Source organism: Oncorhynchus mykiss, chromosome 10 (genome assembly GCF_057628025.1).
Source record: "Oncorhynchus mykiss isolate SJ-2025 chromosome 10, ASM5762802v1, whole genome shotgun sequence".
NCBI lineage: Eukaryota > Metazoa > Chordata > Actinopteri > Salmoniformes > Salmonidae > Oncorhynchus > Oncorhynchus mykiss.
In genome coordinates, this window is record NC_143031.1 from 38,639,105 (window position 1) to 38,711,193 (window position 72,089).

Below are 72,089 nucleotides of genomic sequence, written 5' to 3' on the forward strand. Positions count from 1 at the left end.
TGTGTGGAGGTTAAATATTTTTAAGAATATTTTTGCGTTCCATGCGCCACCGTTTCAGCTGAACGTGGGAGGGTTGATTCCCAATTGGGAAACAATATCGTAGACAGGTTAATGTGGGCTATTTTGACCACTTTCTGGGATGCTTGCTTGTTTTCATTGTTTTACTGGAAAGCTTAGCAGAAGTGGATATTCTCATGTTATTTATGTATCAGGGGATTATGCCACGACAATCCTATAGCAGGGGTATCAAATAATATGAAAGTATTTATTTTAAGACAATTATAGATAAGTCAATGGTGCTACCCGTCAATTATTTTTTCGAGACCGGTATAATGATGATGTAGATGGTTTGACCATCCAGATCTGTTTACATTTGATTGATATCCAGATACAATGGGTCCCTGATTACCTCCGGAGGTGGTCAAGAAGATCTGATTACAATCAGATCACAATACAGCTTTTAATCGTCTACACCTATCCTAAAATGTGGGCACAATCAGAATGTGGACAAGATCAAGACAGTGGATGCATGTTAGAACCAGGTATACTGTAAATGGGGCTATGGGAGACATGAAGACCACATTGAATGGGATCCATCTATGAACATGATATGGCTTTAAAATAAAATCTGGGTTCCTACAGTGCTTCCATCCCAACAAAGAGTTCAACAGATCTTCTATGAATAACACCATGGGTTCCTGGGGGATTGGTTTTAGGCTGTGTTTAGTGAGTGATTCCTTCACAGACAAAAAGACTCAGGGCCTCAGAATTCAACAGGGCTGTCCACTGACAAGAACAGGCGAAAGGAGCTTCTGGTTCCAATTAAGAGCAGCAACTTGAAAACAGGAATCTGAATTGCTCTTGGTTTCCCTTGGTCTCTACAGCTCCCTCACTAAGTTCATTCTTGTGGCTGAGTATGCAAATGTTGGCATGTATTATTCCTTTAGGCCCGCTTTTTGCCAACTGTGTTTAGCTCAGCTCCCTGTCTTCTCATGATGCTGGTGCCTGGCATCTCTGCTAAACATTATTTTGGATGAGTATGCCTCCTCCTCGACACATTTATGTTCCACCCTATTAAAGATGCAGTACGGGATCTTAAGCACTTACAAATTCGTAACACATTGTACGAATTGGAAACTTATAATACATTTTTTGTATATACCTGGATACAGTACAGTGCCTTGCAAAAGTATTCATCCTCCTTAGCGTTTTTCCTATTTTGTTGCATTAAGCCTGTCATTTAAATGGATTTTGTGGGAGTTTGTATCATTTTATTTACACAACATGCCTACCACTTTGAAGATGCAAAAATTGTGCGCAATTTATTGTAACCCGTTTTGGCTCATGAGCACTACTTTCAAAACTACTGGTTGAAATGTTCTAAAAGCTCTGGAGCATCACTTTAATTTCCAGGGTAATTTTGAAGGTTGGAACATGCAGATCTATTTGTTAAATACACTACTCAGCACCACAACGTGAAAATTAGACCTTGGTCTTGAATGAATAATGTCATTGTTAAGATTGAAATCTTTTTCCATATTTTTTGTAGATAATGAGAAAAGAAAGACCCCAACAATTTAGTGCTCTCTTGGGGTACAATACATACCATGTATCTATGAGAAATGAATCACTGTAATAGTTTTGTTTATTTTAACTTTCAATATATCAATTTCTGTCCACACTGACGAGACATTTGTTGATGGAAATATTTTACTAAGTATTTAAGCATAACATCTCCCTTTGGACATTCTTCAATTTATAACACTGCATGTGAAGTAACCAATTCTGTCTCTCTGGCCACACACTTGAAAACACAAAATGTTTTTTAATCTCCTCATGTTTATTCACCAATGAAATATACAATAACCAATCATGTGTGACAGTATGTAAAGTACCAGAGACACACATACTGTATACAGCATCTGTACTGCATTTATTATAGACAATTTTCTTTGTCTGTTGTGGACACAAACAAAGCTTTTGTAAGAAGAATCCCTTTCCGGCTGAGAAGTTATAATATCGCCATCATTTGAATAAGAGCAGTTTGATTTGTAAGACGATTCTGTTCTCTGAATCCGGATTTGGGCTCTTTAGGAAGCTAAGCCATGAATGAGTTCAGAGGCCTCCCGAACAGGAAATTGTTCACTCTGGAAATGAAAACCACTCAAAAAGTCATTTCAGAGAGGAATTTCTGGCTTTATGGAAGATTTCCTATCTGCCGTACACATGTGCTTCATTCCATTTAAAACCTGTTCATGTGTTGGGTTTATAATAGTTGGTGCAGTCTAATGTTTATTTATGTAGACACATGGAAATTGGACATGTGTGGTGCAGCTGACTGCCCTTGATTATCGCAGATTGCGCAGCCTACTTTATCAGTGTTTCTGTCCCACTTTTGCTGAAACACATATTTACATAGTTATAACATCATTTTTTTTTTACGATGGAGTTGGTCTGATTGCACATTTATTTTCAAATCAGGGTATGAAAATGTAAAAGTAAATAAACCAAAAGTATCAGATTATGTGCCTTGATAGATTTTCCCCAAATCTCTCTGGATTGACCACAGTAAAGGCTTTGTACTGAACAAGCATTTCCATTTTGGCTAAGGAACTATACATTTGGGCTATTTCCTAAAGTTTCCCAAAAACATATTGAGGTAATGAATCCAGGGATTTAGGGGGACATTACCTGGGCTGCTCTAAACCTAATTACAGCCAAAGGTAATGCATTACCAATAACTCGACAACCTGTCTCAGGAGCAGCCCATAACAGTGATTTAAAAGGTCTGATAAGTCTCATATTGGCACATTGAAGCTTTACAACTAAGGACAAAGACATTAAGCCAAAATAAGATAATGAACATTGGTCCCATCTCTATGCACAACGTGTAAGTCTCTCTACTACCGGTAATGAAACGTGTGTTGTCATAAAATATGTTTCTCAGGGTGACTGTGTCTCGAAAATAAAGAGAGGCTGTGAAAATGATTGCTGACAATAGTCTTTATGGTTCTCTGTCTCTCTTAGCTAGTCTGACTGGATATAAACAAAAATGATTTTTTGCCTTGCATGCATTACCCCTCTTGTGTGGTCAATCACTTGACAAATACAAAAATGACTTCTGTCATTCCAAGAGAAAGAAAAATAAGATTGCAGTTATTCCAATCCAACCTCTTGTTACATGCACTAATAATACATATTTCAATCAGAGGCAACACCAATGATTTCAAGTAGCTCCTGTCACAGACTCATGTGACTGGAAAGGAAAATAGGCATATATTCAACCTCAAAATGAGTCGTTTTTGCAAACTATCTATTTATCAGACTATTGGTCATATGCTTATTATAAACATTATCAACTATACAGTGTGTAGGCCCTATTCGGATGTTATTGCATCCTGTTTTTGCATTGTATTGCTTTTTGTTGTTGTACAAGACAAAGTATTCCAAAGGGCAATGTTGTTGTTCTGTTTCAATCTGATTAATGTCACTGGTCAGGTAGAGACTAGGCCATTTACATTGAAATGCCAGAATGTGAGTGATGCTCCACTGTTTTCTCTGGATATGGAAACCCCTGTATTTGCATTCTGTTGATGTTGGGGTATGTGTGACATTTTAATAATCTATCAGACTCAGGTGTCAAGACTCTGCTGGCAGCCAACAGAGAAATGCTTTTCTCAACACTACTATACATTAACATTGGCAAAAGTTGACATGCTGATAGAATAAAGTAAGGCCCCCACACTCCCATCCTCCAACACATGCTGTACCTTTATTGGTTGTTGACAAAGTTTCTATCCAAATGGATATGTGCCAGGTATACCTCATTTCTGAAGAACACAATAACAATGCCTTTACAAACTTCAACCATATCTAATGCAGGAAACACTGCAACATAAAATATAGACATCATATACTGTACCAGACATGACTCTATGTTTCAAGGTGAATAGAGAAAATAGTTAACAATTACAATAATTATCATAGCTTTCTTGGAAACTATTGGCATTTCACTACTTTTGCATTAGATTGCCTTTATAAAATAGGTTTTATGTAATGCATGTGTTTAATATTTCATGGCTTTTGCGTGCCGTTGTGCACACTAGCTACAGTAGGAACACACATTCCTTACACATATTAAAGCCTTATACACCACATGCCCCTGTAGGTCAGAGCCAACACTGAGCACCATGAAAGTATAAAACAGCTCACTGCTGCTAGTAATAGAGTGTTTTAATCTCCTGGGGGAAACAGCCCTTGCCACACATGGCCAAAGAGAGAAACCTGAGATAACTATGTGTTATAAATGAGAGAGGGGAAGATAATTCTCATTATAAATGTCAAAATTCAAACAGAGGCATTTGCGAACTCATTAAGTAATTATGACCCCAGCAATCTTCTAACATTAACACTTATAATTCACACTACAACTTCAGTGGCCAACCCTTGTGATCAATTCAAAACAACAAACATGGCCGTCACGCGATGTTCCCCTGGGGGTGTTAAAGAGTGTCTTGGCTTTGAATGGTCAGATTAAATACGGCCGTTTTTTTTGGCAAAGGACGTTGTGGTTAGTGTGCCTTTTGAGGAAAATGTACTTTGAAAATCAACAAAGGAAGGACAATAATGATGATGTTGATAATCTTAATGCCATTGTTTATCTCCAAACGAGACATTTTTTCTTCTTCTGCAACATACAGTTTTGATACATCTGAATGATATTGCAGATACGATTATATCAAATGCACGTGAGCAGTGAGCAGTTGATATTTCTCAGAGTCAAGGTTTCCTGTTACTTTGCTCTAGAGGAAAGGAAAAACTGCATATCTGAACCCAGTCCCTTCTCTCTATTCTGCAGTCACAGCATTATTTTTTAAACTTTTGTCAAGATCCTGACATAATGAGGTGTCAAGCTACAGTCTCCACGCAAAGGCAGTTAGGAAGCCAACTGCTGCTCTACTATAAAACCCTAAAACCAACTGGATCAGGCTATTCTAGGAGTACATTTACTAATGGGCAATTCCATGGTAACAGAATTGCGCAGATTTTTCATTTAAAATGTATGCCAAACAAAAACCATTGGGTTCAAAGTTTAACAAACCATACAACCCTATGCACAATGACTACTTTTAACAAACTACAAACTGAATTTTACATAAACACATTTACTGGAAGAACCTTGCAGATGCAAAGTTTGGTAAATGAATTTCCAAAAACATCTCCTCCGAATGAGGATTCAACGATGTCTGCAGAAAGAATGGGTTGTCAGCTATGTCATGACACATTGACTTTGAAAAAATGTATTTCGGTTATGGAACTACAGTAAGTGAAGTGGATTTACACCCGGTGACGGAATTTTGGTAACAGAATTTCATCATGTACTACACAGAAATGCATAATTATGGATATGAATGTCCTTCTCTTCATGGTTATGTATCCTAAATAGGTACACAAAGGTATAAATATGCAATATGCAATATCCTCCTTTGCATATTTGGGTATTATTCTACACACTGGCTATTATTTTTAAAAAAAAAACATATTTAACTAGGCAAGTCAGTTAAGAACAAATTCTGATTTACATTGACAGCCTAGGAACAGTGGGTAAACTGCCTTGTTCAGGGGCAGAACAACAGATTTTAACCTTGTCAGCTCGGGGATTTGATTTAGCAACCTTTTGGTTACTGGCCTAATATGCAAACCACTAGGCTACCTGCCTCCCCAAATGAGACCAAATCTGGACCAATCATAGACGTCTATGTTTCAGAAGTTTTAACATCAATGTACAGCACAGTAGTGCTCTGTAGAGTAGAGTACAGTACAGAATAGCAATGTAGAGTTCAGTACAGTACAGTACAGTACAGCAGGGTACAGTAGAGTAAAGCAGAGTATAGTTCAGTACAGTAGAGTACAGTACAGTAAATTATAGTGTACTCTAGTGTGCTCTACTGTGTACTGTACTGAACGCAACTCTACTATACTGTATACTGTACAGTACTGTACTGAACTACAGTGAGCTCCAAAAGTATTGGAACAGTGACAATTGTTTTGTTGTTTTAGCTCTGTACTCCAGCACTGGATTTGAAATTATACAATGACTATGGGGTTATAGTGCAGACTGTCAGCTTTAATTTGAGGGTATTTTCATCGATATCGGGTGAACCGTTTAGAAATTACAGCACTTTTTTTTTTTACACAGTCCTCTCATTTTAGAGGACCAAAAGTATTGAGACAAATTCACTTATGTGTATTAAAGTACGAAAAGAGTTAGTATATGGTCCCATATTCATAGCATGCAATGTCTACTAGCTTGTGACTCTACAAATGTTTGTTTTGGTTGTATTTTAGATTATTTTGTGCCCAATAGAAATGAATGGTAAATAATGTATGGTGTCATTTTGGAGTCACTTTTATTTTAAATAAGAATTAAATATGTTTCTAAACACTTCTGTATTTATGTGGATGCTACCATGATTAAGGATATGAATCCTGAATGAATCCTGAATAATGATAAGTGAGAAAGTCACAGCCGCACAAATATTGTACCCCCAAGACATGCTAACCTCTCACTATTAAAATAACAGGGGAGGTTAACATCTTTTGTGTGTGTGTGTGTGTGTGTGTGTGTGTGTGTGTGTGTGTGTGTGTGTGTGTGTGTGTGTGTGTGTGTCACTCATCATTATTCACGATTTATTCAGGATTACCCTTAATATGCTCAAAATAAAGCTGACAGTCTGCACTTTAGCCTCATAATCATTGTAACATTGGAGTTCAGAGCTAAAACAAACCAAAATAATTCACTGTCCCATGATTTTGGAGCTAACTGTATACTGCTCTGCTCTACTGTAATGTGTTGTACTGAACTTACTCTGCTCTGCTCTAATGTATTGTACTGTACTGATCTATACTCTGCTCTGCTCTACTGTATTGTACAGTACAGAACTATTCTCTGCTCTGCTCTACTGTATTGTACTGTACAGAACTATACTCTGCTCTGCTCTACTGTATAGTACTGTACTGATCTATACTCTGCTCTGCTCTACTGTATTGTACAGTACAGAACTATTCTCTGCTCTGCTCTACTGTATTGTACTGTACAGATCTATACTCTGCTCTGCTCTACTCTACTGTATTGTACAGTACAGAACTATACTCTCTTTTTATTTTATTTTATGTACTCTACTGTGCTCTACTGTGCTGTACTGTACTGTCCGAACTTGTGAAACCAACTGTGGTTTGTGACTATTATGATTTCCCATTGTTGCCATTTCAATTGCAGAATTTCTATATCAGTAAACACATAATGAATTGATAGATCTACATTTACTTTTTACTTCTGTGAACTTCCATTATCCTCCATCCTCATTTCTGTTTGACCAGAAATCAAGGCCTTTGATTATTCCAAACTTTCAGGATGGAAAATGGTTTGAAAATGTATATATCTGTTGAATTGACACACAATTTGATATGCTCCCATAAACTTCACTTGTTGGTAATCATGAGTCCTTTTACATGAAAATTACCTAAATACTTGTGGGTTCTTTTGACCCAAATTCAAGGTTCACAAATAAACTATCAATTATTCAAAGAATGCAGTGGCAATGTAAGTAGAACTAGGGGATCAATTCGGGACCAGGAAATCTACCATCAAGTAGCTTATTTTCATAATATTAGCAATGAGCAGCAAGATGTGGTCCCAGGTAGCCTTTGCATTATACAGTATCTGACAAATGTAGGTGTGAATACTCAAATTAATCATATCTGTATGGTTAAATTCCATTGCTTGCTTTCAGACAGTGAAACGGATTGTTTACCGCACTTTCAGCGAAACAATGATTTGATGTAGGAAATAAGAGGGCCTCTGATCTCCACCTCTCCCTTTAGTCTCCAACTACTATAATCAAATATCTATTGTATCATGTGCAGTGCACCCATTTGTATCACATGACTTGACAGAAGGTAATGTTTTGCAGGATGTGCAGTGGAATTAGATAATCATTCTGCATTAATCTGTTTTCTATTTCTATTTTCCTCCCATCTTGACCTCAGCGAACCCTTTCATAGATTGCCACGTAGATGTAAAGCCTTGAACATCATTTTCAAACTGCCGACATGCTGACTGTTAAACAGTGATCAAGTGTGTAAAAGTCAGTCAGCAGGTAAACTAGTAGAAAGGAAATCATCTCTTTCTCCCAGGAGATTGTGTAATTATATGGTCTCTGGTTATATGACAAAGGAATTCTGTCCTCGACTCAGAGTTTAATATTGTGTTACCCACATTGCGGTGAGTAAGAAACTTAATTATCAGGCTACATTTGCACATTTCACAGCCATTGCCCTGCTTATCACAGTTTATTGAACAATGATCACCCTTGAGAAGGCAAAAAAAGTGGTTAATTTTGCTCTGTAAGATTGGCTACTGAACACCCTTCCCAGGACAACATTCTAATCTCCTGTTATGGTATGTGTAGAATTGTCATTATCAACTATAAACTCCCTAAGGTAAACATATAGTCAGAGGAGAGGTGGTGATGTAAGGTGGTGATCTAAGGAGGTTACACACTATTTAACACTTCATAAGGGAGGACCACCACTGACATTATGACAGGGTGCCTTAGCTCATCGTGAACATTTCGCCAAGATAAAATGAAAGGGTTCTTTTCGGTGACTAGGCACTTAAGAAAGTGAAAACATGACTCAACCTGGACAGAAAAAAATCTATGCAAAGTCAATGCACCTAGAGTTTCTGATCCACATGTGGAAGTAATAATCTGTCCGCAGCAAAAAATAATAATAATAGTCATTATGCCACTTGAAATATTACCACGGGCAAGGAATCTTGAACCTGTGGCAAAAGCCCATGGGGGCTTTGTCCTTTTGTAATTATCAAGGCCACTGCTCTTTGATACACTCCTCCACATTAACCATTGCCTCAGGCAAGTGTCACACTAAACATCCATCAGATTATAGTAGACTATATTGCAGAGAGCCATCCAATGTGTGTGCCATATTTTTATCCCCCCAATGCAATAAGCAAATATTTGGTGAACAGCTGATAGATGTTTCTATCCCATTATGCTGTCACCCAACAAGATACCTTAATGTTAAGGTCTTTACCAGATATCTTTAGGGGAGATTTAAACTACAGTTTAGTTTACAAAAACTTAACCAGGAACAGGTAAATGAATCATAAATCAAAAGCTGCCAGAGTCATTTTGGCGACGCAACACAGTAAGGTATGTAAATAAGTATTGTAAGGGAACTTGCCTCTACTTAAGCCCACAAAATACACAATACCAGTCAGAAGTTTGGACACACCTACTCATTCAAGGGTTTTTCTTTCTTTTTAGTATTTTCTACATAGAGGAATAGTAAGTGAAGACATCAAAACTATGAAATAACACATGTGGAATCATGTAGTAACCAACAAAGTATTAAACAAATCAAAATACACTATAGATTCTTCAAAGTAGCCATGCTTTCCCTTGATGACAGCTTTGCACACTCTTGGCATTCTTTCAACCAGCTTCCCCTGGAATGCTTTTCCAACAGTCTTGAAGGAGTTCTCACATATGTTGAGCACTTGTTGGCTGCTTTTCCTTCACACTGCAGTCCAACTCATCCCAAACCATCTCAATTGGGTTGAAGTTGGGTGGTTGTGGAGGCCAGGTCATCTGATGCAGCACTCCATCACTCTCCATCTTAGTCAAATAGCCCTTACACAGCCTGGGGTTGTGTTTTGTCATTTGCCGATGCAGAATGCTGTGGTAGCCATGCTAGTTAACTGTGCCTTGAATTAGAAATACATCACAGACAGTGTCACCAGCAAAGCACCCACACACCATCACACCTCCTCCTCCATGATTCACAGTGTGAAATACAAATTCAGAGATCTGCTGTTCATCCACACCACGTCTCACAAAGACTTGGCAGTTAGAACCAAAAATCTCCAATTTGACTCCAGACCAAAGGACAGATTTCCACTGGTCTAATGTTCATTGCTTGTGTTTCTTGGCCCAGGCAAATCTTTTCTTATTGTCTTTTAGTAGTGGTTTATTTGCAGCAATTCGACCATGAAGGCCTGATTCACGCAGTCTTTGGGATGCAATGTCTGAGGCTGGTAACTCTAATGAACTTATCCTCTCCAGCACAGGTAACTATGGGTCTTACTTTCCTGTGGCAGTCCTTATGAGAGCTAGTTTCATCTTAGCGCTTGAGCTGTTCTTGCTATATTATGGACTTGGTATTTTTACCAAATAGGGCTATCTTCTGTATACCACTCCTACCTTGTCACAACACAACTGAAGGAAAGAAATTCCACAAATTAACTTTTAACAAGGCACACCTGTTAATTGAAATGCATTCCAGGCGACTACCTCATCAAGCTGGTTGAGAGACTGCCAAGAGTGTGCAAATCTGTCATCAAGGCAAACGTTGGCTACTTTGAAGAATATAAAATGTATTTTGATTTGTTTAACACTTTTTTGTTTACTCCATGATTTCCTATGTGTTATTTCATAGTTTTGATGTCTTCACTATTATTCTGCAGTGTAGAGAATTGTAAAAAAAAAAATAAGAAAAATCCTTGAATGAGTAGGTGTGTCCAAACCTTTGACTGGTGCTGTATATACAGTAAAATGCTACAATTTCAATGCAACGTTTTTGATAGGCTGTGACAAATCTAAATTCAAAATGAACAACAAAATGGTCAAACTAAAATGTTAGTTTTTCCTCTGGTTTTTTTTCCCCCTTCAAGTAGCTGAAGTGCACGGGGTGAGGTATGAGTCACGGTTGAAATCGACACCGCAGGGGTGGCCGTTGTGGCCTGAGGCAAGATTAAATATTCTATCAATTTTGAGCAAGACAAAAAAGTGTTGCCATGATTATCATGTAAAAAAAGTATGAATATTTCATAACATGCAAATGCCATTCAGTGTTAAGTATTGAATTCTTTCCAGTTTGGTGATGGGAATTTGATCCTGAGAGAACGTCCTATCATCCATCACCTGAGATGGTGAGCAAGGCAAGGAGGCCTCATTATGCTATAAAAACGGCCAAACAAAGTCCTGGCAGGCAATTAACACAAGGTCCTGGCAGGCAATTTACAGTTAGAGATAATTTGTAATCTATTGAGAAGGTCCACCCACATGGCAGGAAGGAAACTATATCTCTATTGGCCACCAATGAAACCTCATATCTCACCTTGGGACAGGGGGTTGGGGAGCCTTCAATGCTGTGAACTAGACATAGAGACTGATGCCTAACTTTAGAAACCGTGTGTGTACATTGGAATTTTCATGTGAATCGTACATTGATATCAATGGGAACTGTATGTCAAAATTGGAGTGATACACATGTTCCTAATTATAAGATTCACCACAAAGAGAGCTGGGGAAATATATATCACTGATTTTACCAGATGCGTAGGCATACAGATAGAACACATTTTGTTTAAATACTGCTGAAATGTAGCCTACTGTAGTTAGTGACTATTGTATTTGAGTGTTTAATTTAGATCATGCCTCCCGCTGGTCTGATTTACCTTCAGTTGACTTATTACATTTCCAGATGTATCAGTGCAAGTTTTCATATTCAACATATTTCACAGTTATCCCCATTAACTTTTACATCCTTAGCTTTTTTTACATGAATCAAATACCTAAGAGATAGTGACCAAGCCTTTTTGACCAACAAAACAACTTCCAATCAAAAACACTCTATGTGCTATCAAAATTGGGATTTAAAAAATGAAGATTTTTTATTTATTTCAAACACAATCAAATATGTGATTCTCAACCCGTAATCCTTTGAGAAAGAATGTATTAGGATGTATGAAAGCCATTTCTGTTGGATTATGGCTGCCAAGTAGTGGGGATTTGGTCGGCATTTGTGCCCTGGTTTCTTTGGTTTGAAACATGTGAGAGGACCTGTAATCAGGGCGATCTTAAATGCTCAAGGGAGTGGACCCCAGCCCAAAGTGGATTTGTCCATATCTCACTACAATATCAACTCAAGATCAATGGGAGGTCGAGACTGTGACGGAACTTGAAATTAGTGCATCTTGCTAATAAACCAAATCTGGTATACATTACCCAAGAGATAAACTGTAGGCTATTTCACAAATTAACTTCTTCATGAACAAGAGAGTACTTCCATTGGCCACTGCAAACAGAGGGATGTGGGCTTTTTCAGTAAACAAACAATATTTTTTCTGGTTTGAACACTATGTTCATAACAGCACACATCCATTGCTCTTTTTTTTATATATATATATACTGTACATGTAATGTGTAAATATATAAATCAATGTATCAACTTGTATTTTCAGAGTCCTTTCCTTTATTGTCTTTGTAGTCTAAGTCTGTGTATGTGTCTGTTTAGTAAACATAGTGACAGTATCATTGTACATTTGCCAACATTGTGCTATTCAATCCAAAGGTTAGCATGGAACCATGAAAGCACTTCCCGGTTGTGTTGCTGTAGTGGGGCCTTGAGTGTCTGTCATCTGGTGAATGAAATCAAAGTGGATGTGTGTTGTTTTTGGAGAGAGAGGGCTGGGAATTAATTTACAACGTGCAATAATGCGATCATCTCAACACTGTTTTCCAATCCCTCAATGAGATCCATATGGTCCGTCCAGTTTTGTTTCTGGGTGACAGCTTCAGGAACCTGCTTGTATTTAAGTTGTGTTGCTGTATTCTATTTTTCAAGTGTATTCTACTCCATCTCTGACTGAGCAGAGGATCAAAGACGAAGGACTGGTCTCATTTGTTCACTATTGGTGTCTCCGCATTACTTTAGCTGAGGCCACAGTAAGATAAAATGGAGATATGGGGATTGGCAGGTAAAGGAAAATTGCAATCTTGAAATTGAATTAGGTGGGCTGAATGTAATGCACAATGACAGTTGCGTTCAACACTCAAAAAACTATGCACATACAGTAAGTAAATCCATGATATTCCAGAGTCCTTTGGTTTCAGAAAGTAAGGCATTGTGACATTCCATTCCAGACATTCTTTGCGCTGCAAGGGGGACACAGCTGAACACTATATGTTGACACAAATGTATATTATTTTATACAGCATATATTCAGACTTAGCTGAATGTCGACCTCATAATACAAAAAATACAAAAACGGGTCGAAGGACAACAAAACAAAGCCCAAGTTGTTGCAATGTGTTCTCCTCTGTTGTCAAACTGCCTTAAGGCAACATACTAAATAAACTACAAACAAAAACAAAACAAGTTGTTGATAAATTGTATCAACATTGTGTTTTAAGAAAGTACAGAGTTTGCCAAGAAAGTGCACTTAGGTGAAGCATTGTGTTTGACTGTAATCCCTTAGAGAACTTGAATTCCCACAAACAAACGGAAAAATGTACAATGAAACATGGTCCTGGAATGTGATGAGACAGACACAGGTGAACCCTAGTTTTGTCTGGAGTGATTATATCAAGAGAGGTAGATACAATCACATACAGTATGGCCAGGAGTTTTGTGGCACTTTTTGTGGCACTTTGCTTTTACTGGTATTTCCAGCATTGTCTATTAGTGGTACTGAAGGTAGGAAAACCGAGGGAATATTCTATGAATGACACAAGCTATATCAAATCAATCAATCAATCAATGTCTGGCAGTGCGTGTGTGTTTGGCGGGGGATTGCCTAAGCCAGGGGAAGCGTAAGTCTGTGAATCTTAAAGGACCTCCCCAAAAGAAGTTGCCACCACTATTTCAATGTAATTTCCTTTCCTAGAGAGGATATGCATGTTTAGGTTCCGCCTCTGAAGAATGACGAAGGCTACTTATACATATTCACAAATTAGGTGTGGGAATTTCCACGAGGAGTTAATAAACATTAGATGTTTTACATGTTACATTTGCCATTTAGCAGACTCTCTTATCCAGAGCGACTTACAGTTAGTGCATTCATCTTAGGATAGCTAGGTGGGACAACCACATATGTCAGTCATTGTAAGTTCATTTTCCCTCAATAAAGTAGCTATCACCAAAGCCAGTGCTAATAGGGGGGTAAAAGTAAAGTGTTAGCTCTCATAAGGCTTTTTTTTGAGGGGGGGGGGGGGGGCTTTAAGATTATCTAACTGCACTGTCCAATCTACAGTAGCTATTACAGTGAAATGATACCATGCTATTGTTTGAGGAGAGTGCACAGTTATGAGCTTGAAAATGTATTAATATACCAATTATGCACATTTGGGCAGTCTTGATACAACATTTTGAACAGAAATGCAAATTATTTTTTTTTAAATTAAATGTGGCCAAAATCTAAATTTTTCCTAACCTGGAACATTACATGTTGGCCTTTCTCTTGCATTTCAAAGATGAGGGGGAAAAAAGAAAAAAAACATGTTTTTTTTATTTTTATAATATTTTTACCAGATCTGTCACGGGTGTGCGTACTGATAGCAAAGTCAGGTGCAGGAGAGCAGAGAGTTGTCAACAGACGCACACTTTATTTAGGCAGGAGCAAACAGCAGACGGACGCAACTGTGTCAAAACCTCCAACAAAAATGGTAAATGTGCAAAGCGCGAAAACAGTCACAAAAGCTGTAGTTACCAAGTAAACATACTTCGTGAAATAAACATGGAACATGGAAAACCAGCCTGGCGCATCACATAAAACACCTAACACAAAACAATTCCACACAAGGACATGGGGGGAACAGAGGAATATACAGTGCCTTGCGAAAGTATTCGGCCCCCTTGAACTTTGCGACCTTTTGCCACATTTCAGGCTTCAAACATAAAGATATAAAACTGTATTTTTCTGTGAAGAATCAACAACAAGTGGGACACAATCATGAAGTGGAAGGACATTTATTGGATATTTCAAACTTTTTTAACAAATCAAAAACTGAAAAATTGGGCGTGCAAAATTATTCAGCCCCCTTAAGTTAATACTTTGTAGCGCCACCTTTTGCTGCGATTACAGCTGTAAGTCGCTTGGGGTATGTCTCTATCAGTTTTGCACATCGAGAGACTGACATTTTTTCCCATTCCTCCTTGCAAAACAGCTCAAGCTCAGTGAGGTTGGATGGATCGCATTTGTGAACAGCAGTTTTCAGTTCTTTCCACAGATTCTCAATTGGATTCAGGTCTGGACTTTGACTTGGCCATTCTAACACCTGGATATGTTTATTTTCGAACCATTCCATTGTAGATTTTGCTTTATGTTTTGGATCATTGTCTTGTTGGAAGACAAATCTCCGTCCCAGTCTCAGGTCTTTTGCAGACTCCATCAGGTTTTCTTCCAGAATGGTCCTGTATTTGACTCCATCCATCTTCCCATCAATTTTAACCATCTTCCCTGTCCCTGCTGAAGAAAAGCAGGCCCAAACCATGATGATGCCACCACCATGTTTGACAGTGGGGATGGTGTGTTCAGCTGTGTTGCTTTTACGCCAAACATAACGTTTTGCATTGTTGCCAAAAAGTTCAATTTTGGTTTCATCTGACCAGAGCACCTTCTTCCACATGTTTGGTGTGTCTCCCAGGTGGCTTGTGGCAAACTTTAAACAACACTTTTTATGGATATCTTTAAGAAATGGCTTTCTTCTTGCCACTCTTCCATAAAGGCCAGATTTGTGCAATATACAACTGATTGTTGTCCTATGGACAGAGTCTCCCACCTCAGCTGTAGATCTCTGCAGTTCATCCAGATTGATCATGGGCCTCTTGGCTGCATCTCTGATCAGTCTTCTCCTTGTATGAGCTGAAAGTTTAGAGGGACGGCCAGGTCTTGGTAGATTTGCAGTGGTCTGATACTCCTTCCATTTCAATATTATCGCTTGCACAGTGCTCCTTGGGATGTTTAAAGCTTGGGAAATCTTTTTGTATCCAAATCCGACTTTAAACTTCTTCACAACAGTATCTCGGACCTGCCTGGTGTGTTCCTTGTTCTTCATGATGCTCTCTGCGCTTTTAACGGACCTCTGAGACTATCACAGTGCAGGTGCATTTATACGGAGACTTGATTACACACAGGTGGATTGTATTTATCATCATTAGTCATTTAGGTCAACATTGGATCATTCAGAGATCCTCACTGAACTTCTGGAGAGAGTTTGCTGCACTGAAAGTAAAGGGGCTGAATAATTTTGCACGCCCAATTTTTCAGTTTTTGATTTGTTAAAAAAGTTTGAAATATCCAATAAATGTCGTTCCACTTCATGATTGTGTCCCACTTGTTGTTGATTCTTCACAAAAAAATACAGTTTTATATCTTTATGTTTGAAGCCTGAAATGTGGCAAAAGGTCGCAAAGTTCAAGGGGGCCAAATACTTTCGCAAGGCACTGTATATACACAAGGTGACTTCGACCGCCAAACGCCGCCCGAACAAGGAGAGGAGACGACTTCGGTGGAAGTCGTGACAAGATCTAATGTGTTATATTCTCCTACATTGATTTCACATTTCCACAAACTTCGAAGTGTTTCCTTTCAAATGGTATCAATAATATGCATATCCTTGCTTCAGGTCCTGAGCTACAGGCAGTTAGATTTGGGTAAGTCATTTTAGGCAAAAATTGAAAAAAAGGTCCGATCCTTAGGATTTAGGGAAAACTTTGCTACAGATGGAAACCACTTCGCCATCTATTTTTATGTCCAAAGTTTTGGCATCGTCCATAAATTGTGGCTGCGAATTCGCCATAGAAATAGTTAGAAATAATCATATGAAACTCCAGCAAAATTATAGGTTACAATGACTTTGCTCATGATCATGCAAGCCGCAAATGACAAAATTGCGCAGCTAAAACCTCCTTGGCAAAAACATCAAAATTAATTGTAGATTTACTTACATTTATCTTAGATTCATTCAGACTATCTTAAGGAAATTATACTGACTTTGTTTCAATGGTGTCTCATGGAGACAAACATCAGTAACTGCCATATCGAACCACACCCTCAAGACTGAAATCTTGTTTTTCTTAACGAGCAACAGAGAAAGACGTGGAATTGTGGAATTGATGCATTCAGTCATTCTTACACTGCACCTAATTGATCTATTTTTAACTACAACTTGAGTCTGTTGGAGAGGAAAAGCTTGAGCAATCTACAAATAGTGTTCCCTGACAAATAATACGGGTAACACTTTATTTGGATAATTCATCTGAAGATGCTCTAAAGACGATCAGTAACATTTCAACTAACTACAGTATACATATAGGTATGTGGACATCCCTTCAAATGAGTGGATTTGGCTATTTCAGCCACACCATTGCTGACAGGTGTATAAAATCAAGCAAACAGCCATGCAATCTCCATAAACAAACACTGGCAGTCAAATGGCCTTGCTGAAGAGCTCAGTGACTTTCAACGTGGCACCGTCATAGGATGCCGTCTTCCCAACAAGTCAGTTCATCAAAATCTTCTCTACTATATTTTCAACTGTAAGTGGAACCGTCTAAGAGGAACAATGGCTCAGCTGCGAAGTGGTAGGCCACACAAGCTCCCAGAACGGGACCGCCGAGTGCTGAAGCGCATAACGCATAAAAATCATCTGTCCTCGGTTACAACACTCACTACCGAGTTCCAAACTGCCTCTGAAGCAACGTCAGCACAATAACTGTTCGTCGGGAGCTTAATGAAATGGGTTTCTGTGGCCGAGCAGCCGCACACAAGGCTAAGATCACCATGCTCAATGCCAAGCGTCGGCTAGAGTGGCGTATAGCTCGTCACCATTCGATTCTGGAGCAGTCGAAACATGTTCTCTGGAGTGATGAATCACGCTTCACCATCTGGCAGTCCAACAGACAAAAATGGGTAATGCCTATGATTTTGGAATGAGAGGTTCAACGAGCAGTTGTCCACATACTCTTGGTAAAGTAGTGTATTTTGCCTTAACCTTAATGGAGATATTTCACAATAGTGAAAATGAAGTACGCTGCAGTACCATGTTGTTTATTTTTTATTTCAGAATTAAATTAAAATATAAATTACAAATAAATGAAAGAAAACCATTCATAATCATAAGTCATCATTTTGTAGAATTATGATGTAAAGTTTGAAATAACCTTAATAAAGCAAAATATGTTTCCATTCCCCAACTTCTCCAAATAGGCCTACTCCCTGACACCTGCAGTCATGCAACAGCTAGAGATGGAGGAGACAGGGTAGATGTTCCAGCATGGTACAGTAGGTTGAAGGGAATGTACCATATGAATAATTGGGTAAGGTGAGGGCAGGTGAGGGCATTGGTTGAACATGTGATATAATTAATCATTGTAAAGAGGTCTGTCCAGATAAGACATTGCTCTAGTTCCTGCTCAAACAATACTAGTGACTTCACTGCCTGAGCACTCCTTTTCACAGCCCCAGTCTGCCCAGTGATACCAGACATGGGACCTGGAGGTACGGTAGTGGAGAAATTAGTTAAAATAATTATGTGGCCTGTCAAGCTTTTCACATTTTATCATGTGTGTGAGTATGTACTGTATGTGTTTTCCATTACACACACCTAGCATATATCTAATAGCCATACTTTTGATGGAATAGTACCATGTCAATTCAGTAAGGCACTGGCAGTAAGCCTGTGTCCTGACAGGAACACCTCTTTATCAATGGTCATCAAGTCTTCACCATCCCATGCTGAGAGCTGAGCTCCATCTGTGGTTTGTGTGATTGTGCACACAGTGCCAACCAAGCATTCATCTTCCCTTCTGGCTTTGTTATGGCCGACCTCTTTATGAACATTGATGACACACTTTGATGCAGGGATTGACAGGGTTAGGATTAGTACAGAGGAAAACCTATGAGCTAAAATAATGTAGTGGAGATAGTGTGTGTGCGTGCGTGCATGCGGTGTGCGTGCGTGCGCATATTCATGGGTTGCATGTTTCGTCACAATATTGTTTTGAATTATTGTTTTCAACTGATGCCCGGCTGAGCATTCTACGCAATGCATCGTCAATGGGCGCTGATGAAGATGTCATCAAAAGTGCATTACAGTGGCATGGAAATACAATGACATTTAAAAGGAAACACAATCTTTTGTCATCATTTTGATGTCACCAAATTGACTTTAGATGGAGTAAAACATTAGAAAGCTAGCTAAGATTGAGGGGATGCCACCAGATTTTAGCTAGCTAATGTTAGAATTGCTAGCTATTTTTGACAAACTTTTTGTGAAGTAAATTTGACAACATGGCAATGCTGGCAATGTAGCCTAGTGGTTAGAGCATTGGGCTAGTAATGGGAGGTTGCAAGTTCAAACCCCTGAGCCGACAAGGTACAAATATGTCGTTCTGCCCCTGAACAGGCAGTTAGCCCAGTGTTCCTAGGCCGTCATTGAAAATAATAATTTGTTCTTAACTGACTTGCCTAGTTAAATAAAGGTAAAAATATATATATATTTGACTACTTTAGCAATGTCATCGTATTTCTAGGCACTATAGTTTAATTTAGACTAAAAAGTAGCCTACATCCAGAATGACTGAGCTTATCACCACTTTAGGGCACCACTATGGTTGCTGATAATGGGCCCCTGTATGCCTATGTAGATATTCCATACAAAATCAGCCGTTTCCAGCTACAATAGTAATTTACAACCTTAACAATGTCTACACTGTATTTCTGATCAATTTGATGTTATTTTAATGGACAAAAAAACGTGCTTTTCTTTCAAAAACAAGGACATTTCTAAGTGACCCCAGACTTTTGAACGGGAGTGTATATAAACAGTATATATCATAAATAGAAGTGGAATAAAGATAGTTTGTTATCCACATCCTAACAACATGTTACAAGAGCAATTACAGTGTTACCGTATTCTCATTAGATGCTGCATGTCTAGGTATACACATTATGACCATCCATGAATTAATGTTCCCTTTCCCTTACCCAGCTTAACATCATCTCTCAGAATGACTGATTGGCGGGGCTGCAGTGGTTGGTGTGCGTGTAGTAAGACCTGATGTGGGATATGCTCTAAGACCCCTCGACTGTGCAACCAGGCAATGGGATTGTTACTCTTCTACAATAGCACACTGTCAAAATGATATCACTGGGTTATTTGTTTCTAAGGGAAGCCATCTGTACTATACAGGCATAATGTGTCTCCCCAAGGTGTGAAAAATAGATGTTAAAAAACTAACTGATGCAACAAAATGTCTTTATCTTCACATTGTGGGAAACAGATGAAGACGAATGGATGTGTTAACAGCCCACACACAAATATGACTTCATCATATAGGCCACCAATGCATCAGGTACTTACAGTAGCAGGCTATTGTTTTTAACTCTCTATGAAAAAATATTTTAATATTAACACACAACAAAGAAGACAATATGCATTTATGATTGTCTTAACCATTCAGTCCATCAGAGCTTCCTACACATTTATAAAGAAATGGCATATTGATGTCTTACTATGGGTTAGTTGTCAGTGTTAACAACGCGATAACTAAAGAATGTCAATACATTGTGTAAAGTGTGTAATGGTTGAGTCATGCCGTACTGCTCTTGACACTCTTTACTCTACAATAAGCATGTGTCAGTCAGTGGGGAATATCATTTATCGTTTTCATCAATGGAAAGGTTAGAATAGGGAGAGAAGTCGTTGCATTTTAACTATTCTTGACAGACACTACACAGCACTTGAGTCAAACACATCTGAAGGGTTGAAGGGTTTATCATGGCTGAAACATGTAGGCCCAGATGTTAGCTTCCTCCTCAATTTCCTGTAACCCCTACTGTGATGTCATCACTCAGCATTCCTCACAGTAATGGCAACCACTTCATAATGCTTAATGCCCCTGTCCATTTTGAAAATGAGTCAACAACTGAAGCACCGTGGATAACAGTGTTTATATGGGAAACCTAAAATGTATTTCTCATACCGTAGTGACTATACATTTGTGTGAAAATAGCCGTAATGATAATAGTTCTTTAATAGATGTTTTGGTTGTGATTTTAGATAATTAAACTGTCAGACTCCCCTGAATAAAAGGCCAATTAACTGCCTCAAAACAATTACATTTGACAGTGTGTTTAACAGGCAAGAGTTGAGGTCATTTTGTTTTGTCACTTGACTCCAGAGAATTTACAACCTTTTAAGTAGAATCATATTGTTTTAAATGTTTCAATAAGCTTCGGAAATGACTATTTTATGAAAAAGCCTGTCTGGAAATACTTTTTGTCCTACTTTTCATATCAAAGAAATATGAAAAAAAAACATAAAACATTTACATACAAAAACTAATCATCGCTTCAAAATGTAACTGAATAAAAACGTACAGTGTATAATACGTAGTCATGCAAAGCACTTTGACAAGGTCAAAAAGGGTTACTGCACCAAGTTACAGTGAAGTTCATAGTCAAGTTTTGTAAGTATGTGGAAGCACATTTTTATGTGATTTGGTCGTATTACTCAATGGGTCATAATTCATTTAAAACCACTATAGGCGTGTTAGGGCAAGAGAAAATATATATTCCTTTCTGTGGCTAAGCTTTGAAAAGTCAGAACATTCTACGCTCTGTGTAAAATCCCTGTTTGAGATTAACATAAAGTTCTGATTGAATGTATAAAAGCTTTGCTGAGGAGGTAGCATAGATACAAGACGAACACTATTGCCCATTGCTTGTCATCAACAGACATTATTACCTAATCTAAGGGGCAGAATGTTGTTTCTCAATATAATTCCAATCGTTCAACATTAAGCATCAATTTCACAGCTGAATACACACCCACCTTCCAACTACAGCTTTTAGCAAGGTTATCAAAGTCGCAATTTTGCAAGTAATAAATACAGTAATCGAATTTAAATGACAGAAAGTGCTGTAATTGTACGTTTCGAATGCTCAAAACAGACTCAGCTCTATGCTTCATTATAATGGTCAGATATCACCAAACATGAAATTACCAGTCACAATATGTGTCTTGATTTGTCTAGTCCATCCGAGATTGGATGGGGATTTAAAGACAAATATGTTGCTCTCCTATGGGTTCTTTATGCTGTGGAGTCTTCAGACCTTCAGTCAATTCATCTTCTCTTGATGGGTCATTTTCACCATCATTAAGCAAGGTCTCTACATTCAGCTATTACCAGATAGGGTCATTTATTTGGTGTTGTCTCGAGATATTGCCTCAAATTGTATAAAGCTTGAACCGTTTCACATGGTGAATCTTATTGAAAACCCATTCCTGTGGGTCAGTTGAGGACATAATCATCATGTGTATTGGTGCCCACATAAAGATGAGGACTATGTGTGCAGGTTGGCTGCATCCTTTCTTTAACTGTGGCTGGATTTATTCAGAAGAAGAAATAATAGACACTTTCACACGTAGATCCCAGACAAGAGTAAAAGTTTTACTTTCCTTTGCTCTAGGCCTAGAGTTATTGTGAACTTGAAATGACCGAAGGTTTCTGTTATTAATTTCACTGAAATCAAACATGCAAAAATCATCAAACAAACCAGCATTTCTTCTCTTGCACCAGCAAAGCTGACTTAACTGTAAAACCACCAATGGGTAAATTTTTAAAAACCATTATAATAAACCTTCTGAAATTTTAGGACTTTGTCAAGCAACTACTTACCCCCCCAAATTTTAATCATGATCTTTGTATTAATATGGAAGTATGAAATGTAATTTATCTTTTGTATACTAGTGGTGGGCGCTAGTATGAAAATGTGTCATCAATAGTGAAATTTGTGATAAAAGCACCAAATTTGGCACACAAGCACCAAATTTGGCACACAAGCACCAAATTTGTCAGAGAGGTACAGTGCCTTTGCGAAAGTATTCGGCCCCCTTGAACTTTGCGACCTTTTGCCACATTTCAGGCTTCAAACATAAAGATATAAACTGTATTTTTTTGTGAAGAATCAACAACAAGTGGGACACAATCATGAAGTGGAACGACATTTATTGGATATTTCAAACTTTTTTAACAAATCAAAAACTGAAAAATTGGGCGTGTAAAATTATTCAGCCCCCTCGCTTGGGGTATGTCTCTATCAGTTTTGCACATCGAGAGACTGAAATTTTTTCCCATTCCTCCTTGCAAAACAGCTCGAGCTCAGTGAGGTTGGATGGAGAGCATTTGTGAACAGCAGTTTTCAGTTCTTTCCACAGATTCTCGATTGGATTCAGGTCTGGACTTTGACTTGGCCATTCTAACACCTGAATATGTTTATTTTTGAACCATTCCATTGTAGATTTTGCTTTATGTTTTGGATCATTGTCTTGTTGGAAGACAAATCTCCGTCCCAGTCTCAGGTCTTTTGCAGACTCCATCAGGTTTTCTTCCAGAATGGTCCTGTATTTGGCTCCATCCATCTTCCCATCAATTTTAACCATCTTCCCTGTCCCTGCTGAAGAAAAGCAGGCCCAAACCATGATGCTGCCACCACCATGTTTGACAGTGGGGATGGTGTGTTCAGCTGTGTTGCTTTTACGCCAAACATAATGTTTTGCATTGTTGCCAAAAAGTTCAATTTTAGTTTCATCTGACCAGAGCACCTTCTTCCACATGTTTGGTGTGTCTCCCAGGTGGCTTGTGGCAAACTTTAAACGACACTTTTTATGGATATCTTTAAGAAATGGCTTTCTTCTTGCCACTCTTCCATAAAGGCCAGATTTGTGCAATATACGACTGATTGTTGTCCTATGGACAGAGTCTCCCACCTCAGCTGTAGATCTCTGCAGTTCATCCAGAGTGATCATGGGTCTCTTGGCTGCATCTCTGATCAGTCTTCTCCTTGTATGAGCTGAAAGTTTAGAGGGACGGCCAGGTCTTGGTAGATTTGCAGTGGTCTGATACTCCTTCCATTTCAATATTATCGCTTGCACAGTGCTCCTTGGGATGTTTAAAGCTTGGGAAATCTTTTTGTATCCAAATCCGGCTTTAAACTTCTTCACAACAGTATCTCGGACCTGCCTGGTGTGTTCCTTGTTCTTCATGATGCTCTCTGCGCTTTTAACAGACCTCTGAGACTATCACAGTGCAGGTGCATTTATACGGAGACTTGATTACACACAGGTGGATTGTATTTATCATCATTAGTCATTTAGGTCAACATTGGATCATTCAGAGATCCTCACTGAACTTCTGGAGAGAGTTTGCTGCACTGAAAGTAAAGGGGCTGAATAATTTTGCACGCCCAATTTTTCAGTTTTTGATTTGTTAAAAAAGTTTGAAATATCCAATAAATGTCGTTCCACTTCATGATTGTGTCCCACTTGTTGTTGATTCTTCACAAAAAAATAGTTTTATATCTTTATGTTTGAAGCCTGAAATGTGGCAAAAGGTCGCAAAGTTCAAGGGGGCCGAATACTTTCGCAAGGCACTGTATGTACCATGAAAATATATAGCTATGGACCTACCCCAGATTTTGCCACTGGTAGCCACTATATCAAAAAAAATTACTCAAACATTTAAATACATATTTAGCTTCCAGTCACGGTCCAGCCAAGTTGAGATTATCATCCTTCAGATGCAATTGGAACTGAGTTGATAGCCCACAGTGTTCCAAAGTTAAAGCTAAAAGTCTGATGGCACAGGTGCCTAAATTTTCTAAATCAGCCAAATCGGTGGCCATTTTAGGTTTTACCCGTATGTCAGATTAGCTCAATAATCAATTTCTCAGTCTCTGAGTGTCACAGAAACACAACACTTTGAATTAATAACAGTCAAATGTTCATAAGATGTAGCTATGGAGAAATTGATTTAAAAAAATGTCTGTTCAAAACATGAACGTCTGTTTAGAAACATAACATTTGACTATAAATGTGTCAACATTTAAAAAATCTATCCTTATTTTGGGGCATTTAAACAATTTACTTGTGTTACAAAAGATTAATAGAAGAAAAAGGTTTTTTTGCCGTCGCTTTTTGCCGTCATTTCCAATTTGGGATCAAAAATTACCCCTCGTGGTGCTTTTAGTGGTCAAAAATGACCCCTCTTGGTGCTTTTAGTGGTCAAAAATGACCCCTCTTGGTGCTTTTAGTGGTCAAAAATGACCCCTCTTGGTGCTTTTAGTGGTCAAAAATGACCCCTCTTGGTGCTTTTAGTGGTCAAAAATGACTCCTCTTGGTGCTTTTAGTGGTCAAAAATGACCCCTCTTGGTGCTTTTAGTGGTCAAAAATGACTCCTCTTGGTGCTTTTAGTGGTCAAAAATGACTCCTCTTGGTGCTTTTAGTGGTCAAAAATGACTCCTCTTGGTGCTTTTAGTGGTCAAAAATGACCCCTCTTGGTGCTTTTAGTGGTCAAAAATGACTCCTCTTGGTGCTTTTAGTGGTCAAAAATGACCCCTCTTGGTGCTTTTAGTGGTCAAAAATGACCCCTCTTGGTGCTTTTAGTGGTCAAAATAGGTTGATGCTTTTAGGGTTAATGCAATTCAATAATGTATTTCACAATTGGGTACATCTGAGTAATTCAAAATGGTTACTGTTTATGTAACTATGAGAATGCGTGTGGAGTATACATGTGTACAGTATGAGATACAACCTAGAGGGCCAGGGGCATTGAGGCAATGTTGAGTCAGAGGACATAACCTAATTTCCCCCTCGCTATTGCCTGAACTCCCTGTTCCAAAATGACACACTTTTCTCTGAAAGAAAGTAGGCAAAAAATAGCAAAAATCAACCTTTGGTTGTTTCTGTAATCAGACAGGCGAGCTCTAATCGGCCGTCAGGCAGAAGCAGAGGCCCAGATGAAAGCCGCTTGCGATTGCAATTTAATTCCCTTCCATCAGATCAACTTGTACATCCAATGAAGTCACTTGTGGGGGCAGCCGAGTGCAAAGCTGGGCTTATGGGCAGGGCAGCTCTGCTCTGCCAACCAATAGGGACACAGACTAAGAGCTCCCCACACTCATCTTCAGTTAATATCTTGAAAACAAACCAACAACCCTCTATTAAAAATAAGAAAACATTGATTTGTTTTGTATCATTTACTGTGATATTGTAATGGGTTGTTTACTTAATCTGACAAGATAAAATAAAATAATTCTGTCTGATGCGTTCCATTCTTTTTTTTCACCCTGTCATTCATCCCTCTAAAACTAGGTCAATGCCCTCTGCTGAAAATTGAGGTCATTACTAGGGATACAGAGGGCTTCGAGAGATTTCCCTGTCTGTAGATCTGACAACATTGACTGTACTGATCGTGTTACACTAATATCTGAATTTATAACAAACTTCTAAAAAATAAAATCTCAATTACTTGATTTTATACCTTTAGTTTGGGATATGACTTTCAGAAAGACATTCTAAATTGAACCTTCTCCAGGCATCTACAATGCCTTCAGAAAGTATTCATACCCCTTGACTTATTTCACATTTTGTTGTGTCACAGCCTGAATTCAAAACGTGTTAACCTCTAAAATGGGGAATTGTTTTAAGATAATCATACCATGGATCATTAAGCTATTGGATTTTGAATGTCAGGACCCCTTTAGGTATCAATTATTGTTTTAGAAAAATGATTTGATAAAATATTGAATTTGGCCTTTACTACTATAGCCCATAGAAACGCATTGAATAACACGTTCATAAATAGCAAAAAAAAAGACAGTTAAAAAATAAATAATAAGGAATAACGTTATTAAATGTCAAGTCCTAAATCTAGGAGATATAAAAAAGCTCAGGAAATAGTTTTCTTTTTTTGGACACATATTTAACCCCTTATTTTTGTTGGCACAAAACTACCTCCATACTTCCATTTGTTTGTATGGGTTACTTTCAGACGAGTCCTGGGACGTAGAGCAAAATGGAGAACAAAATCACGTTCGTGAGAGTCTCTCCTTTCCATAATAAAATGTAGGCCGAGTCTTTCGGACACTGCAGACATTTCCGTGAGAAGACCGATTTTCAGGAGCTTGGCCACCTTCCACCGCAGATGCGGAAGGCTGACATAGGCAGATGTGGTGGATTGAGATACAGCCCATGATATTTCTAGCTTAAATTGACGGATTGTGATGTGGATCTTTTTATGATGTTACTTAGATTGACACACGTGTAGACTCTTAAGTATTTTTTAAACATTTTTAAATCTCAGCCATCTATACACTCTACCCCATAGTGACAGAGTGAAAACATGTTGTTTTTTTTAAACTTTAGCTAATTTATGGAAAATGAAATATAGTAATATCTCATTTACAAAAGTATTCACACCCTTGAGTCAATACATGTTAGAATCACCTTCGGCAGCGATCACAGCTGTGAGTCTTTCTGAGTGCGTCTTTAAGAGCTTTGCACACCTGGATTTCACAATATTTGCCCATTTTTTTTATTCTTCAAGCTCTGTCAAATTGGTTGTTGATCATTGCTAGACAACAATTTTCAAGTCTTGCCGTAGATTTTAAAGCAGATTTAAGTCAAAACTGTAACTCGGACACTCAGAAACATTCATTGTCTTCTTGGTAAGCAACTAAATCGTTGATTTGACCTTGTGTTTTAGTTTATTGTCCTGCTGAAAGGTGAATTCATCTCCCAGTGTCTGGTGGAAAGCAGAGTGAATGTCACGGATGTGTGGAGAGACGGACCAAGGCGCAACGTGATTAAAGTTCCACATATTTATTTAAGCGAAACTTCCAAACAAAAAGAAACAAACAACAAACCGTGACATCAGAGGTGCAACATGCACTTACTCAAAACAATATCCCCCACAAAAAAAAAAACCCTAGTCACGCCCTGACCTACTCTACCATAGAGAACCAAGGGCTCTCCATGGTCAGGGCGTGACACTGAACCAGGTTTTCCTGTAGGATTTTGCCTGTGCTTTGCTCTATTCCATTTATTTTTTATCTTGAAAAACTCCCCAGTCCTTAACGATTACAAGCATACTCATAACATGATGCAAACACCACTATGCTTGAAAATATGGAGAGGGATACTCAGTAATGTATTGTATTCAATTTGCCTCAAACATACAGTAACGCTTTGTATTCAGGACAAAAAAATGAATTGCTTTGCCACATTTTTTGCAGTATTACTTTAGGGCCTTGTTGCAAACAGGATGCATGTTTTGGAATATTTTAATATTGTAAGAAAAATGTGTTGAATAAAAAAAGGAAATAGTAAAACAATAAAATAACAATAACAAAGGTATATACAAGGAGTCAATGTGCAGGGGTATGAGGTAGTTAAGGTAATTGAGGTAATTTTCTTTAAAAATGTGTATGGCCTCCCGCCTGGTATAGAGGTCCTGGATGGCAGGGAGCTCGACCCCAGTTATCTACATGGCCGTACGCACGACCCTATGTAGCAACTTGCGGTCGGAAGCCAAGCAGTTGCCACATCAAGCGGTGATGCGGCCACACACAAGGGGTAACCCAGACACATCACAGAGGCTATAAAGCTGAAGCATCCGTCTAGAACGTTTTCTCACCACCAAATATGATAATGAGAGGAAGTCCAGTCGCGGGTAGTGGGAGAGGATGGAACTAGTTTTCTAATTCTGCTAATGTTCTCATCGATGAAACATCTGATCTCAATACATTTTTCTGTTCCCAAAACTAGAATCTGTTATGAACACAGTGCACAACACAACTGTGAAAAGGTCCTGTGGACGTCACAAATTGCCTTCATCAGTGCTCATCAAAAAAATAATGGCGCAGTACTGGGCTTGAACTCATAAGGCTTAGTCAGTGCTCACTGCTTAGACATCTGCATCACAGCAGTTCACAATTGTTATGCAAGCAGGGAGAGTAGGTAATGATACTTAATGGAAACAGCGCATTGTTTTTAATTTAAAGCCTGGCCCTGTATATAGTATGCTTGCCTACTTTCTCGTGTTCTTCTTGATTTATTATGTTATTTTTTGTATTACATTGTTATTAAGTACTGCATTGTTGAGTTTAAAGCTTGACATTTTTTTATTTCACTATACTTGTGCACATGACATTAAAACTTGAACTTGAAACACACCCACACATTGTAATATTGTAGTATTATACTGTTGTAATATTGTACATTTTATATTGTACATTTGTAACAGTGGAGCGATGTGAATTACTATATTGCACAATTACTGGGGTGATGTTTTGTTTTGTTGTGATGTGTTGTTTTTTGTGATGTGTTGGTTTGTTGTGATGTGTTGTTTTGTTGTGAGGTATTGGTTTGTTGTGATGTGTTGTTTTGTTTTGATGTGTTGGTTTGTTGTGATGTGTTGGTTTGTTGTGATGTGATGTTTTGTTGTGATGTGTTGGTTTGTTGTGATGTGTTGGTTTGTTGTCATGTGTCGTTTTGTTGTGATGTGTTGTGTTGGTTTGTTGTGATGTGTTGTTTTGTTTTGTTGTGATGTGTGGTATTGGTTTGTTGTGATGTGTTGTTTTGTTTTGTTGTGATGTGTTGGTTTGTTTTGTTGTGATGTGTTGGTTTGTTGGGATGTGATGTTTTGTTGTGATGTGTTGGTTTGTTGTGATGTGATGTTTTGTTGTGATGTGTTGGTTTGTTGTGATGTGATGTTTTGTTGTGATGTGTTGGTTTGTTGTGATGTGATGTTTTGTTGTGATGTGTTGGTTTGTTGTGATGTGTTGGTTTGTTGTGATGTGTTGTGTTGGTTTGTTGTGATGTGTTGTTTTGTTTTGTTGTGATGTGTGGTATTGGTTTGTTGTGATGTGTTGTTTTGTTTTGTTGTGATGTGTTGGTTTGTTTTGTTGTGATGTGTTGGTTTGTTGGGATGTGATGTTTGGTTGTGATGTGTTGGTTTGTTGGGATGTGATGTTTTGTTGTGATGTGTTGGTTTGTTGTGATGTGATGTTTTGTTGTGATGTGTTGGTTTGTTGTGATGTGATGTTTTGTTGTGATGTGTTGGTTTGTTGTGATGTGATGTTTTGTTGTGATGTGTTGGTTTGTTGTGATGTGTTGGTTTGTTGTGATGTGATGTTTTGTTGTGATGTGTTGGTTTGTTGTGATGTGTTGGTTTGTTGTGATGTGTTGTGTTGGTTTGGTTTGTTGTGATGTGTTGGTTTGTTGTGATGTGATGTTTTGTTGTGATGTGTTGGTTTGTTGTGATGTGATGTTTTGTTGTGATGTGTTGGTTTGTTGTGATGTGTTGGTTTGTTATGATGTGTTGGTTTGTTGTGATGTGATGTTTTGTTGTGATGTGTTGGTTTGTTGTGATGTGATGTTTTGTTGTGATGTGTTGGTTTGTTGTGATGTGATGTTTTGTTGTGATGTGTTGGTTTGTTGTGATGTGTTGGTTTGTTGTGATGTGTTGGTTTGTTGTGATGTGTTGGTTTGTTGGGATGTGATGTTTTGTTGTGATGTGTTGGTTTATTGTGATGTGTTGTTTTGTTGTGATGTGTTGTGTTGGTTTGGTTTGTTGGGATGTGATGTTTTTTTGTGATGTGTTGTTTTGTTCCTGTTTGGTCCCCAGGAAGAGTAGTGGCTGCCCAGCTTCTCTTTTGATGATTTTTGCAAATGCTGGTGATTTGGGGATTGATCTGGTATGTTGTTCTGAATGTTTTTGTTTTACAGTATTTTGTGTTGTGCCTGGCCTACAGAGGGTTGAATAGGTGTATACTGGTCCTTCTGATTGGCTGGCCTGAGAAAAGCAGGTGATTAGGCCCACAGAAGTACTGTAAAGGTCATGCTTTATCCAATCAGGGTCGGAAAGGATTTGTCAATGATCATTTCCAGCAAAATGTTAACAATGGCAGTGAAAAATAGACTTGCAGAATGACAGAATTAAACATAGTTGGCAGGTGAGTTTGAAAGATGAATTTTGCAATAGCTGATCTCTGAATGAATTCCTTCTTTCCTTCGCCAGTAGAAGCAGACTCTGTGATATTCTGGTCTCCAGGCCCTGAAGCGTCCTCATTGTTATTGTGCCAGATGAGGGATTGTGAGGGAAGCCTGCTTGAGCTCATTAATCTTAATTAAAGTTGCAGTGGATCACACAAGTCTCTTACTCAGACAGATCTGGAACAAGTCTCAGACTTCCCTGGTAGACTTCAGATACACAAGTGTTCATCACACACCTATTTACTTTAATCCACAGTGACCGTGTTGCTATACATATGCATTTACGTGACTGGATCACATTGCAACACAATGCTTTCCTTTTAGTGTCAGACTGTATATGGATATGAAAAAAATATACATTACTCAAATGTACAACCATGTCCATCATAACGTTTCTATGAAGTTGCATTTAACATACTGTAATATTAAAAGTGTGGGTGGCTCAGGAGACCTGATTAGCAAAATATTTCTTAAAATAATAATCAAACTTGGGGCTGTGTAAGTACAAAATAGCTTATAGAAACAGGTTGGAGACGAGTGTTGATTGCAATGTTTTCACATTCATCCATCATTGAATCCATTACCGGATTCCATTTTCTACACAGAGGTCAGCCTGTAAGCCCATACGTCTGAGGGATGTTGATAGTCATAAATCAATAGGTGTTTTTTTCCTGAGGTTTTGTAAAACATGTAGGGCACTGTGACTGGCCATAATGAAATTCCCTCTTTCAAAGTGGGCTCAGTCTGATCAACACACAATGTTTTTTTTATAGCTTCTGTCTTGTCAGAAAATGGTCAAGTCAACTTGCAATAGGTCACATATATCAGTAAATCAGTCATGTTTATATTTAGGGTCTATTTATAAATATATATCGGATATTTATTTGTTTACCCTATTACACTAATGAAAAATAAACAAACTTCCATAACCTTGTCGTGTCAATATCATTAAGATAACATGACACTTGTCATAACAAGGCAATGTGATTTAATGACAAGTAGGCATAGCAATACTGTCATGATGCATGGAATGGCAACACTTTTTTATTACATTTTTTAAGCTCAGCATCCAAGTTTAGGACAGATACCATGACTGAGGAATGGTGACCTGTGAGTGGAAGATTAGGAGTGTTGTGGCATAGCAGTCCACTCCACATACAAGAACTTCCCTTGTTAATAACCTTTGCGCCATGTGTTTTATTCAGTCTTCTTGACAATTTCTCTAATTAGTCTGAGGAAAATAACACAGAAATTAGGTGTGACCTGTAATTGCTTTCAGATTTGGCCCAATACTCTTTCACCACTTCTAATAGTAATGAGGCCTTGGGTTGTGACTTCCACAATGACACAGTGTTTACTTAACAGGACTAGCAAAACCAATTTACCTGAAATGTAACATAACTGCAACCAGCTGCATCTTTAAATGGGCCATATCAAGACCACCATACCAGTGCATTAGTTTAATCCTGACAACTGATGATGAATTAAAAGTTACAAAATATGGAATATGTTTATATGATTTTGTTTGTGTGCCATGGTAAATTAAGGACTTATGGAACTATAATCATAACACAAAACACACAGCAGAATAATCGTTTAACTCGCTTTGATCAAAGTGAGCTTGACCCAAAGTATTTTAGGCGTCCTCAATTAGAGAGTCTTGCACTGTAATTATTTTAGGGATACTTTTTAGTTTATGGAGCGTTAGTGAGCCGATCATTCATTGGTGCATTCAGGTAATGTCATCTGAAAAAGGATGTTGGAACCGTTTGGGACAGCATTTGTCATTTCCTTTTCTCGTTGCATCTGTCAGTACCTATGGTGCTGTCGAACCCTACACCTCTCTCCCAGTGGAACAGACATTGAACTCTGTGCTGTAGTGTTTGTAATTAGAGATGCAGTGGAGCATCCCGGTGGACATATCAAAGTGTAAGTTGCACTTGCACTTGACTGGTCCCTGCCTAGAAAATCTTTGGAGGGAGCTGAAAGTCCGTATTGCCCAGCGACAGCCCCGAAACCTGAAGGATCTGGAGAAGGTCTGTATGGAGGAGTGGGCCAAAATCCCTGCTGCAGTATGTGCAAACCTGGTCATGAACTACAGGAAATACATGATCTCTGTAATTGCAAACAAAGGTTTCTGTACCAAATATTAAGTTCTGCTTTTCTGATGTATCAAATACTTATGTCACGCAAATTAATTACTTAAAAATCATACAATGTGTTTTTCTGTATTTTTTTAGATTCCGTGTATAGATTTTAGATTCCGTCTCTCACAGTTGAAGTGTACCTATGATAAAAATTACAGACCTCTACAAGCTTTGTAAGTAGGAAAACCTGCAAAATCGGCAGTGTATCAAATACTTGTTCTCCCCACTGTATTTGCCATTTCTCCTCCAGGATTACTCAAGATCAATAACCACATTTTCTTAGATAAAATATGACAAATGTGTTTCCAAATGTCCATATACATTTAGGTAAAATACTATTGATCCATAACGTCACATTGTTAAGGATGGGAAACAGGCGCAGGAGTACATAATAGTTTTTTTAAATTCTCGACCCAAAACAAAAGAGCGAGGTGTAACCTCTAATATAATTAACGTAGACCTCCGGAGCTGGTGAACGAAATGAGAGCAGCAGTGCCGGGGGAATCCGTGACACATAAGCCTGTCTCACAAAACAATACAAAAGAGACATTCACTCAAATTGTATGCAGCCCTGGGTCATGATCAGCTGATTAGCCTTATTGACTCCATTGGGGGTATGTACTTTAGCTACTGTTCGCTGACGACACAACAGTAGTAGGCCTACAGGGAGGAGATAGGCACTCTGACGGTGTGGTGCCGGGTAAACAACCTCTCCCTCAACGTCAGAAAAACAAAGGAGCTGATTGTGGACTTCAGGAGGAACTAAGCTGGGACCGCCCTCATAAACGGGGCCGCCGAGGAGCTGAAATGGTCAAAACACACAGACACCGTGGTGAAGAAGGCATAACAACATCCAGTGATCGCTACATAAATAGTGATATTAAACATTCATGAAAATACAAGTGTCTCACATGTTTCGAAAGCCTAGAATCTTGCTAATCCAACTGCGTTGTCAGATTTAAAAAAGGATTTACTGCGAAAGAATACGATGTGATTATCTGAGGACAGAGCCCCATAAAAAAAGCTATTTCAACCAGCACTTGCGTAACAAAATCCCAAATTGCAATAAAATAAATAGTTTACCTTTGACAATCTTCCTCTGTTTGCAATCCCAATGCTCATTGTTACACAATGAATGGTCTTTTGTTTGATAAAATCCATTTTTATAGCCTAACACAAAACTTTTTGTGAACCGCTTGTGTCGTGAATTCCGTCTCGTTCAATTTTCGACGACACATTCAATGTAAATACACACACTTAACGTGACTTTTCCAGTCATGTTTGGTTTCATTGCAATCAACTGGTTGTTTGTAACACAACCAAACCTGATGGGTCATTCGCCATTGAAGATTCATACTGGAAGGAGCCACGCATGTTACGCACAGAACTACATTTTAGTAGCAATATATAAAAATGTAATGAGATGTGTAAAGTACACGTTGGCTATACATTGTGGGTGGGGGTATGTTTGTATGTATGTGTATGACCCATAGCCTATGTTTGTGTGTGTATATATACATATTGTGGATTAGAGGGAGCATGGCCGAGATCCGTGTGTCTGCAGCTCCACCCCACCTCACCCCCACATGAAATAGCCTATTTGAGGCTGTTGAGGGGAGGGCAGGCCCACAACAATGGCCAAAGTAAAATGTAGACAGTAGATACAGCTGGTCTGTTGTAATATAATAAAGACAGTAGATCTAGCTGAAATGTCATAATATAAAATAGACAGTCGATCTAGCTGGTCTGTCATAATATAAATGAGACAGTAGATCTAGCAGGTCTATAATAATATATTCAACCTTATGTTCCCTGTACTCTATATATACAGTATATGTTTATTATACAATACCTTCTTCTATAATTTCATCGACATTGCTGTGGTGAATGCATTCATCCTACACAAGGAAATGGCTAAGAACTGTGGAAAGCCCCCCATCTCACAGCTAGCCTTCAGAGAGCTGCTCATCAAGGAGCTTGCTGGCTACAGCACCACTGCACCACTGCACCAAGTTCTGGCCCCTCTACCTTTGTCCTTTCTGCTCCTGCCACAAGTGGTGTTCAACTGCCCAAATGTATTTCTGCAGGCATGGATGTGCCTCAGGGCCAAAAGGGCACAGCATGGAGGCGTCGCTGTGTTCTTTGCAAAATGAAGTTCCCCATCATCTGTACCACATGCTTGGTGACCCTCTGCTTTACAGCAGAAAGAGACTGCTACGGCACCTGGCATCAGCAGCACAATATTGTGTAGAGGACTGAGGGTCTTCCAAATATTGAAAGTGTTATTTTGTAAATGTATATATTTTTTTATGTTTTTTCTCCATTTTGTTGGGGGGGGAAGGGGGTATTAGAATGCCATTTTGGTATTTTGTATATAGTTATTCCATTCAAAATGTATAACTTCACCAATTTGGCCACATGGGTACATTTGGGCTACTTGTGTGGGACACCTGGATGACTTCATGATAAATGTCATGTAGCACACTCATTTTGGAAGTTATCATTCTGAAACTTTGCACAAGTATTGTTGCCCTCTTATGTTTTTCACTGAAATTGTCCCCATCATCCTTTCTGAATGTTTGTTTTGTCTTGTTCATTTTAAAGATGATGGTACAACAATAAAAAAACGAATGGTATTATCTAAACCAGATCTATTGTGTTATATTTTCCTACATTCAATTCACATTTACACAAACTTCAGAGTGTTTTCTTTCAAATGAAACCAAGAATATGCATATCCTTGGTTCTGGGCCTGAGCTACAGGCAGTTAGATTTGGGTATGTCTTCAGGCGGAAATTGAAAAAAGTAGAGGGGTAGCTTTAAAAGGTTAATTAACCTCTGGAGGCTGAAGAAATTTGGCCTGTCCACGAGGGCCCTCACAGTGTTCTAGAGGAGCACCATCGAGAGCATACTGCCGCATCACAGTCTGGTACGGCATCTCCACCGCAGCTGGCACTACAGAGGGTGCTCGGCTCAGCTTAACCATTGGGTACACACTGCCTGCCCTCCAGGACACCTACAACACCAAGTGTCACACGAAGGCCAAGAAGATTACCAAGATGGCGTATCAATCCAAGATGGCGTAGCAGCAAGATGTGTTTGTTTTTGTCCCATTATTGTCCCGTGTAAATATTCAACTTTTTTCATTTTTTCTGTATACATTTCGATCTCTTTTTCCATTTTCAAATGAAATATACCTTCCTACAACCCGCCTCACCCAACGTGGTACCTCCATCAGAAGCCAGCCAGCTAATTACCTACTAGCCATTTAATCATTGTTAGCCACTGCTAGCAGTCTTTACCTTTAGCACAAACACCAGCCACTTTAGCCCGGATAATATTCGCCAGTCTGCACAGCGTGATATCATCCCGGAGCATATCAGATTGCTTTTTCCCCCACTACATCACCGGATTCCTGCCGCAAGCTCTGGACCATTACACCGGATCATCACAGCTAGCTAGCTGCTACCGAGTGGCTATCACCCTTGTCCAGAAGCAAGCACCAGTTAGCCCCGAGCTATGCCCATTCCCCTGGCTAGCAAAGAAAGTACACCAACTACAACACCTCTCTTGCCAATTGGCCTGGACCCTCTGTTGACGCGGAGCCCCGCCGATCCATCACGACTGGTCTGCTGACGTATTTCAGCCGATGTGCTCTCAACCAGCCTCTGCGTCGTTGATGTCTGTGAGGACTCAGCTACTATCCCCGGCCTGCTAGCTCTCTGAGCGACGACTGCCGAGATGCTCCCTGTTTCGTCCATTGCTGCTTATTGGACCCTATGATCACTCGGATACACAGCTGAACCTACTGGACTGTTCGTTAACACGGTACTTCATCTTGTTTATCTGTCAGCCGCAGCCTCGAACTCAGGCCCTCTGTGTAGCTAACTGACCCTCTCTGCCCATTCATTGCCATTTACTCGTTGTTGTTGTCTTCACTGTTTACCCGTTGTTGTCTTAGCCCTCCAATCAACACCTGTGATTGCTTTATGCATCCCTCTAATGTCAATATGCCTTGTATACTGGGTAGCTCTCATTGTTTTGTTGTACTGCGGAGCCCCTAGTCCCGCTCTACATGTCTCGGTTAGCTACCTTGCCCCACCCCCCACATATGTGGAGACCGCACCTAGCTTAATTGGTGCTTCCAGAGATGCAGCCTCTCTCATCGTCACCCAATGCCTAAGTTTACCTCCACTGTACTCGCACCCTACCATGCCCTTGTCTGTGCTTTGTACCCTGAATCTATCCTACCATGTCCAGAAGTCTGCTCGTTTTACTCTCTGTTCCGAACGCACTAGACGACCAGTTCTTATAGCCTTTAGCCATGCCCTTATCCTACTCCTCCTCTATTCCTCTGGGGATGTAGAGGTTAACCCAGGCCCTGTGTGGCCCCAGGCGCTATCATTTGTTGACTTCTGTAACTGGAAAAGCCTTGGGTTCATGCATGTTAACATCAGAAGCCTCCTCCATAAGTTTGCTTAATTCACTGCTTTAGCACACTCCGCCAACCCTAAAATTTCCATCCCCAATTTTCCGTCAAGATAGAACTGCTAAAGGGGGTGGGGTTGCAATCTACTGTAGAGATAGCCTGCAGAGTTCTGTCCTACTATCCAGGTATGTGCCCAAACAGTTTGAGCATCTACTTTTAAAAATCCATCACTCCAGAAATAAGTCTCTCACTGTTGTCGCTTATAGACCTCCCTCAGCTACCAGCTGTGCCATGGACACCACATGTGAATTGATTGCCCCCAATCTATCTTCAGAGTTTGTACTGTTAGGTGACATAAACTTGGATATGCTTAACACCCCGGCCATCCTACAATCTAATCTAGATGCCCTCAATCTCACACAAATTATCAAGGAACCTACCAGGTACAACCCCAAATCCATAAACTTGGGCACCCTCATAGATATCATCCTGACCAACTTGCCCTCTAAATACACCTCTTGTCACATTCTGACCTTTATTTCCTTTGTTTTGTCTTTATTTAGTATGGTCAGGGCGTGAGTTGGGGTGGGCAATCTATGTTTGTTTTTCTAAGTTGGTTTTTGTGTTCAGCCTAGTATGGTTCTCAATCAATCAGAGGCAGGTGTCGTTAGTTGTCTCTGATTGAGAATCATACTTAGGTAGCCTGGGTTTCACTGTTGGTTTGTGGGTGTTTGTTTCCGTGTGAGTGTTTGTCGCCACACGGTACTGTTTCGGTTTTTCGATTTTCATCACATCGTTTATTGTTTTGTATTTCAGTGTTCAGTTAGTTTTTAATAAATCATCATGAACACTTACCACACTGCATCTTGGTCCGATCCTTACTCTTCTTCAGACGAAGAGGAAATCTGCCATTACAGAAACACCCACCACAAAAGGACCAAGCAGCGTGATAACGGGCAGCAACAGCAGCAGCAGCGATGTCAGGACTCCTGGACATGGGAGGACGTTTTGGATGGCAAGGGTTGCTACACAAGGGAGGAGATCCTGGCTGGAAGGGATCACCTCCCATGGGAACAGGTGGAGGCAGCCAGGAGAGCGGAGGCAGCAGGTAATGGGAGCCAGCGCTTCGAAGGACGGCTGGCAAGGAAGCCCGAGAGGCAGCCCCCCAAAATTATTGGGGGTGGCACACGGGGAGTGTGGCGAAGGCACACTCCCCGTGTGCTTATCGGAGAGAGAGAGGGACCGAAAAGGCACCGTGTTATGCGGTGGAGCGCACAGTCTCCCCAGTGTGTGTGCATATTATTATTTGACCATGCTGGTCATTTATGAACATTTGAACATCTTGGCCATGTTCGGTTATAATCTTCACCCTGCACAGCCAGAAGAGGACTGGCCACCCCACATAGCCTGGTTCCTCTCTAGGTTTCTTCCTAGGTTTTGGCCTTTCTAGGGAGTTTTTCCTAGCCACCGTGCTTCTACACCTGCATTGCTTGCTGTTTGGGGTTTTAGGCTGGGTTTCTGTACAGCACTTTGAGATATACGCTGATGTACGAAGGGCTATAGAAATACATTTGATTTGATTTGATTTGCATAGCCCGGTGCGGTACATTCCAGCTCCTCGTATCGGCTAGGCTAGAGTGGGCATCGAGCCAGGTGCTATGAAGCCGGCTTTACGCATCTGGTCTCCAGTGCGTCTCCTCGGGCCGGCGTACATGGGACCAGCCTTACGCATGGTGTCCCCGGTTCGCCAGAACAGCCCAGTGCGGGCTATTCCACCTCGCCGCACTGGCCTGGCTACCGGGAGCATTCAACCACGTGAGGTTGGGCAGGCTCGGTGCTCAAGAGCTCCAGTGCGCCTGCACGGTCCGGTCTATCCAGTGCCACCGCCACGCACCAGCACTCCGGTGGCAGCCCCCTGCACCAGGCGGTCTCTCTGTCTCTCGGGAGACTAGAGCAGCTCAGGACAGGAGGAAGGCTCTGGCAGCGCTGGACAGGCGAGAGCAGCTGTAGGCAGAAGACAGAGAGACAGCCTGGTGCAGGGGGCTGCCACCGGAGGGCTGGTGCGTGGCGGTGGCACTGGATAGACCGGACCGTGCAGGCGCACTGGAGCTCTTGAGCACCGAGCCTGCCCAACCTTACGTGGTTGAATGCTCCCGGTAGCCAGGCCAGTGCGGCGAGGTGGAGGTACATTTGATTTGATTTGATTTGCATAGCCCGGTGCGGTACATTCCAGCTCCTCGTATCGGCTAGGCTAGAGTGGGCATCGAGCCAGGTGCTATGAAGCCGGCTTTACGCATCTGGTCTCCAGTGCGTCTCCTCGGGCCGGCGTACATGGGACCAGCCTTACGCATGGTGTCCCCGGTTCGCCAGAACAGCCCAGTGCGGGCTATTCCACCTCGCCGCACTGGCCTGGCTACCGGGAGCATTCAACCACGTAAGGTTGGGCAGGCTCGGTGCTCAAGTGCTCCAGTGCGCCTGCACGGTCCGGTCTATCCAGTGCCACCGCCACGCACCAGCCCTCCGGTGGCAGCCCCCTGCACCAGGCTGTCTCTCTGTCTTCTGCCTACAGCTGCTCTCGCCTGTCCAGCACTGCCAGAGCCTTCCTCCTGTCCTGAGCTGCTAAAGTCTCCCGGCTGTCCTGAGCTGCTAGAGTCTCCTGTCTGTCCTGAGCTGCTAGAGTCTCCCGTCTGTCCTGAGCTGCTAGAGTCTCCCGTCTGTCCTGAGCTGCTAGAACAGATATAACCCTTGGTTCATTCCAGACTTGACTGCCATTGACCAGCACAAAAACATCCTGTGGCGCACTGCACTGGCTTCAAATAGTCCCAGCGATATGCAACTCCGGAAACAAGTCCGGAAACAATATACACAGTCAGTTAGGAAAGCAATGGACAGCTTTTTTAAATAGAAATTAGCATCCTGCAGCACCAATTCTAAAAGGTTTTGGGACACTGTCCAGTCTATGGAGAATAAGAGCACCTCCTCTCAGCTGCCCACTGCACTGAAGCTAGGAAACACTGTCACCACCAATAAATCCACGATAATCGGTAATTCCAATAAGCATTTCTCTACGACTGGCCACACTTTCCACCTGGCTACCCCAACCCCGGCCAACAGCTCTGCACCCCCCGCAGCAACTGCAGCGATATAATTTACTAATTAGCCTCCAACACTCTACTCAGCAAATTGGATGCAGTCTATCACAGTGCCATCCGTTTTGTCACTAAAGCCCCATATACTACCCACTATTGCAACCTGTATGCTCTCGTTGACTGGTCCTTGCTACATATTCACAGCCAAACCCACTGGCTCCAGGTCATCTATAAGTCTTTGCTAGGTAAAACCCTGCCTTATCTCAGCTCACTGGTCACCATAGCAACACTCACCCGTAGCACGCACTCCAGCAGGTATATTTTGCTGGTCATCCCCAAAGACAACATCTCCTTTGGCCACCATTCCTTCCAGTTCTCTGCTGCCAATGACTGGAACGAATTGCAAAAATCACTGAAGTTGGAGACTTATATCTCCCTCACTAACTTCAAGCATCGGCTGTCAGAGCAGCTTACCGATCTGTAAATAGCCCATCCAACCTACTACCTAACACATCCCAAAATTTGTTTTTGCTTTTTCTGTTCTTTTGCACATCAGTATTTCTACTTATCTATCACTCCAGTGTTAATGGCTAAATTGTAATTACTTCTTCACTATGGCCTATGTATTGCCTTACCTCCTTACTTAATTTGCACACACTGTATACAGATTTTCTATTGTGTTATTGACTGTACGTTTGGTTATCCCATGTGTAATCTCTGTGTTGTGGTTTTTGTCACACCACTTTGCTTTATCTTGGCCAGGTTGCAGTTGTAAATGAGAACTTGTCCTCAATTGGCCTACCTGGTTAAATAAAGGTGAAATATATATATTTTTTTAAGGGATCTAGCCACCCGATACACTGCCTGTTCTCCCCACTTCCATCACTCAGACGTGGGCAGTACAAGAGCATCATGACTAAAAATAAAAGACTGGCCAATAGTTTCTACCCCCCAGACCATCAGGCTGCTGAATAGCCACCAATAGTCAGCTACCTGCCCCCCCCCCCCTCTTGCTCTTTCAATGAACATTTTAAAGAGTCAGGGTAAAGCAATACCTGCTTCAAGTTACCTTTTTGCCTTTCAAAGAAACACTTAAAAATGCAGCTAAAAATGAGGCAGTCTCCCACAGGATGTCTGTATCAAGTGGAGCAATTGTGTTGCTTTATGCACTGGTCACAGCTCACTGACCCTGCTATTGCTATACTTCACTGGACTTGGACAAAATGAATGACTAGGTATTGTGTTAAAAGATAAATCCCTTGTTCTCAGACTCAGACTGTAGGGTCCCTGCTCAATGTGATGTAAAAGTAGATGGTATCCACTTGCAGTACCAGTTGATGGTGAATTTCACCTTTTTTAGCAATAATGTGCACTGGCACCTTATCGTATTTGTTGTATTGTTTTGATTCATTTGCCTCCTGTGCCTGGCATTTATGAGGGTGTGTGCATACCTTTAACCCATGCTCATGCAATTTGCAAAGTTATTATAATATCCCATCCCCAGGAAGACAATGACATAATAATTCAACAAAACAAATTATGCAAACACTTCAAACCTTCACATCTACTTACTCTTTAAATCTTTTATGTTTATTTATTCATACCATCTGATTAGAATTTATTAGACCCATCCCCCTTCACTTCTGAGATGCTGTCAAGACTTTGACATAAATGGTTTAGTCTGTGAGCTAATTGGGCACCTGACCAGTGATATTCAGCAGCACTGTCTGGGCAGTTCAGATGTCAACACCCCCGTCTTGAGGTAACAATTTAAATAGCACACTGCAACATTTCTACCTAATGATAGCAGGTACCTCTCCATTACATCAACAAGTGGGGTAATTAGCACTATTAAGGCTGTCATTTGTTTCCAGAATAGACTGCAATTATTTGATTGGCTGGCCTGTAGGCTGTTTTAGGTACCAACGGTCAGATATAATATTACAACCCTAGTTAGATTTAAATTAAAGAATAGAAGCAAACATATTCTAACATCATATATAAACACATAGGCTGGACAAGCAGAGGTCTTTGAAGTTCATTTCTAAATGTGGTGTTTTTTTTAAAAGGACTGGACAAACAGATCAGTCATCATTGCATAATTGCAACACATCTCACTTTGAACATTATCAAACATGGAAAAATCATCCACAGTCAGAGAAAAAAAGGTCAGACTTTGTCTGGAGAAGAAATCTTTGACTTGCTCTTTAAAGTCATTGGTATAAAAAAAAATGGAATGAAATGAAACAAACGGGAAAGGTCATTTTTTTCTCCCCTGAGCCAATTATTTGACATTTCATCAAGTCTGGCCTGTCCAGTGCTCTCTTATTTATATATATATTTATTTCATCTGAGGGTCAGTTCAGGGGAGGAAGACGGATGTAGAGCGGTGCAGATAGGAGTAATGCCATCAGAGGCTTTTAACCTCTGAGCAAATGGATTCATAGAGGGAGAATGAGTGGGGATCAGGGGAAGTGCTGAACCTGAGTACCCTACCAAGGCCCGCTAAGTATTCCACTGAGGACCACTCGGAATCTGCAAGGAGCAGAAAGAGAAAGGCCTCACACCTGAGACACGATTTGTATCAATCCAGGGTATTAGTGTACATTTGCAATCCCACTGGTGCAGACTAAGATTTTTCTTAGAAGTAATTCTCACTCATTTGACAACTAAGCTCTTGCCTGTGAATAAAGTGAAGGACTATGTATTTAATCTACAGTATGTGCATCATATTCTAGATCTATTTTAATAGGGGTTTGTATAATATACATTTTCTGTGAACTTCTCTGGATTATAAATTGTGAGATTGCATCACTTTTTGAGATGAACAAGATATGCTTGTGCATTTCATTACAGTAAACGGAGCTTACTGTATGAATGAGAATGGGAAATCCATCCAGCTTTTTATGAGATTATCACATTAGATAACAAAGAAAGTAAATAATGCAATTAGGGTTGGATTAAATTGAGCCTTAAAGGGATACTTCGGGACTTTCGCAATGAGGCCATTTATCTACTTCCCCAGATTCAGATGAACTCATGGAAACCATTTATATGTCTCTATGTTAAGTATGAAAGAAGTTAGAGATAGTTTCGCTATCCAATGCTAACTAGAGTTAGCATTTCCAGCCATTGCGCTAACACCAGTTAGCAACTGCACTAGCGCTAGTTAGCAACTTCCTTCAAACTGCACGCAGAAACATAAAAATGGTATCCATGAGTACATCTGACTCTGGGGAAGTAGCTAAAGGGCCTCATTGCCAAAATCCCAAAGTATCCCTTTAATCTCTCCTTTTCTAATAACTGGAACAATGAACTGGTCCAATATCCTCCCCTCACCTCTAATAGTACATCACAGCAGTACAGTTGCTTACTTTGGACAAACATAGGAGCATGAAATAGCTGAACAAAACGTAATCATGACATGGATGGAATATGTACGGTAGGGCACTCTTTGTATCATAATGGCATACATGGAAAGATACTTCCACAACTTAGTGTGAAAGAATGCTGGGAGAAGGATAGAGCTCAGGGAGCCAGGGGTGAGCCCTAAAAACTGCTTATGTCATTGTATTGGGTTTCCATTGTAGGGGGGATGGTGGTTGGCCAGTGGCAGCATTCTTGTTCACTCTGTCTCTCAGTCAGTGTTCACGGTCTGGTAGGACTGCTGACAGAGCAGAGCCATGCCAGCGAGCCAGCGGCGCCTCCACGGCGGCTAGGGCATCGAATAACAACAGTTCTTTAGCCCATTCAGCCCAATGTACCCAGGAATGAAGCCTCAATGGATCAATTCACCCATGTACTGTTGCAGAACAGGACCAACAGGGTGCATGGACACTGACTCTGACAGACACGTCAGAATCCGACTCAACACACTGGATGTATTCAGAAGAATACACCAGGGAATCTGGGATGTATTCACAAGAATAAGTATTCAAAGAGGTGCATTTGGGAAAGACGGTATTACAGTGCATATCCCTGTGGGGTAGTACAGACATGAAGAATGTCATCAATGAGAGGCCAAGGCCCCACCTCTAAATCTAGACATTAATTTGTCTAATTTCTGATAAATTCAGTTTTTCATTTGTGAATTGGGGAATTGTTTGTTTTCACAATGTTGTATCTGTGGATACATGCAGCATGTTCCATATTCATAATATGTACTAAAAACAATTTTAAATTGTTTAAACCCATCGCTATTAATAACAGCATTCCATTGGCCTACATTTCAATGGGAAACATAAGTCTAATTGTCAGCTGGCGCAACATACTTTAGAATGGCTTCCTAATGAATATGCTGAGAGCTAAATCAATTATTTAATCGGGCAACCCATCCTGAAATCTGTTCAGCCATGCTAAAATACATTAATAGTGAATTAGATATGCACTCACCTAACATAGCCAAGTGAAGCATAATTTATGGGAATGCAACAGGTCAGGAATGACATGATTAGTGATACTGGACTTTTCCCTCTGTTAGGCTTCTAGGCCTATGAAATACCTGAGGCATACAGAGACACACACTTGCATGTTTACATACACATATGGGCACTCACATTTATATAATGAATGTGTTTGTCAGGGAATCCAGTAATTAGCATATAACAAGTTGAGTAATTGTTCCCAAAATACTGGTATGGTTCTCTTTTGAGAAGATAGAAAAATAAATGTTGGTAGCATAGAGGCTGTACTAATTATAAAAATGCCACAAGAAAGTATTGATTATATTAATAGCTATATATTAGTAGCATCTATTTCCTGTGTTTGAGGGGTGCAAAATCCACTTGTCACTTAAATCTCGCTGGATTGATTGCTTTAATTTGACTCTTGTGACTCTTTCATACTCTTGTTTGTGCCTGTTGTTTTTTTACCGTTAATGTTACGACTGCAGAAATGTTTGTAATGACCTGTCAGACACACACAGGTAATGTCTGAAATAGGCTCATTGGAAAACATTGGCCCTCTGTTGAATCTATAAGAATGTTAAAGTGTTGACACTTAAATTACAAGAAGGAGAAGAAAGAGAACCTTATTTTGATGGGTATATATTTTTTTGTGGAATTAAAAAAATAAGTAATTTGATTCGCTTAAATGAAAACAGCTTCCAAAAATTAACACTCAGATTATAGTGATATTATGTTTGATCTCGCAAACAATGTAAAGTATGCTTAGATGGGTGTATTCTAGAGCCAAGCTTGTTGATGTTTAAGATGTTGTTGACACACGTGGAATTATGTAACAGAATGTGACAACAGTAGTTAATGAGGCAGTCTAGACAGCGCAAGGTGAGTGCAGGGTAGACAGAGCAAAGACAGAGCAAGTGTTTGATGGTTGTCCCCACCCTTTACGTTAATTGATTAATATATCCAAATGCAGCCAGTGTATTTATGCAAATTAGGCACACATAATTGTATTTATTTTTAACACAAAAAATATATCTAAAAAAATACCTGATACAATAACAAAATATATGAGTGCATTCTAAGATTTTTTTTTTTACAATAATTTGAATACCTCAATTCCCACTAAAATCCTTGAACTGTCATTGCCAATAAAATGTTTAATGTGATGTAATTCAGTCAATTTTGGATGAATTATAAACATTTATTAAAATGCATTGATTATAATTGTTTTTAAAACTTCTTACCAATTGTTATGACCATTATGAGATTATACCCAAAATGTATTATGTTTAGAGGTGTTAGAAATGTAATAACAGATCTGGGTTCATATTTATGTTTCATGTATGCTTATTAAAAGCCTCCTAATCCTAACTACCCATTCAGATGGTCAGATAGCGAACTGTCTCCTGAATGAACGTGTAAAGATTCAAATCAATGCCACCCCTATACAATTCAACCTTTTCCCATCTGTTCTGCATCACCTGATAAATATCATCAGAGAAATAGAGCACTGTCCTATTTTATTCTGGTCCGACCTGCCACTTCTGCAAGTCTGTTACAGGCACTGGAGAAATAGCTGTGGAATCAGCCATTTAAATGTTTTCCCATTTGACTCAATTGAATCTACTTTCAGTTGTGGGACAGGCTGAGATGTGACCACAAGTGTTTGAATGCACGCACAGTGGTCAACTGCTTCTATAGGATCTATCATGTGGTCTTCTTCAAAGGTAAGGTGTTGTGCCTCTCAATTTCAGCAGCATTTTCACCCATGCCTCTCAGGCGTGACACCATGGAGACTCCATTAAGAAACACTGTTGTACAGTGAAGAGGAAAATAGAAAGGCCATTCCCACTGGGCACAAAACTGGTTGAATCATCACCATCATAAAAAAACAATAGGCTGAGCAGCACATCCTATTGGAGAATTTACAATATGCCTAGAATTTCAAGCTCTGATTGATTTCAAATGTAATTATATTTAGTAATGTTGAATTGTGTTTGGTTCACATCCACATCCACATCCACCAAAAATCTAAGTTAAAGTATAGGACTAAATCAAATCAAACTTTATTTAAAGTGCATTTAAAGATTGATTTGATTAGATTTAGTCCTATTTTTAACTTAGATTTTTTGGTTGAGATTGAGATGTGAATCCAACATGTCAATTATTAATTTGTAGACAAAAAAAGCCAGAATAAATCAGTGGCACAGATGGAACTATCCAAGCAGAAAATACATCTCCTTCAAATGTTGATATTTGATTGTGTTGACAACCAAACACAATTAAATATAACTTTTGAAATACAATAAATAGCCTATTAACTTGTTAACAAATTATAAGTTGGATTCACTTCTCCAACGCACCCAAAAATGTAAGTTTCCTATAAATGCAAAGTCCCCATATTTGGGGATCCTATTAGATTAAAAATAAATAAATATTCAGTCTGGTATGAGAATAGTAGCCCCTATCTGCAAAAGCAGGGTGTCTGCGGAAAGCTGAGTATCTTGGCTATTGATCTGTACCTTCAAATCTTTGGTGACTTACTACCATATATGGGCATATGAATGTATACCCGCAGGCTGAGCCGATGACCTCATTTCAAGATGGCTGCTTACCTACAGCATAAACAAAATAAACACAAAATACACACCAAAAGCCGGGACTCCGCAGATCATGCAGATCATGAGGATGTCTTATTTGTCTGCCTGTGACCTACCGTTATTGATCACCAGCCCAGAGAGTCAAAATGTTTATTTTACTCAAAGTTTTCACCAAAGATAAGCTTCAAATTGATCTGTGTTTGACCTATAGCCACACGGGGGTTTGAAATTAATCCTTAAATTGGTAGAAACAAATCTATCATATTGCCAATGGTATCTGATGATGTATGACTTAATGACAACATCGAGTGTCCACCGAATTACTATATCTTGGCGCATGACAAATATGATGTTGCTTGCTTACGTGCCATTACACAGGGGATTGGCATCCATTACACAGGGGATTGGCTACTACGGCACATTGACAGTCTTGTAGCCAATGAGAAAGACTTTCCCGTGATATGCAGTTGACCTAGATGGGACAAAGCAAGGCCTAGAACCTTTTATGCATAACACGGAATCCAAACCGTCTGCGCGCGTGCGCCATCGTGCTTAAATGTATTTTGTCCCCCCACACCAAACGCAATCACGACACGCAGGTTAAAATATCAAAACAAACTCTGAACCAATTACATTAATTTTGGGACAGGTCGAAAAGCATTAAACATTTATGGTAATTTAGCTAGCATGCACTTGCTAGCTAATTTGTCCTATTTAGCTAGCTTGCTGTTGTACCTTTTCTTAGTTAAAAACTTCTTAGGCATGCAATTCCGTTAACGGGATGATATGACAACAGCCAGTGAAAGTGCAGGGCGCCAAATTCAAAACAACAGAAATCTCATAATTAAAATTCCTCAAACATACTTGTATTTTATACCATTTTAAAGGTAATCGTGTTGTTAATTCCACCACAGTGTCCAATTTCAAATAGACTTTACGGCGAAAGCACCACAAACGATTATGTTAGGTCACCACCGAGCCACAGAAAAACACAGCCATTTTTCCAGCCAAAGAGAGGAGTCACAAAAAGCACAAATAGAAATACAATTAATCACTAACCTTTAATGATCTTCATCAGATGACAATCGTAGGACTTCATATTACACAATACATGTACAGTATGTTTTGTTTGATAAAGTTCATATTTATATTAAAAAAAATCTGAGTTTACATTGGAGGGTTACGTTCACTAGTTCCAAAAACATCCAGTGATTTTGCATAGCCACATTGATTCAACAGAAATACTCATCATAAATGTAGATGATAATACAAGTTATACACATGGAATTATAGATATATGTCTATTTAATGCAACCGCTGTGTCAGATTTCAAAAAACCTTACAGAAAAAGCAAACCATGCAATAATCTGAGACGGCGCACAGAAAATTAAGCAAATTAGCCGCCATGTTGGAGTCAACAGAAACCAGAAATTACATGATAAATATTCCCTTACCTTTGATGATCTTCATCAGAATGCACTCCCAGGAATTGCAGTTCCACAATAAATGCTTGATTTGTTCGATAATGTCCATTATTTATGTCCAAGTAGCTGCTTTTGTTAGCGTTAGGTACACATATCCAAACGCTTGTGCGTTTGGACAAAAACTTTGGACAAAAACTTCAAAAAGTTATATTACAGGTCGAAGAAACATTTCAAACTACAGTGCCTTGCGAAAGTATTCGGCCCCCTTGAACTTTGCGACCTTATGCCACATTTCAGGCTTCAAACATAAAGATATAAAACTGTATTTTTTTGTGAAGAATCAACAACAAGTGGGACACAATCATGAAGTGGAATGACATTTATTGGATATTTCAAACTTTTTTAACAAATCAAAAACTGAAAAATTGGGCGTGCAAAATTATTCAGCCCCCTTAAGATAATACTTTGTAGCGCCACCTTTTGCTGCGATTACAGCTGTAAGTCGCTTGGGGTATGTCTATCAGTTTTGCACATCGAGAGACTGACATTTTTTCCCATTCCTCCTTGCAAAACAGCTCGAGCTCAGTGAGGTTGGATGGAGAGCATTTGTGAACAGCAGTTTTCAGTTCTTTCCACAGATTCTCGATTGGATTCAGGTCTGGACTTTGACTTGGCCATTCTAACACCTGGATATGTTTATTTTTGAACCAATCCATTGTAGATTTTGCTTTATGTTTTGGATCATTGTCTTGTTGGAAGACAAATCTCCGTCCCAGTCTCAGGTCTTTTGCAGACTCCATCAGGTTTTCTTCCAGAATGGTCCTGTATTTGGCTCCATCCATCTTCCCATCAATTTTAACCATATTCCCTGTCCCTGCTGAAGAAAAGCAGGCCCAAACCATGATGCTGCCACCACCATGTTTGACAGTGGGGATGGTGTGTTCAGCTGTGTTGCTTTTACGCCAAACATAACGTTTTGCATTGTTGCCAAAAAGTTCCATTTTGGTTTCATCTGACCAGAGCACCTTCTTCCACATGTTTGGTGTGTCTCCCAGGTGGCTTGTGGCAAACTTTAAACAACACTTTTTATGGATATCTTTAAGAAATGGCTTTCTTCTTGCCACTCTTCCATAAAGGCCAGATTTGTGCAATATATGAGTGATTGTTGTCCTATGGACAGAGTCTCCCACCTCAGCTGTAGATCTCTGCAGTTCATCCAGAGTGATCATGGGCCTCTTGGCTGCATCTCTGATCAGTCTTCTCCTTGTATGAGCTGAAAGTTTAGAGGGACGGCCAGGTCTTGGTAGATTTGCAGTGGTCTGATACTCCTTCCATTTCAATATTATCGCTTGCACAGTGCTCCTTGGGATGTTTAAAGCTTGGGAAATATTTTTGTATCCAAATCCGGCTTTAAACTTCTTCACAACAGTATCTCGGACCTGCCTGGTGTGTTCCTTGTTCTTCATGATGCTCTCTGCGCTTTTAACGGACCTCTGAGATTATCACAGTGCAGGTGCATTTATACGGAGACTTGATTACACACAGGTGGATTGTATTTATCATCGTTAGTCATTTAGGTCAACATTGGATCATTCAGAGATCCTCACTGAACTTCTGGAGAGAGTTTGCTGCACTGAAAGTAAAGGGGCTGAATAATTTTGCACGCCCAATTTTTCAGTTTTTGATTTGTTAAAAAAGTTTGAAATATCCAATAAATGTCATTCCACTTCATGATTGTGTCCCACTTGTTGTTGATTCTTCACAAAAAAATACAGTTTTCTATCTTTATGTTTGAAGCCTGAAATGTGGCAGAAGGTCGCAAAGTTCAAGGGGGCCGAATACTTTTGCAAGGCACTGTAAGTACAGAATCAATCATTAGGATGTTTTTATCATAAATCTTCAATAAAGTTCCAATCGGATAATTCATTTGTGTCTACAGAAGCAACGGAACGCAAGTCGATATCATGTGAAATGCGCATGACCAGGAAATGGCTCTCTGCCAGTAAGCTGACTCATTCAGCTCTTATTCAGTCCCACAACACAGCAGAAGTCTCATTCAAGTTTCTAAAGACGGTTGACATCTAGTTGAAGCCATAGGAAGTGCAACTTCATTCATATCCCAATATGAATTCAATAGGGCCTGGGTTGAAAATATACCAACCTCAGATTTCTCACTTCCTGTTTGGATTTCTTCTCAGGTTTTTGCCTGCCATATGAGTTTCCTTTATACTCACAGACAACATTCAAACAATTTTAGAAACTTCAGAGTGTTTTCTATCCAATACTACTAATAATATGCATATATTAGCAACTGAGACTGAGGAGCAGGCCGTTTACTCTGGGCACCTCTGGGCACCTTTCATCCAAGCTACTCAATACTGCCCCTGCAGCCATAAGAAGTTTTAAGGACACATGCGTAACCAAGTTTGTGTTTGATAAGACATTTTTATATATGTTTTATGTATATCTGTTGTTTTATATTGTTTTTGTAAACCGTTTATTTGTATGTGGGACCAATACATTGCATGTGCCAAGGTTAAACGTTCAGGCACTTTGGAGAAGTTGAAGTTGACAGTCGGCGGTCCGTAGCCTCCGGCGACGGTTCCCAGTCCGGAGTCCCCGGCAACGATCGGCGTTCCGGAGTCCCCGGAGACGATCTACGGTCCGGAGCTCCCGGCGATGATCCCCGCACCAGAGGCGCCACCGAAGTTGGCGGAGCCACGAGCAGAGCGGGGTCGTGTGCCGTCACCGAGGGTAGATGCCCACCCGGACCCTCCCCTATAGGTTCAGGTTTGCGGCCGGAGTCCGCTCCTTTTGGGGGGATGGGGTACTATCATGCCCTGACCTTAGATCTTTTAATTCTCTATTTGGTTAGGTCAGGGTGTGACTAGGGTGGGCAATCTATGTTGTATATTTCTTTGTTGGCAGGGTATGGTGCCCTATCAGAGGCAGCTGTCTATCGTTGTCTCTGATTGGGGATCATACTTAGGCAGCCTTTATTCCACCTTAGTTTGTGGGATCTTGTTTTTGTACTGTTGCTTTCAAGCCCTACAGAACTGTGCGTTTCGTTTTGTATTTGTTAATTTTTTTCGGTGTCATCAATAAAAGAAAGATGTACGCCTACCACGCTGCACCTTGGTCTACTCCTTCCAACGACGAGCGTAACATTGCGTGTGCTTGAGCTTGTGTATTCTGAACTATGTACTGTAACTCCTATCTATCTTCTGATAATTTCCTCATAATCTTCCAAATGTTTTCTTTTCAAATATACCAAGTTTTGGCATGTCAGAATCATGCAATTTCACATGAATAGCAGGTACATTGGGTATGTCTATTTAGGTGGAAATCTATATCTTGCCATTGTATTTAAGAGGTCAAAGAAAGGGATTACGTCAGTAGCTCAGATGCAACTATCCAAGCAGAAGATACATCTCCTTTAAATGTTTATATTTGGTTGCCTTGTTAACCAATCACAATTCAGTGTTACTTTTGTAATACGGTAAATAGGTAAATAGCTTAAAGTTGATCAAACTGATACAAACAAATGTAACATTCAACCTTAAAATGAATAACACATCCATAGTCACAGAGAGGTTACTGTAACTATACATTTCTTATGTAATCATATAAAGCCTGAAGGTTCAAGATAGTAAGCATAGATCGTCACAGGTCTGTGGAGATCCTCACAATTGCTGCAGAATCTCGAACAGCATTGATCACTTTTAATGTAATTTCAAATGCAATCCAGATCATTTGGATCAGCTATCAGACGACGCACAGTGATAACACATTATTCTGTTGTATAAATACATAGATTTGGGTAAAAACGAAACCAAAAATCAGACCTTTTTTTTTTTTTTGATTGTGCTTTTAGATGGTTGAAAGCATAGTGATACCACATTGGAAATTCAACTAACTTTTGTTTGTCTTTTTGAGTGTGTGAATATAGGTTGTAATCTCATTGGTCAAAGTCTCAACCAAATATTATCCATGTTGAAATGACGTGGTATCCCTGGGTTGTTTGCTTCTTCAAGCCTTCTGTGTTTGCTATCCCAGCCTCCTCCTCTTCCTCCTCATCATCATCCTTCGCTATACCACAAGACTGACTGCTTGCTTTCATTTCTTGGGTTTTGTAATGAAATAGATTTATCTTGGCAGTGCTAAAGTGCAGTGGTTCAATACATTTTTTTACAGGCATAGTACATCTGAAAGCCCATGATTCCCGTGATACGGTAAATACAGTGCCTCACTGTGAAAGTCTGTGTATGTACTGTAACAGTAGTGTCGACCAGTTTGGTTAGCACTAAATGCAATGCAAATGATTCATGCCAAATCTGAGTTGACGAGACAAGGCTGCTTTTAGCAGATGTTTTTACGGGTGTAGTGAAATGCTTGTGCTCCTAACTCCAACAGCGCAGCAGTAACTAACAACTCACAAGAATACACACATCTAAAAGTAAAATCAATAGAATTAAGAAATATTAGGACAAGTAATGTGGGAGTGATGTTGACTAAAATACAGTAGAATAGAATACAGTATATACATATGAAATGAGTAAAGCAGTTTGTAAACATTATTAAAGTGACCAGTGATTCCATGTCGATGTACATACTGTAGGGTAGCAGCCTTTTAAGGTGCAGGGTTGAGTAACCGGGTGGTAGCCGGCTAGAGATGGCAATTTAACAGTCTGATGGCCTTGAGATAGAAGCTGTTTTTCAGTCTCTCGGTCCCAGCTTTGATGCACCTGTACTGACCTTGCCGTCTGGATGGTAGCGGGATGAGCAGGCCAGGGCTCTGGTGGTTGATGTCCTTGATGATATTTTGGGCTTTCCTGTGATATCGGGTGCTGTAGGAGTCCTGGAGGTCAGGCAGTGTGCCTCCAGTGATGCATTAGGCAGACTGCACCACCCTCTGGAGGGCCCTGCGGTTGAGCGTGGTGCAGTTGTCATACCAGGCAGTGAAGCAGCCCGACAGGATGCTCTCTGTTGTGCATCTGTAAAAGTCACATTTCTTCAGCCTCCTGAGGTTGAAGAGGCGCTGTTGCGCCTTCTTCACCATACTGTCTGTGTGGATGGACCATTTCAGATTGTCAGTGATGTATACACAGAGGAACTTGAAGCTTTTCACCTTCTCCACTCTGGGCCCATCGATGTGGATAGGGGCGTGCTCCCTCTGCTGTTTCCTGAAGTCCACGATCATCTCCTTTGTTTTTTTTACATTGAGGGAGAGGTTACTTTCCTGGCACCACTCCGCCAAGGCCCTCACCTCCTCCCTATAGGCTGTCTCGTCATTGTTGGTAATCAGGCCTGTGTCGTCTGCAAACTTGATGATTGATTTGGAGGCGCTGCGTGGCCACGCAGTCACGGGTGAACAGGGAGTACAGGAGGGGACTCAGCACGCACCCTTGTGGGGCATTTTAAATCGGTATTCCTCTTGTCCAGATGGGATAGGGCAGTGCAATGGCGATTGCATCGTTTGTGGATCTATTGGGGCGGTGTGTAAATTGAAGTGTAGGTTTTGTTAATTCATGTTTAAGTTGATTTTGCTGTAGCTATATTGTTTCACAATAATGTGTGTTATGGTACAGTAGGCCTACTGCATCAATGTGTATCACAGTGGAATGTTTAGGAAATAAAAAATGTTTACATAAGCAGATAATTCAGCAGTAAAATTTGTAAAAAACTGATTAAAAAAATACCTTATGGAACAGCGTGGACTGAGAAGCAACACAAGCATTGGCACAGACACATGGGTACACACACACACGATAACATACGCACTATACATACACATGCATTTAGTACTGTAGATATGTGGTAGTGGTGGAGTAGGGGCCTGAGGGCACACAGTGTGTTGTGAAATCTGTGAACGTATTTTAATGTTTTTAAAATTGTATACACTGCCTTAATTTTGCTGGACCCCAGTAAAAGTAGCTGCTGCTTTGGCTAATGGGGGTCCATAATAAATACAAATACAAAATTGCAGATTTCTTTCAGGTAAATAAGTCCAGTTTTGATGTTTTTAATTTCTCCGTTACTGTAGCATCCACAGACAGCTGAAATGCTGTACAGAGCTAGAGAGAACAAAGAAAACAATATCTGTGCTTTGATTTGTGAACCCTAGAGGTTCATCGTTTCTGGATGTTGGGATGTTGAGTACTGTACAGTAACAGGCCTCTCATACACCTTGATTTGTGTCTTTTCTGTTTAAGCATTCAAGGGCTCTGTCACCTAATGTTTTATCATTCAAGGGCAATGTAATTACAGATTATAATGAAAGTGCAATCATAGCCTTTTACTGTATACACTGCCAATTGAGTTTTGTTATTAAAACATTTTTCGATGGAAAGGCGAGTTCGAAGGTTAGGTCAAGATTTGAAGGCACATTTCAGCAGTTTAAATAACTAATAAATATATTCAAATTTAGCAATCAAAAGTCATTTAAACTCGATGCATTCCAAAATGTGGTAATAATATACAATACGTAAATTGCACATGGATGCCAATTTAACGATACCATACAGGAAATGTATCTTGACATTAGTTTGATGCTCTTTATTACTCCTTCATATGTCTTCCGTCGCCGTTCTTTCATATTATTTTCTCAAAAGCGTTAAAAGCCAAGTCACAGTGGGCTTCGCTCTGGGGGAAGAGGAATGCCGTCTCTGCTCGGCTGCACTCCTCTGCCAACTTGGCTAAACTGTCATTGGCCTGCTGTTTCTGAGGAGGTCCTCTCTTCTCCACAGCCTAACAAACTCTGGCATGTGTCTTTGGCTCTTTGATTTATGAACTGATATTAGGCATGTCAAAGCACCCACAACACACATCAAACGCTTATCCCTAGATCCCTCTGAACTCCTCTGCAGGCTCGGAGACAGGGGAGTTTATAACCTCACATATTGTTCAGCTCTGCATGGGACGGGCAGGGTGAAGAGGGCTCGATGTTTGCGTAAGTGTGTGTGTGTGTGTGTGTGTGTGTGTGTGTGTGTGTGTGTGTGTGTGTGTGTGTGTGTGAGTGAGTGAGAAAAGAGTGACAGTAAGAGTTCAGATAAACCTCAGTAAAATGAAGACTAACATTTGACATTATACAATCTCTGTCTGAGGAGAACCCAAGGACACTTTGTTATTTGACATAGAAAAGTATACATGATCAGTCTTCCCTGTCTCTGTCTCTCTCCCACACATCAATGCAGCTAGGATGAAGGACACACAGAGGAGAGAAGCAAGTGTGTTTATTTTCTTCACTGAAACAGAGGAGCCTCATTGATAAGCATCACTCAATCATACCTGTCATCCACTTAAAAGCTTTGCAGGGGGCCTTCCCCACACTTGAATGCTTAGTGAAAACCAGTCTTCCCTTTGAAAAGACAAAAACACGACATCAGCCTCCTAATGATCCCGCTATTCCTGCTGCCTTATCTTCAGCAGGGTAATGACATTTCTGTTCACTTGATGTACACCACTTTTCATATGTGCCCATGGCTCCAATTATGAAGGGGGAGTCCAGCGGTTTTCCAGTGTGTTTAATGAAACATTTCTTTCCCTTTATTTGGAGCAGTGACACTGATTCTGGAAGCTGGCAATCAACAGTCGACTGGTCTTTTGAAGTGCTATGCCAGATCTAAAACACTTACATATGCCCTGGGCTTCTGTTATTGTAGAGCATGGGAAGTTAAAAGACATTGGGAATAAATATGCCACAGTTGTGCATTCTGAAGCCCTCGTATGACTTCATAATGTCTCTTTGGATTCAGAAAACACCTGCTAACTATTATCCTCAAGATAAAAAAATATTTTAAGGCAATTAAGATGCTAGGGCTTGTCTTGATATTCCTTTGGGTAGTTAAAGAGGAGGACCAGCTTGTAATGTATGAGTTTTTCTTGTTCTATTCAAAGGTGCCCATGTACTGTATGTTCATACTGTGTGCACAACTGTTGCAGATAAAGTGAAAGTATGTATTATAATGGTTGGATTGCAGCACCTTTCACCTTGGATTCTACCCATAGTGTTTTGTTCTAGGTTACATGTACAGTACCAGTCTAAAGTTTGTACACATTCATTCAAGAGTTTTTCTTTATTTTGACTATTTTCTACATTGTAGAATGATAGTGAAGACATAAAAACTATGAAATAACTATGAAATAACACATGGAATCACATATAAAATCCTGTGGCGCACTGCACTAGCATCGAGTAGTTCTCACAACATGCAACTTTACAGGGAAGTCAGGAACCAATATACACAGTCACTTAGGAAAGCAAAGGCTAGCTTTTTCAAACAGAAATTTGCATCCTGCAGCACTAATTCCAAAAAGTTTTGGGACACTATAAATTCCATGGAGAATAAGAACACCTCCTCTAGGAGGCTAGGAAACACTGTCACCACCAATAAATCCACGATAATCGAGAATTTCAAGAAGCATTTCTCTACGGCTGGCCGTGCTTTCCACCTGGCAACCCCAACCCCGGCCAACAGCTCTGCACCCCCCACAGCACCTGGCCCAAGAGATTACTTCGGTAATGTCATTTACAAAATAGCCTCCAACACTCTACTCAGCAAATTGGATGCAGTCTATCACAGTGCCATGCGTTTTGTAACCAAAGCCCCATATACTACCAACCACTGCGATCTGTATGCTCTCGTTGGTTGGCCCTCACGACACATTCGTCACCAAACCCACTGGCTCAGGTCATCTATGTCTTTGCTAGGTAAAGCCCCACCTTATCTCAGCTCACTGTCGGAAGTTGATATACACCTTAGCCAAATACATTTAAACTCAGTTTTTTGCAATTCCTGACATTTAATCCTAGTAAAAATTCCTTGTCTTAGGTCAGTTAGTCTCACCACATTATTTTAAGAATGTGAAATGTCAGAATAATAGTAGAGGGATTTATTTCTTTCATCACATTCCCAGTGGGTCAGAAGTTTACATACACTCAATTAGTATTTGGTAGCATTGCCTTTAAATGGTTTAACTTGAGTCAAACGTTTCAGGTAGCCCTCCACAAGCTTCCCACAATAAGTTGGGTGAATTTTGGCTCATTCCTCCTGACAGAGCTGGTGTAACTGAGTCAGGTTTGTAGGCCTCCTTGCTCTAACATGCTTTTTCAGTTCTGCCCACACATTTTCTATAGGATTGAGGTCAGGGCTTTGTGTTGGCCACTCCAATACCTTGACATTGTTGTCCTTAAGCCGTTTTGCTACAACTTTGGAAGTATGCTTAGGGTCATTGTCCATTTGGAAGACCCATTTGCGTTAACATCCTGATTGATGTCTTGAGATGTTGCTGCAATATATCCAGATCATTTTCCATGCTCATGAAGCCATCTATTTTGTGAAGTGCACCAGCCCCTCCTACAGCAAAGCACCCCCACAACATGATGCTGCCACCCCCGTGCTTCACGGTGTTCTTCGCCTTGCAAGTGTCCCTCTTTTTCCTCCAAACATAACGATGGTCAGTATGGCCAAGCAGTTCTATTTTTGTTTCATCAGACCAGAGGACATTTCTCCAAAAAGTATGATCTTTGTCCGCATGTGCAGTTGCAAACCATAGTCTGGCTTTTTTTATGGCGGTTTTGGAGCAGTGGCTTCTTCTTTGCTGAACGGCCTTTCAGGTTATGTCGATATAGGACTCGTTTTACTGGGGATATAGATACTTTTGTACATGTTTTTCCCACCATCTTCACAAGGTCCTTTGCTGTGGTTCTGGGATTGATTTGCACTTTTCGCACCAACGTACGTTCGTCTCTAGGAGACAGAGGTGAACGTACGCTCCTTCCTGAGCGGTATGACGGCTGCGTGGCCCCATGGTGTTTATGCTTGCGTACTATTGTTTGTACAGATGCACGTGGTATCTTCAGGCTTTTGGAAATTCCTCCCAAGGATGAACCAGACTTGTGGAGGTCTACAATTTCTTTCTGAAGTCTTGGCTGGTTTCTTTTGATTTTCCCATGATGTCAAGCAAAGAGGCACAGAGTTTGAAGGTATGCCTTGAAATACATCCACAGGTACACCTCCAATTGACTCAAATGATGTCAATTAGCCTATCAGAAGCTTCTAAAGCCATGACATCATTTTCTGGAATTTTACAAGCTGTTTAAAGGCACAGTCAACTTAGTGTAAACTTCTGACCTACTGGAATTGTGATACAGTGATGTTTAAGTCAAATAATCTGTTTGTAAACAATTGTTGGAAAATGACTTGTGTCATGTCCTAACCTACCTGCCAAAACTATCGTTTGTTAACAAGAAATTTGTGGATTGGTTGAAAAACTAATTTTAATGACTCCAACCTAAGTGTATGTAAACTTCCGATTTCAACTATATTAATGACTATACTCTTGTGATAATTTAGGAGTGCAATGTTACAGTTTTAAAGGTTAACAATTCACCCCTGCAACATTTGACTTCAACATGAAAGTATCTAACAACATTTTACCATACATACATGTACCATAATACAAATGCGTGAGTCAAAAGATTACAGATTTCCCCATGGATTAGTGCTGTAACGTCCACAGTCTTTTTGATTCACAGCTGGGGAAGTCGTCTCTTAGTTTTCCTGGGCCTTTTTCTCCATGCAGAACAGATGCTGCAATAAACATCACTGGGGCCACCTACATACTTTCACAAAGATACAGATTTATAGGACAGGGCAGCGTATGGGCCATGCTGCTGGACATGCAACCCTTGCAGCTCTCATTATTTTTAGTCTCATAAACGCTTGATTCAATTAAATTGTCAATTTAATTGCACTTGGTTTAGGGGGAAGGCACATAAAAAGGATATTATGTATGCCACAGATCTGGAGGTTCATTCATTTTGATCTTTCACTTTTATGGATCTAATGTAAATAAAATTAAATGATGTGTGGAAAGACTGGCAAACCAACCTGGCCTCCACATAACTGACAGAATTCCATGTGTACTGGGACATTGGAAATGTAATCAAAGCCTACTGGATAACAATTTGTTCTTAACTATGACAAAATAATTTATAACTGACTTTTTCCAACACAACACAGCAGATCCCCTTATTGTATGGGACACTATCAAATTAACCTTATTAGAGGCCATTCAAATCAATACTCATCTTTAAACAAAAGAGAATAGACTAGCAATGGAAATAGTGGAACTAACAGCACAGGTAGATACAGTAGCAAAATAAACTGTACTATAGATGCACAGAATAAGTTAGAGGGAAAACAAAAAGAACCAGAGGAAAGTACTCAATTACGATCAAGTGTAATCTATGAAAAGATAATAAACCAAACTGCATGGAACAAGGTGAAAAATGCAATTATTTTTTATTTCTTATCTCGACGGAGTCAACTATGATTCTCCAAATTATTTTGAAAGAGGAAGCAAAATATTTTAAGCATACATTTTATTTTCAGCCTCCTCTATCGCCACTGAATGATGTTAGCTGTAAAGCCTCTTACACTTCAATATTGTGATGCAAAAATCCTGCTGAAATGCATAGCACAGAATTTAAAGGGTTTTTCTCAGATATTATCCATTCTGATCAGACAGTTTTTTTACATGGACATACATACAGATAATATACGACAATTACATGAAACAATAGAACAATATGAAACATCAAAGAAACCAGGCCTGGTCTTCATAGCAGATGTTGAAAAGTGTTTGATAAAGTACGACTAGAATGTATATATAAATGCCTGGACTATTTTTATTTTAGCAAATCTCTTATACAATGAGAGGAAGTTATTTATAACATTCCCAGGTGTAAAATAGTAAATAATGGTTACTTTTCAGAAAGTATTTAAATGTTAAGAGGAGTAAAACAAGGCTGTCCACTGTCTCCATATCTATTAGTTATGTCCATCAAATGAACTGTTCAGTCATATCACAGTTTACTTATTTACTTATGGTGCTGCCTACTCCAGATGACTCATTTTTTAAATCAAACGAGAAAAACATATTTCACTTCATTTGGAATGCTAAGCCAGACAAAATTAAACGTTCCTATTTATATAATGAATATGAGTTTGGGGGGCTGAATTTATAAAATATTAAAGCATTAAGCATCCCACTAAAAGCTTCACTAATACATCAGTTATACATAAACCCGAACTTGTTCTCCAGTAGATTTAAAAAAAATGCTCACCCTTTTTTCAAAATTTTATTTTAGCCTTTACACAGATTACAAGTTCTCATTTTTGGTTAATTGAAAATGAATCCTTGTTCCTTTAACATGCCATACAAAGCTAGTTGCAATTAATATGTTATCCTCCAGAAAAGACAGAACAAACATTATATCAAATATTATAGTTAAACTCAAATATACTGATTAATAAAAAAAACATTCTCTATGGATTAAAAAAAGAGTATATTTATTAATAATATTATGAATAGGAATGGTTGAGTTATGTCACACATGCAGCAATTGAAAATGTATGGGAATATTGGCTGAATCCAAAGTTAAAACCATTTGAATGCAGTATTACCACAAAAATGGAGGAGGCAAGGGGACGAGGGGGAAGGTAGGGAATGTGATTATCTGTTATATATTAAAGACCAAAATTGTTTTCAAAAGATTGGAATAAATAGACAAATATACCAGTTTGAGCACAACAATTTTGACAGCTACGCCATACAGGTTGCAAAATGGCTGGGAAGAGATTTTCGAAGTACCGATTCCATTGCACAACACTTGTGGCAACATTTCCAGTTTTTCAATTTAAATTATAATAAAAATGATTGCCACCAACTGAATGTTATATACATGTACAGTGCATTCGGAAAGTATTCAGACCCCTTCCATTTTCCACATTTGTTATGTCACAGCCTTATTCTAATATGGATTCAATAAAAAAAAGTTACACACAATACCCACATTGACAAAGTAAAAAAAAAATGTTGCAAATGTATATATATTTTTTCATATAAATACCTTATTTACATAAGTATTTAGACCAGGGTGGCAGGTAGCCTAGTGGTTAGAGCGTTGGACTAGTAACCGAAAGGTTGCAAGATCGAATCCCTGAGCTGACAATGTAAAAATCTGTTGCAAGGCAGTTAACCCACTGTTCCTAGGCCATCTTTGAAAATAAGAACTTGTTCTTAACTGACTTGCCTAGTTAAATAAAATAAAAGAGACTTGAAATTGAGCTCAGATGCATCTGTTTCCACTCAAGGACATTTAGAGACTAGTCCCAAAGCCACTCCTGTGTTGTCTTGGCTGTGTGCTAGGGTCGTTGTACTGTAGGAAGGTGCACCTTCGCCCAAGTCTGAGGTCCTGAGTGCTCTGGAGCAGGTTTTCGTCAAGGATCTCTCTTTACTTTGCTCCGTTCATCTTTCCCTCGATCCTGACTTTTGTAGTCTCCCAGTCCCTACCGATGAAAACATCCCCACAGTGTGATGCTGTTGGGATGTTGCCAGGTTTCTTCCAGATGTGATGCTTGGCATTCAGTCCAAAGCGTTCAATCTTGGTTTCATAATAACCAGAGAATCTTGTTTCTCACGGTCTGTGAGTCCTTTAGGTGCCTATTGGCAAACTCCAAGCGGGCTGTCATGTGCCTTCACTGTTGAGTGGCATCTGTCTGGCCACTGTACCATAACGGCTTGATTGGTGGAGTGCTGCAGAGATGGTTGTCCATCTGGAAGTTTCTCCCATCTCCACAGAGGAACTCTGGAGCTCTGTCAGAGTGACCATCGGGTTCTTTCTCACCTCCGTAATCATGGCCCTTCTCCCCCTCAGTTTATCCAGGTGGCCAGCTTTAGGAAGAGTTTTGGTGGTTTCAAACTTCTTCCATTTAAGAATGATAGAGGCCACTGTTCTTGGGGACCTTCAATGCTGCAGAAACATTATGGTACCTTTCCCCAGATCTGTACTTCGACACATTCCTGTCTCTGAACTCTATGGGCAATTCCTTCCACCTCATGGATTGTTTTTTGCTCAGCTATGGAACCTTATATAGACAGGTATTTGCCTTTCCAAGTAATGTCCAATCAATTGAATCTACCACAGGTGGACTCCAATCAAGTTGTTGAAACATCTCAAAGATGATCAATGGAAACACGATGCAATGAAGTTTGACATGTCCACTTTTACATTTTAGACTTGATTTTCCCTCTGGAAAAATGTATCAACCCCTACAAAAATGTCCATTAACTATAATCCACATAATAGTTCACATTTAGTAGCAAACTGGCTCAATTTAAGATCCTACATCTGTATCCCACTTTCAATCAGAAATTCATGAATCATGCCCAGATTGAGAAAATGAGAAAACAGGACTTTTTGTTTCTTGTCTTCGGTGGTGATTTTAGCATGAAAATGTTGGTGAGGAAATAAAAAAAATGTTTTAGATTTATGCCAGCAAAGCCACTACACAACACAATACACTAACTGGACTATAACGGTGACAAATGGTTCCCACAAACTGTTAGGGCCTACATAAATCTGTCCCAAATGCAGAGTCCCAACAGTAGTCCCAACACCTTAGCACCGCTACACATAGCTATCAGAGGAGCCTTGTCTGGCAGCGAAACAGTTAATTCAGCCTCATTTACCGCCTTTAAAAAAACATAGCTGATATGGCTGACTTGTTTTAACACCTTGAGCCTTCTTGGATGGGCACTTCTACTGTAACTCTGTGGCAGCACCGAAGGGGCTTGAAACACCTGGAAGCACTGAGCTAGGCTGAAACACCTGCATTTTGGAGATGCCTTACTCAAGAAAGCAAAAAAGAGACCATGTTTGTATGCAGCTTTATTAACTCAATGTTTTTTTTTTTTACATTGGTTGCAAACTGATATATGACATGTATTAATGCCAAAATAACATGCAAAACAGGTCACCACTGGTTCTCTCCTTATAGCATATCGAATGACGTGAACGCTCAAGTCACTGAATGCAAATCATATTTTATTGGTCCTCCGTGTGACCTGCAAAAGTAAATCTTCCCCATATGGCTGGGTACAGCAGGGTGCTGTCATCTCTGAAGTAAGATACGCTGTCATGCTGAGCAGTGACAGCTGTCCACTCATCTCCTCATTCACTGACATTAGGAGAGATTACCAACATACAGTATATTTCAGATGACAATGACAAGTCTATGGGGGAAAAACACGTTTTTGTGGAATTGAGTCAGTGAACAGAGAATTTAAAGTTAACCGGAGCAAGAGCACTGGAGCTTTAATAATTGACAGCTCATTTTAGCACTGAGCAGACAACTAGCAACTTCGACACTTTAATGAGCTGTAGTTGTTTGAATACCCTCCCAGTGTGACATCTGCATTATGGAACACATCAGGTTAGATGGAAAGAGAATGAACTGCCACTAGTTTATTACAAATGAACTGAATCATTCATTAATTTAATGTAAGATTATGTAAGTGCAGTATGAGAAACTATTGATTAACCTTCACTTTTGGGTACTTTTGATTATTTTGTGCAGCATTATTCAGATCCAATACAGCATCTTTCATGCCAGTGTAGCATCAACATAGACCACCTGAAACAACAGGCTGACAATGATCAGACCAGGAGTCTGAGTGGTTAGTTGACTTGTTTTCCAGAAACTAATCTCACATTCTTTGATAATTTTCTACATAATCTAATTCGTACTTATTGGTACTTTCCAATATGGATATCAAAGACTTGCATAATTGATTCTTCAATCTCATGTCATTTGAGCATCCACCATGAATACTATAATGATCATCTAGGCGGTGTTGGGCATTTGCAAAACTATATATCACTGTTCATAAGCCTATGATTATCACTTCAGACTTGTATTGTTGTGCTACTTTATGCCTGAGGGGGGACAGGATATTATGAAGGATAGTGTTATGATGAAATTCTATTCCATAATACCATCAGTGAGCAAAGGCCTTTTATCTTCTATATCCAGGGAAATGTCACCTGTAAATGCAGGTATTCTTGTACTCAATGGCCTCACAAAGATGTAGAGAATTTTGTAATATTGTCTTATTAAACACTCATAGAAATATTTTGCCCATTATACAAATAGCAAATTGCAATATCTTCTCTACTTGTACATACAGATGTAGGATCTTAATATGACCAATATTGTCACAGCAAAGTAATACTACAGCAACACGATTTGAACATTTAACCCATAATGTCGAGTTGATCGGTGGTCAAGCTATAAGCAAGCCAAAATTAGGCTGCATGAAAAGTGCAATTTTGTTAATTTAACAGTGTGTTAGTGCAGGTGTTCAAATATTATTATTATATATTTTTTTAATTTCATTTCAGGAAAATTCTCAGCAACAAAAGTTATCAAATTAAAATTCCACATCTTTAAACAACAACTCGTCATTGTTTCAACAACTCGTCATTGTTTTCTCTGCTGTATTTCTGTTTAGAAGTCCAGGAAATAATCAAGAAATGAGGCAAATATAATAAGCACTCTCATTCCCTGAATGGTATTTCTCGTATTGTCGCAAGTTGTACTTGTTTCCATAAAATAAGCAGCCACACTCACATTAGAAATGCTAAAATGCAGTACTACACATGCAGGCTGAGGCTTATAAAAAATAACATTTGAAACAACACTTTAATCTCTGTATGTTAGATTGAGTCCACCTACGCATTTAAGCGGTTTTGTGAGCCAAACCAATCTAGGAAAGCTGCCACCAAGTCATCAGTGATTTAAAAGTGCACAGACTCGTTCCATATCTCTCTCTCTCTCTCTCTCTCTCTCTCTCTCTCTCTCTCTCTCTCTCTCTCTCTCTCTCTCTCTCTCTCTCTCTCTCTCAAAGAAAACGAGCAGTGTGCCAAAAAAGCTGTCACCAGTCAAGCCGTCAGATGCACTGTAACAGAGTACATAAGCTGTGCCTAACAACTCGGATGTGAACTAACCCCACAATTAGAGGAGGAGGCCCTTATCAGAGAACATGAATTGGCATGTTGCAGCCTGAAATTAACTAACAATAGTGGCAGTAATTTAAAACAGTTGTGCACTTTGGGAATAATTTAGTTTATACGCAAAAGAAAATCAACCAAGATAACCTTTCATTCAAAGTGGTGTTGTTAAAGTGGAGATTGAAATAAGGCCACCAGGAACTAGGAAAAAAATCATGTCTTTGTCCTTTCTTACAAGTGAAAAGCGTTGCAATGTTAGATAGCATTTAGCCTACAGCCTGAAGCGTATTGTACCTACGACTGACAGAACTGCAATGAGCATCAATCAACTGGCATAATTCAATAAATGTGTTCTTAAGGACTTTGGTTGCCCTAACCTGTTCTTTCCTCTTTAGTTCATACTCTACCATACTCTTTACAGTGGGGCAAAAAAGTATTTAGTCAGCCACCAATTGTGCAAGTTCTCCCACTTAATTTTCCACCATAATTTGCAAATAAATTCATTAAAAATCCTAAATTTGATTTTCGGGATTTTTTTTCTCATTTTGTCTGTCATAGTTGAAGTGTACCTATGCTGAAAATTACAGGCCTCTCTCATCTTTTTAAGTGGGAGAACTTGCACAATTGGTGGCTGACTAAATACTTTTTTTGCCCCACTGTATATCTAGGGAGAGGCCATTTCTTATACAGAGAAAAGTGTTTGACTGTTATACAGTTTAAAATCCTTCATTAATATACAAGACCTGTTACTGCAGACTCCCAAGTGTAACCAATCATGATCCTGTTGTATGGAATGGGTGCAATTAAATATTGGAGCCTTTCGTTAAAGGTGCCTGCAGGAGTAACCTGATTATGTTTTTTTTTGCCAGAGCGATGCTTAGAACACTGCATATTTCCCTAAGTGTGAACATCCAAGGAGCCAAGAGGGAAAAAAATGGATCTGCATATTGTTTCCTCCAGTCCTCACAAAATAATGATGATAGAACCAGAGCCATTTATGAGAACATGGAGCCTCTCAAGGTTCCTCTCTAGTTATTTTATTTTTTATTTTATTTCACCTTTATTTAACCAGGTAGGCCAGTTGAGAACAAGTTCTCATTTACAACTGCGACCTGGCCAAGATAAAGCAAAGCAGTGCGACAAAAACACAGAGTTACACAAAAACAAATGTGCAGTCAAAAATCTATGTACAATGTGTGCAAATGTAGAAGAGTCGGAAGGTAAGGCAATAAATAGGCCTTAGTGGCAAAATAATTACAATTTAGCATTAACACTGGAGTGATCGATGTGCAGATGATGATGTGCAAGTAGAGATACTGGGGTGCAAAAGAGCAGGAGGATAAGTAACAATATGGGGATGAGGTAGTTGTATTTACAGATTAGCTGTGTACAGGTACAGTGATCGGTAAGCTTCTCTGATAGCTGATGCTTAAAGTTAGAGAGGGAGATATAAGTCTGCAGCTTCAGTGATTTTTGCAATTCGTTCCAGTCATTGGCACCAGAGAAATGGAAGGAAAGGCGGCCAAAGGAAGTGATGGCTTTGGGGATGACCAGTGAAATATACCTGCTGGAGCGCGTGCTAAGGGTGGGAGTTGCTATGGTGACCAGTGTGCTGAGATAAGGCAGGGCTTTACCTAGCAAAGACTTGTAGATGACCTGGAGCCAGTGGGTTTGGGGTGTGACCTGGAGCCAGTGGGGGGTGTGGGCAGCAATCGGTTGAAGAGCATACCTTTAGTTTTACTAGCATTTAAAAGCAGTTGGAGGCCACAGAAAGGGTGTTGTATGGCATTGAAGCTTGTTTGGAGGTTTGTTGGCACAGTGTCCAAAGAAGGGCCAGATGTATACAGAATGGTGTTGTTTGCGTAGAGGTGGATCAGAGAATCACCAGCAGCATGAGCGATATCATTTTTATATACAGAGAAAAGAGTCGGCCCGAGAATTAAACCCTGTGGCACCCCCATAGAGACTGCCAGAGGTTCGGACAACAGGCCCTCCGATTTGACACACTGAACTCTGTCTGAGAAGTAGTTGGTGAACCAGGCGAGGGAGTCATTTGAAAAGCCAAGGCTATTGAGTCTGCCAATAACAATGCGGTGATTGACAGAGTCGAAAGCCTTGGCCAGGACTTGGCCAGGTTTTTAACTTGTCTTTCAAAGATTTTAGAAAGGCAGGGCAGGATGGATATACAGCTGATGTCAGAAGTTTACATACACTTAGGTTGGAATCATTAAAACTTCTTAGAGATAGGGTCTAATTTCCTGATATTCCGCCCGATACTCAGAGCCAGAAGCCAGGATACGCATATAACTGTTAGCATTGGATAGATAACTGTTAAAATAATGTCTGAGACTATAACAGAATTCATATGGCAGGCAAAACTAAGAAGAAATCCAACCAAAATGTTGTTGTTTTTTTAGCTCCCAGGCTCTTATAATGGGAGTCTACTGTTTCTATGTAAATCCGTCTCTAAGATTGCAATTCCTATGGCTTCCACTAGATATCAACCGTCTTTATTCAAGGTTTCAGGCTTGTTTTTTGAAAACTAACAAGTATTTGGAGTTTTTGTGAGAAGAGCACAGGAAACAATATCAGTCTTTCGGCAACAAAACAACAAAACGACCAAACGATCATTCATGTTGTAGCTGGGACCCTTGGGATTGCAAACAGAGGAAGATCTTCAAAAGTAAGTGATTTATTTAATCGCTATTTGTGATTTTATGAAGCCTGCGCTGGTTGAGAAACATGTTGATGTGGGGTGCCGCCCTCAGACAATTGCATGGTATGCTTTCGCCATAAAGCCTTTTCGAAATTGGACAATGCAGTTAGATTAAAAAGAAGTAACAAGCTTTTAAATGATACAAGACACTTGTAAGTTCACAATTATTTATTTGAATTGCGCGCCCTCCAATTTTACCGGAAGATGTCGGCTTGTGTCCCGCCAGCGGGACGCCTATCCCTAATTAAAACTTGCATTTCAATCACAAACTATAGTATTGGCAAGTCGGTTAGGACATATACTTTGTGCATGACACAAGTCATTTTTCCAACAATTGTTTACAGACAGATTATTTCACTTATAATTCACTGTATCACAATTCCAGTGGGTCAGAGGAATACATACACTAAGTTGACTGTGCCTTTAAACAGCTCGGAAAATTCCAGAAAATTATGTCATGGCTTTAGAAGCTTCTGATAGGCTAATTGACATAATTTGAGTCAATTGGAGGTGAATCTGTGGATGTATTTCAAGTCCTACCTTCAAACTCAGTGCCTTTTTGCTTGAAACAATGGGGAAATCGCAAGAAATCAGGCAAGACCCCAGAAAATAAATTGTAGACCTCCACAAATCTGGTTCATCCTTGGGAGCAATTTCCAAACTCTTGAAGGTACCACGTTCATCTGTACAAACAATAGTCTGCAACTACAAACACCATGGGACCACATAGCTGTCATACTGCCCAGGAAGGAGACGCGTTGTGTCTCCTAGCGATGAACGTACTTTGGTGCGAAAAGTGCAAACCAATCCCAGAACAACAGCAAAGGACCTTGTGAAGATGCTGGAGGAAACAGGTACAAAAGCATTATATCCACAGTAAAACAAGTCCTATATTGACATAACCTGAAAGGCCGCTCAGCAAGGAAGAAACCATTGCTCCAAAACCACCATAAAAAATCCAGACTACGGTTTGCAACTGCACTTCGGGTCAAATATCGTACTTTTTGGAGAAATGTCCTTTGGTCTGATGAAAGAAAAATAGAGCTGTTTGGCCATAATGACCATTGTTATGTTTGGAGGAAAAAGGTGGAATCTTGCAAGCCGAAGAACACCATCCCAACTGTGAAGCACGGGGGTGGCAGCATCATGTGTGGGGTGCTTTGCTGCAGGAAGGACTGGTGCACTTCACAAAATAGATGGCATCATGAGGCAGGGAAATTATGTGGATAAATTAAAGCAACATCTCAAGACATCAGTCAGGAAGTTCAAGCTTGGTTGCAAATGGGTATTCCTAATGGACAAGGACCCCAAGTATACTTCTAAAGTTTTGGCAAAATGGTTTAAGGATAACAAAGTCAATGTGTTGGAGTGGCCAACACAAAGCCCTGACCTCAATCCTATAGAAAAAAGTGGGCAGAACTGAAAAAGCACTTACGAGCAAAGAGGCCTACAAAACTGACTCAGTTACACCAGCTCGGTCAGGAGGGATGGGCCAAAATTCACCCAACTTATTGTGGGAAGGCTACCCGAAATGTTTGACCCAAGTTAAACAATTTGAAGACAATGCTACCAAATACTAATTGAGTGTATGTAAACTTCTGACCCACTGGGAATGTGATGAACGAAATAAAAGCTGAAAAAACTAATTCCCTCTACTAATATTCTGACATTTCACATTCTTAAAATAAAGTGGTGATCCTAACCGATCTAAGAAAGGGAATTTTAACTCACATTAAATGTCAGGAATTGTGAAAAACTGAGTTTAAATGTATTTGGCTAAGGTGTATGTAATCTGTAGGTCTATAACAGTTTGGGTCTAGTGTCTCCCCCTTTGAAGAGGGGGATGACCGTGGCAGCTTTCCAGTCTTTGGGGATCTGAGATGATACGAAAGAGAGGTTGAATAGGCTAGTAGAGGTTAAAACAATTTCAGCGGATAATTTTAGGAAGAGGGTGTCCAGATTGTCAAGCCCAGCTCATTTGCAGAGATCCAGATTTTACAGCTTTCCAGAACATCAGCTGTCTGGATTTGGGTGAAGGACAAGAAGGGGGGGGGCTTGGGCAAGTTGCTTCAGGCGGTGCTGAGATGTTGGATGGGGTAGGGGTAGCAAGGTGGAAAGCATCGCCAGCCATTGAAAAATGCTCATTGAAATTATTGATTATCGTGGATTTATTGGTGATGACAGTGTTTCCTATCCTCAGTGCAGTGGGAAGCTGGGAGGAGGTGCTCTTATTCTCCATGGACTTCACAGTGTCCCAAAACTTTTTGGAATTAGTGCTACAGGATGCAAATTTCTGTTTGAAAAAGCTGGCCTTAGCTTTCCTAACTGACTGAGTATATTGGTCCCTGACTTCCCTGAAAAGTTGCATAACGCTGGGACTTTTCGATGCTAATGCAGAACGCCACAGGATTATTTGTACTGGTCAAGGGCAGTCAAGTCTGGGGTGAACCAAGGGCTATATCTGTTCTTAGTTCTTATGCTTACTTAAGATGGTGAGGAAGGCACTTTTAAAGAGCAACCAGGCATCCTCTGCTGACGGGGTGAGGTCAATATCCTTCCAGGATACCCGGGCCAGGTCGATTAGAAAGGCCTGCTCGCATAAGTGTTTTAGGGAGCGTTTCACAGTGATGAGTGGTGGTCGTTTGACCGCGGACCCATTACGCAGTTAGGCAATGAGGCAGTGATCACTGAGATCCTGGTTGAAGATAGCAGAGGTGTATTTAAGTTGGTCAGGATGATATCTAAGAGGGTGCCCATGGTTACGGATTTAGGGTTGTACCTGGTAGCTTCCTTAATAATTTGTGTCAGATTGAGGGCATCTAGCTTAGATTGTAGGACGGCCGGGGTGTTAAGCATGTCCCAGTTTAGGTCACCTAACAGTACAAACTCTGAGGATAGATGAGGGGCATTCAGTTCACATATGGTGTCCAAGGCACAGCAGGGGGCAATGGTGAGAGACTTGTTTCTGGAAAGGTGGATTTGTAAAAGTAAATGCTCGAATTGTTTGGGCACAGACCTGGATAGTATGACAGAACTCTGCAGGCTATTTCTGCAGTAGATTGCAGTAGATTGTTATAGTTAGGGATGGACATTTCTGAATTTTTGATGGTCTTCCTATGCCCGGATTCAGACTCAGCTAGTACGTCCGGGTTGGCGGAGTGTGCTAAAGCAGTGAATAAAACTAACTTAGGGAGGAGGCTTCTAATGTGAACATGCATGAAACCAAGGCTTTTACGGTTACAGAAGTCAACAAATGAGAGCACCTGGGGAATGGGAGTGGTGCTAGGGGCTGCAGGGGTTAACCTCTACATCACCAGAGGAACAGAGGAGGAGTAGGATAACGGTATGGCTAAAGGCTATAAGAACTGGTCGTCTAGTGAGTTCAGAACAGATAGTAAAAGGAGCAGATTTCTGGGCGCGAAGAATAGATTCAAGGCATAATGTACAGACAAGTGTATGGTAGGATGTGAGTACAGTGGAGATAAACCTAGGCATTGAGTGACGATGAGAGAGGTTTTGTCTCTAGGGGCACCATTTAAGCCAGGTGAGGTCACCGCATGTGTGGGGGGGTGGAACAAAAAGGCTAGCTAAGGCATATGGAGCAGGGCTGGAGGCTCTACAGTGAAATATGACAATAATCACTAACCAAAACAGCAATAGAGAAGGCACATTGACATTAGGGAGAGACGTATAGCCGAGTGATCATAGAGTCCAGT